At 43.4% G+C, this 64,488-nt stretch overlaps 7 protein-coding genes and 1 long non-coding RNA gene across 13 annotated transcripts in view; 6 read left to right on the top strand and 2 right to left on the bottom strand.

Annotated features, from left to right (window-relative positions):
- The window catches only part of fgf14 (fibroblast growth factor 14), a 182,646-nt gene extending 177,109 nt beyond the window's left edge, over nt 1-5,537 (bottom strand). Inside the window, exons 1-2 of the mRNA XM_035393260.1 lie at nt 5,523-5,537; nt 5,289-5,355 (exon numbers count right to left, since the gene is read on the bottom strand). Coding sequence (XP_035249151.1) covers nt 5,289-5,291 — 3 coding nt within the window. The 5' untranslated portion in view covers nt 5,292-5,355; nt 5,523-5,537. The remainder of the gene's footprint in view (nt 1-5,288; nt 5,356-5,522) is intronic.
- Nucleotides 5,538-6,630: 1,093 nt separating this feature from the next.
- On the top strand, nt 6,631-10,232 carry si:dkey-83m22.7. 2 transcript variants are annotated; one of them, XM_035393264.1, is made up of 5 exons: nt 6,631-6,824; nt 7,717-7,797; nt 7,991-8,109; nt 8,190-8,373; nt 8,774-10,232. In XM_035393264.1, the coding sequence occupies exons 1-5, from the start codon at nt 6,729-6,731 to the stop codon at nt 8,981-8,983; spliced, it is 690 nt and encodes a 229-aa protein (XP_035249155.1). In that variant the 5' UTR covers nt 6,631-6,728; the 3' UTR covers nt 8,984-10,232. The 2 variants fall into 2 exon arrangements, with proteins under 2 accessions (XP_035249155.1, XP_035249153.1); XM_035393262.1 differs by having other exon boundaries at nt 8,184-8,373.
- A 2,227-nt stretch (nt 10,233-12,459) lies between these two features.
- upf3a (UPF3A regulator of nonsense mediated mRNA decay) lies at nt 12,460-19,697 on the top strand. Its single transcript, XM_035393234.1, has 10 exons — nt 12,460-12,644; nt 13,324-13,430; nt 14,001-14,107; nt 14,381-14,479; nt 15,060-15,170; nt 15,435-15,490; nt 15,848-16,006; nt 16,254-16,399; nt 16,870-17,173; nt 17,827-19,697. The coding sequence occupies exons 1-10, from the start codon at nt 12,504-12,506 to the stop codon at nt 17,989-17,991; spliced, it is 1,395 nt and encodes a 464-aa protein (XP_035249125.1). The 5' UTR covers nt 12,460-12,503; the 3' UTR covers nt 17,992-19,697.
- Nucleotides 19,698-24,842: 5,145 nt separating this feature from the next.
- Nucleotides 24,843-30,232, top strand: LOC118213963 (P2Y purinoceptor 8-like). Of its 3 annotated transcripts, none has more exons than XM_035393254.1 (3): nt 24,843-24,905; nt 25,091-25,236; nt 27,381-29,686. In XM_035393254.1, exon 3 carries the CDS (start codon nt 27,416-27,418, stop codon nt 28,439-28,441), a length of 1,026 nt encoding a protein of 341 aa, XP_035249145.1. In that variant the 5' UTR covers nt 24,843-24,905; nt 25,091-25,236; nt 27,381-27,415; the 3' UTR covers nt 28,442-29,686. The 3 variants fall into 3 exon arrangements, 2 of the variants coding, with proteins under 2 accessions (XP_035249145.1, XP_035249144.1); XR_004762557.1 differs by lacking the exon at nt 24,843-24,905 and adding an exon at nt 30,005-30,232 and having other exon boundaries at nt 24,985-25,236; nt 27,381-28,954; XM_035393253.1 differs by lacking the exon at nt 24,843-24,905 and having other exon boundaries at nt 24,985-25,236.
- A 4,257-nt stretch (nt 30,233-34,489) lies between these two features.
- p2ry8 (P2Y receptor family member 8) lies at nt 34,490-42,883 on the top strand. Its single transcript, XM_035393243.1, has 2 exons — nt 34,490-34,807; nt 40,739-42,883. The coding sequence occupies exon 2, from the start codon at nt 40,801-40,803 to the stop codon at nt 41,869-41,871; it is 1,071 nt and encodes a 356-aa protein (XP_035249134.1). The 5' UTR covers nt 34,490-34,807; nt 40,739-40,800; the 3' UTR covers nt 41,872-42,883.
- On the bottom strand, nt 36,669-45,135 carry LOC118213975. The gene is made up of 3 exons (XR_004762561.1): nt 44,958-45,135; nt 44,572-44,633; nt 36,669-36,752 (listed from the first exon to the last, which is right to left on the bottom strand). It is a non-coding gene; the product is annotated as an uncharacterized LOC118213975 (long non-coding RNA).
- Nucleotides 45,136-45,974: 839 nt separating this feature from the next.
- asmtl (acetylserotonin O-methyltransferase-like) lies at nt 45,975-56,615 on the top strand. Of its 3 annotated transcripts, none has more exons than XM_035393227.1 (14): nt 45,975-46,170; nt 47,388-47,519; nt 47,636-47,767; nt 48,223-48,270; nt 49,315-49,379; nt 50,176-50,240; nt 50,846-50,954; nt 51,364-51,715; nt 52,037-52,223; nt 52,525-52,697; nt 53,417-53,549; nt 54,087-54,230; nt 54,590-54,712; nt 54,947-56,615. In XM_035393227.1, exons 2-14 carry the CDS (start codon nt 47,427-47,429, stop codon nt 55,150-55,152), a joined length of 1,830 nt encoding a protein of 609 aa, XP_035249118.1. In that variant the 5' UTR covers nt 45,975-46,170; nt 47,388-47,426; the 3' UTR covers nt 55,153-56,615. The 3 variants fall into 3 exon arrangements, with proteins under 3 accessions (XP_035249118.1, XP_035249120.1, XP_035249119.1); XM_035393229.1 differs by having other exon boundaries at nt 45,976-46,170; nt 52,037-52,211; XM_035393228.1 differs by lacking the exon at nt 45,975-46,170 and adding an exon at nt 46,919-46,944.
- An 802-nt stretch (nt 56,616-57,417) lies between these two features.
- On the top strand, nt 57,418-63,543 carry slc25a6 (solute carrier family 25 member 6). The gene is made up of 4 exons (XM_035393256.1): nt 57,418-57,761; nt 59,887-60,373; nt 61,703-61,843; nt 63,094-63,543. Exons 1-4 carry the CDS (start codon nt 57,651-57,653, stop codon nt 63,249-63,251), a joined length of 897 nt encoding a protein of 298 aa, XP_035249147.1. The 5' UTR covers nt 57,418-57,650; the 3' UTR covers nt 63,252-63,543.
- Nucleotides 63,544-64,488: the final 945 nt, after the last annotated feature.

Genomic DNA, 64,488 nt, shown 5'->3' with positions numbered 1-64,488 from the left:
AGCCTGGAAAAACCAGCTCTGGCCTGAGCCGCTATGATGCTAAATTCTTCATGCAAACACGAGGGGGGGGCGGGGGGGGTGTTTGGGGGGACAAAGACAAGCAAATAGGAGCACCCCCCCCACCCCAAGCAGGTTCAAGTTACAGTACTTCATGAAGTCAGTGAAAGTGCTTGGACAGAGATGCTGTAACTTCACTTAACTGTGCATCTCTCGGCACTGACGGTTACCTTCCTCAGGCTCCATTTTCAGAGATTCTCATGTTTCCCAAAGCACTTAAAATCGATTTCCAGTCGTTAGACAGAGACGTTAACGATAACTGCCGCAGGGTGACAGTGTAGTATAATGGGGTAAGGAACTGCTCTCGTAACCTAAAGGTCACAGGTTCGATTTCCGGGTAGGACACCACCGTCGTACCCTTGAGCAAGGTGCTTCACCCGCACTGCTTCAGTATATATCCAGCTGTATAAATGGATGTGGAATATACATGTTACATAGAAAGTTGTGCAAGTCACTCTGGACAAGAGCGTGTGCTAACCACCTGTAATGTGATGTAATCGATGCATGGTAATGCTGAGAAAGTAACAGGCAGCCAGGAAATGAGTTGAGAATCTTCTGAACCAGGAGGAGGCCGTAATACAGACTCCGGCTGATATTTAGGCTACTGGATTCAGCTGCGCACTGAAGGAAAGAGCCGCTCGTTCTCCACCCAACACGCTCCCCGAGCCTCGGCTAATCAGGCCCCGCGCCGCTGTGCTCTAAGGTCATTGGCCCCCGGGAGTCGTCTCCCATGGCAACGGAAAACAGAACGGGCAGCCTGTGCGATCGCCACGGCGATGGCCGGCAGATTGTTTTCCAAACATTCGCCGTCCTTTCCGCACGCCCCCATAAACGCCCGCGAGGCTCGTCTAAAAACGTCTCGGCCAGCGCCGAGGAGAACTGTGAACTGCACACAGCGGCGGCTCGTCAAACGTTTAAAAAATGTTCTAGAAAAAGAGTTCAGTTTGTATTTTTTCACAGTTTGGACTGGCAAACCCGGTAGGGATCCAAGGCACTCTTGATGGTGAAGTTTAAAAGCCTTTATTAAAAGATGACAAGAAAAATTTAAAAGTGCTGGACCTCGCACGGCCTTCATCTGGATTTTAAAACGTCTGCGTGTCCGACAATAAGAGCGCATTAAAACACCAGCTTCCCGAGTGTGGAGTGTTGGGGTTAGGGTTAGGGGGAGTACTGCAATCTGCACACACTGAACATCCAGTATCGCATCACCCGGAGTAAATATTCACAATTACGCCTGAAAAACTGGACAGCCGATTGCAAAATGCACCTGGGCTTTCAAAAGGCAGGTATAAGGTTTTAACTAGTATTGCCTTCATTCTCGTATACCTGACTCTTAGCAATCAACTCCCCTTACTCCATTTAGTATTCCTGGAAAATGTTACTGTACCGTATGCTGACTGCTCCTTTCATTAAATGACAACGATACAGATGAGATACAGACACTCTTTGATTCCCAGTGTTTAAATATGTTCATTTTCCCCAATGCAATTCAAGCAGATATAGCTTTGTACATAGAGGGGTTTATTATACATTTCATTTTGCCACATTATCTATACTGCACTTCAAGATAGTGCTACAGGCATCTGTATTGGCAGCGTCAGCAAAGCTCAATTAGAATGTGCTTTTTTTATCCTCAGTTAATTTTGCTTTTATTTACAAGCTCCATTATACAAAGAGATGATGTCTTTGCTTCACTGGCTTTGGAATAAAAAAAATAAAAAAATAATTGATCTCAAAAGAGGAACTTCTAGAGGATTTTTTTAATTTTTTAATTTTTTAAATCAATTGCTAAATTCTCATTAATGATTTCAGCACTGTCTCACCCGTACGTTTATCAGCCAATGAGCTGGCAATGCAAGTATTAAGTGGTGAAGTGAAATTTTATGGTTTTAAGTCCAACTCGGAGCCTGTGGTGTAGAGAGAGGAACAGAATGTGTGAGCATTCAAGGTAAGGACAGCAATTAAAAACCATCCGCTACAGCAAACGCACAGACGGAAAAACACTCTTCAGATGTTTTTCTTCTGGACGCAGCGTAAAGGGAGTTCTCATTAAAAACCAAACGTTTGGCGACTCGATATTTACTCAAAGGATCTTTGTCTGTGTTTTGTGAGAATAAAATAGCCCCCCTGTGTCCTTAACTAAATAAATAAATAGATAGATAGATTCCAGGCCAGATTTCACATGGGACTCACGCTGTCAAGGTGGAACGGAGGGGATGTTCGATGAGAGCATCCTCTCACATCATCATCCCCAGAGGTCAGACCCGCTCCGCCTGGGGCCCCCATAACTAACACAGCAGTGAATCAGACGTTACGTTTCCACTGTCCATGTCATGCTCTCATACAGAAAGTCATTTGTAATTTGCAAAAAAAATATAACTGAAAAAGAAAAATTCACTGGCTCTCCACAGATATGGACGGAAGGGGTGGGGGGGGGGGGGCCGGGGTGCCACCAACACCGAACATTTCCCTCTAGACCCATTGCTAGAGAGACAGCCTTGCTTCCCTGTAGACCCATTGCTAGAGAGACAGCCTTGCAGTTGAAGGCAGCAACCATCACAGAGTATGAATCATTCACACCCCTGACAACGCATTTCAAACCGTGCAAAATACCCCTCCCCCCCTCCCCAATGTAGCACTGAAACCTCAGTGCCCCCCCCCCCCACCATGAAGCACTGAAAGCTGAGTGTACCCCCCCCATGTAGCACTGAAACCTCAGTGTTCCCCCCCCCCCCCCCCAATGTAGCACTGAAACCTCAGTGCCCCCCCCCCCCACCACCGTGTCATAAGACAAAGAGCCACATGTTGCTGAGCCTGCAGCCACAAGCTGATGACCCTGGAGGGCTCATTGGGCTGAGGTCAAACCCCAATGGAAACTACTGAATGGGATTTCACATACAGAGAATCAATGCATTTTCACTCAATACATTTTCAATAGATGAGTTCCACAAACAGCAAAAGCCATCGATTTGAATGATTCGAAGGCACAACGCTTTTGTAACACACTGAAAATACTTGTTCAAGCATTTTGAATAAAGAACAATGGAACTTTACACAGGTTTTATAAACAGGATAAATCGCTATGCATGTATAACACTGCATATAAGCTGCACCGAACATGGTGCCTGGTTCTAGCACAGGCCAATAACACGTCTTTCCTAATGCTGAGGCTGTGTGACATCATATATGGGATACCAGGTCATCTTTAAATTCCGAGTAGACTGTGTCGTATGGTAATGTCCATTTTTTACCAGCAGGCGGGAGTGTTGCGCCAGATATACCAGTGCCTTACTCTTCAGAGCTCAGAATGATCATCACTCCAAGACACACAGACTCCTGTTAGTTAAACTTCTCTGTGGACCCATCTTTCCCCTAATATTCCGCTTTAAGGTACAACCTGTTGCGTGTTCATTACGGAGTAGCTATGGGTAACTGCGCTGAACAAAGTCACCGCCAGTCGAAGGGAGCTGAGGCAGACCTGTTCAGTTTTGGGGAAAGATAAACAGTTCATGATTTAAAGTATCCTGTACTCACATTGCTATCAGATCAATTAACAATGCATTAGCTATGGATTCACTTATTTATGGTCCACACTGTCATTTCACTGCGATCCTTGAAGTACAGTTTAAAGGTCTGTGGCAATATAATCACAACGGTCTACAGCCCAGTAATTAAATCAAGTCAATATCCTCCATAGAAGATACAAGATATGTTTTTTTGTTCTAAAATATCAATATTTCACACTTAAAACAGCACATTAATAAATCTCATAAAAACCAAAGTAAAGGTTAGCTGTAATTTGTCTGATTTACAATGAGTCTGAAAGGGTGATCGGTGTTTGCTGTTGGGGCAATTATGAGTAAGTGTGGATATAAATGCACAAAGCCAGTACCCAAGCAACTGTTTCCATGGTTGCAAATGCTATGGATCCCGAGCCAGAATAAGAGTACAGGCCGTCTTAACTTCTCTCACAAGCAGGTTTGTTATGTTCTCCACTTCTGTTTCTGCTCAGGAGCTCCAAACATTTGTCAAGCGATTGTAATTTAATATTATGTAGTGCAGCGAAAGGGGTAAGGAACCAAAGGTTTGCAGGTTTGATTCCCGGGTAGGACACTGCCGTTGTACCCGTGAGCAAGGTACTTAACATGCATTGCTTCAGCATACATCCAGCTGTATGAATGGATGGGATGTAAATGCTATTTTAAAAGAGTTGTGCAAGTCGCTCTGGATAAGAGCGTTTGCTAAATGCCTGTAATGTAATGAACTGTAATGTCAATGCTAGATGGTGCCAATAGAAGGACCCCACTTTGTAAAAGGACCCGTAATACTGGCCCAACTTCTGGGGGAACATTTCTGCTGATCATTAAGTGCACTGCAGTCTCTCTCACCACCGGCGCCAGAATATGTCAAGTCCTCGTGGAATTGCTCAAAAATAACTGCGACCTTGCAACACCACAGACGATTACTCAGCCAGAGGACAAACCCTGTCTCATAAGCATATCATAACTGTCGTAATGAAAGCCTTTTTCTTTTTTTCCACAAATGAAGTCATTTTAATTTAATGCCCCATAAATTCACGACACCGTACAGTAACACTGTCTCATCTGTTACAGCGTTCAAGTCTTATTTAAAAAGACGGCCTATTTAAAGTTGTGGGCTTTGGTGGAAGTGGCCCTAATTTTTACAGTTAGTTCACATTAAACTTCCTAAATCCCACATTGTGCTGAATATGTATTATCAGAATGTCCTCATTATTCGCTGCCTATGCACCAGCATGAAAAAAATAATATTCTGTCTAAAAGTTCATTGTGAGTCAGCGTAGACTATTTCTGTTATAGCAGCAGTGCAATTGCACACAGACCTTCAGTGCTATCCGTACCACAGGGCTCTGCTATGGATCTTGTGATGCACATTAGTCATATTACACAACACCCAGTGCTAACCTGAAAAATCTATGTATTATTAATAAATAGATAACTAAAAATTTCTATTAAAAGTCAGATGAGGGAACAACTTCTGCTGCAGCTACACAGGCAGCAGTTTCTCATTTGTAAATCTGCAATTTAGATACGACATGAGGCAGCGGTGTAGCACAGTGGTTAGGGAACCGGAATTCTCACTCAAAGGTTGCGGGTTTGACTCCCAGGTGGGGCACTGCCGCTGTACCGCTGAGCTAAAACGCATAGCCTGATATGCAGCCGTATGCATGCTCCTGCAGCAGAGACACTCACCATCAGCTACATCCTCATCACAGACCCAGCAGCTCTCCGAGCAGCTCAGCGAGCCGCAGCCTGCAGCCTGCACGCAGAGAGAGGAGAGAGGAGCAGGGTGAACCGGAGGAGAGAGGAGCAGCATAAACACGCGAGCCTTCCTCAGGAGGAGAGAGGAGCAGCGTAAAGTGGAGGAGAGAGGAGCAGCGTAGAGAGGAGGAGAGAGGAGCAGCGTAGAGAGGAGCGTCTCCTCACCCTGGGGAGCGTAGGGCAGACGGTGGCCTCGCTCGCAGCCGGGCGCAGCAGAAGAGCCCGCTGCGTTAGCCGTTCGGCTCGGCGTGGAAACGCGGTGCGGTGCGGACTGAGCGTCGTCTCCTGCTCCTGAAACGACAGAGTCACATCGCAGAGTCACATCGCAGAGTCACATCGCAGAAAGACAGCGGCTGGCGGTCCCGCACCTGAAGCCTGGCAGCTCAGACTGGGCTCCTGTGTCCCGTCCCGCTGACGACCCCGCTCCCACGTCCTCACAGGACAGGGGCAGTGCACCGTCACCGCAGCCAAACTTCGCCGCGGGACAGGAGGGGCGCTCTAAATGGGACAGCCTGTATTTGGCAACAACATTTATTTATTATTTATTTTTTTTAAAGAAGGTGATCGTGAAGCTCTACTTGTTTTCATTAGTGGCTGAGAACACAAAATCACTACTCAATCCTCTAAGGACCCAAAAGCACAAGTTACACCCCCCATCATCACCACCTCTGTATGGGTGCATGGACACAACACAACCTGTGCTTAATTGAGAGGCACTCTGTACTTAATGTTAATTGTACAAAACCATCAGAATTAAAAATAGCACAGTTTCATCTGGCCAAACGGTTGCACATCCAGCATAAACAAGAGAAATGGACAATGCGTTAAAAATGCTAACATATTATAAACCGCGCCTACTTCTACACATCGCCAAACTTTCTCGTCATAAACAAGAGCGGTTTGGCAAGTGGAAGGCAAAGTGCCAAATTAGCACCATCCATTTCTTTCCTAATGAACTCAATTCCCAGGTGTGCAGCTGCTGTTGCAACCGCAACCAAATCACCCAGGTTGATTCGGGTAAACACCAGCTGCACAACAGGGCTATACGCAATACATAAAGTGCACACAAGACCTTACAGGTAATAGCATAACAGAAAACTTTAACGTTGCCAGGAAATAACCTTCCTAATCCGAACACAAACACACACCCTATGGTGAATATCATTGTCGAACTTGTTTTAGAAGCAAAGGGGTTTGAATAAACTAAAAACAATTGCCATTCATCCTTTCCCAGCGGCTGCCATGGCAACCGCCCCCCACACGCGCGCACACACACACACGCACACAGTCGGCGCAAAAGTGCACGCGGTCTGCGGGCTGGTGCAGCGACAGAGCGATCCAGAGATTAGAGTGTGTCCGCGCGCCCGAGCCATGCAGCACCGAGCCTATCAACCAATACTTCCCTGCGGAAACAAATACCTGCAGCAGAAATGGGACAGGACCCATTACGAAATGCATCAGAAGAAGGTATTGTCGGTTTAATTTTTTTTAGATCATTGTACTGATCTCTGAAGGCTTCAGAGTGTTTTTACAGCAACTGATTTTAATAATATATTTTTTTTAAGTAATTCAAAATTACATACCCAGAAGACTGTTTCTAAGTATCCGTGACATTGCTCTGTGTAAATAATAGTAAATATATATTCGCGTACAAATACTTGTGGCCCTTTATAATATTCTGAACTTTTATGAAGGGGACACCAAACCCACCTTTAATCGCAAAAATATAGATAAGTAGCTTATGTCTTACTGAACAGTAGACACTTCAAACTTTCCAAACATTGACGTTAACCGTCGTTCATAGAGTCTAAACACAGTGATAGTATTTTACTGTACCTAGCTAGGATAATTTGATTATGTTAGTGTATCTGGCAGGATTGTTTTTGTATGATTAGGTGTGATTCCAGTGCTAGTTTGTACTTGGTAGGATTCTTGCTTGCTGAACAAACTTACTCTACAGGGTTGGAGTCCTGATCGATGTGGTCACTTCTGGCACTACGATCCTTACTTCACTCTAGTGTTTCTTTTGCGCCTCTACATCATGAAACCTATGCACTTGTTGTACGTCGCTCTGGATAAGAGCGTCTGCTAAATGCCTGTAATGTAATGTAATGTAATGTAATGAACAGTAGACTCTTCAAACTTTCCAAACATTGACGTTAACCGTCGTTCATAGAGTCTAAACACAGTGATAGTATTTAATGACATTTTTATTGCACCGACAACATACCACTAAAGAGTTCGCGTTGTTATGGTATCCATCGAGGTTTCTTAGTTATCGAAGTCTGGATTCCAAGAATGTGCACAAACATTTATTTAACATGCATTAACTTCTTTAATGCGTTATTTCCATTAAAAGGTTACATCTGCAAAACCAACAGTAAGCACAGGCCCACCTCAAACGTACGGTCACCTTCAACTGAAACTGAAAAAGCTGAAGGTAATTAACTTCGAATTCTTTCAGTGATGTGTCACATTTCTCATTGTGACCACCAGATAGCGCTAGCACCTCAACCACAACACAAGAAACTTATCTGTTCAACATATTGTATATGAAGTGAAGGTTATTGGCATGGTATGGCATAATATTTTAGACTGCAATAACTGGATGTTTCCTTTCGTTTACTCGACAGCTTGAAGAAGAACGTATGTCTATAATCCAACGAGATAATAAAATGCTCCTGGACAAGATATCGTTCATAATGAGAACAACTGGACACATTGACAACAGAAACAACTACGAGAATAGAAGGTAACCAAACCACAATTAAAAGCTCGAAGCTCAGAAATATAACAGCCTTTCTTATGTTACCTCGTCTGCTTTAATGGTAGTTTGTGTAGGGAGAAGCGGCAGCAGGAACTCCTCCGAGTCTCGAAGGAGAACCAGGTAATTGTTGAGCGTTTATCACGGTGTGGGCCGAGATACAGCAGGCGACAGTGGCACGAGGACTGGCTAAGGACCGAAGAATACAGAGAAAGCATCGCGCGCTATCCTCGCAGCGCGAGCCTCATAAAGGTAATGTAATTACGGGATATTTCGATATGCAGGCTTCAATTAACACAACTTTCAGGTATTGCGAGAGCAATTTTCTTCCACAGAGAAGCTGAAATGTCGTAAGAATCAGCCCAACTTTGTTATGTGCAGTGTGACACTTTCTGCCTAATTTTAGTTCATACACATGTAGCCTAATATAATGTGCATGATAAACAACCGTGTTTTAGTCTCTTGCATTGATTTGACATTTTTCTTATATAATCAGTAAAAGATAAACATTATTCAAATGTAAGCTATACGCTTTGAAATGGGATTCAAACTTATAGCCTTGTGATAATAATCCAGTCCAAATCCAAGGCCATTTATACTTCCTGGTGCATTTACGGTATTCGCCTGAATCATTTTCATTTTGTATTTGCAGGCTCGCCCAAAATCCATTAAACAAGCCGCAAAGGAAGCCAAAGGAGACAAATCTGTCCAGGAGAGGAGTGGAGGAGACAACGCACCCGGTGACAAAAACAACAAAAGCGGCGAGAAAGCAGAAACAGACGAACGGAAAGGGTCAGACGGGGAACGCGATGCTGAGACGAAGAACTCGGAGAGCGATAGCGACAGCGACAAACACGACTGAACCATCCAGGAACGACTTTCATGTAACTTCACATGTATATGAAGGATGAAAATTAAAAAATCTGTTTGTAAATTGCACTGTAAATGTAGGCTCACATGAACCTTTCTATATTAAGTTTTGTCAAAGTAATTGCAGTACTTGCTATTACACAAATTTTAGACAAACATGGAACTTTGATACAAAATGTAGAGCCTATATTTACATTTTATGCATTCTAAAAAGCAGTATTAACAACTGTGAATTTGCTCTTAATTATTCTTATTCTACACATAATTAGTGCGATGTAAAAGTTAACTACCATTTCTTCATGATATAGTTTATAGCAATATTGTTGATACTCATTTTAAGTCTTCAAAACCATATAGGCTATTATATAAATCAATGTTTGTTCACATAAGAATTTCAATAACCATTTTTTTAGTGATGAACTCTAAAGTCATAAGATCACACACCATATTTTAGATGGCCATGTCTTCAAACCTTGAGAAAACATACACACACACACACACAAATAGGGTACATAATCAACAAAAAAAATGACTGACTATTCACCTGTGCAGAAGTGTAATGAGAGCTAGCAGTAAGGTATCATTAACAGACAATCTGGAGGCCAACTGTCCCGCATAATGAAGTACGGAGTCTCACAGAGACCCATCTGCTCACCTCAGGTCACAGGTGTCCCCTGTGACTTTGATGTGTGAACAGGCTGAAAGACATGCCTGTCCGGTTAGGTACACTCCTCCCACTGCCCTTGAACAAGGCCCTGGCCTCAGAACTGGAGTTGGTCCCTGGGCACTGCACTGTGGCTGCCTACTGCTCCTAAGTACTGTAACTAGGATGGGTTAAATGCAGAGGACAGATTACCCCACGGGGGTTCAGTAAAGTGTATGTTGTCTTATTAGCGAAGCGAGTGTTTTGAGTTATTGCCAACCATATTCCTAAAACACTCTGAAAGGGAGAGTAACCACAAATAGGCAACCCAAAATATGTTCCCCAAAAACTAAAACATAGTATAACACCAAACCAAGATGGTGAATTGTATGGTTAGTTGAGAGAATAGTCGTGAGAGGGGGGATATACGATCAGTGTGTATGGTCAACAGTGTGTATGATCTACTGTGGTTGTATTATAGCTATGCCACATAAGTGAAATTTCCTGTATAAAATATTAGGCCATATGCAATAGGTCTGTGTAGTATTCATGGTTCAGCACTCGCCTTTCAGAAAAATAAAAACAAAATCTGTCTATACATTATTTTGTGTGAAGGTCAAGCTTCAGGTGAAGGACCAGTGTGATAAAACATATTGCTTATATTAGTGTGGTCCATCATAGTAGCCTACTTATAAAAGACACACCACAAGGAGATTCCACTGCCACATCCATGCCCATTCACGCTACATTCCTGCACAGTGTGGTCAGGGAAGGCCTCTTCCTGGCAGAAGTCTCCACTCATTGGTTGAACACTGCAACATTACATTGCATTACAGGCATTTATCAGATGCTCTTATCCAGAGCGACTTACGCAACTTACACAATCAATAGACAAAGAGGAAGCTGAAACATCTAAATTAAAGTATTCTGGACCAACTGTAGGTGTAATGTTAGAAGAAAATGGTCGGACAAAATTGGGTAATGTGGGTAGATTACAATATCACTGACAACATCAAAACTTAAGACCAGACCTAAAGTATGACTGCAATAATTGAAAAATATTCTGCAAAGTCATGAATAAAAGCTAGGGTATGGGCCAGGAGGTCTGTAGACAGTCACTAAGAAAATGTGATGAGGAAAAAAAGGTAGTGCCTACCTTCGGGCTAGAAAGTTCTAGCGGATGGGGTTGCATATGTACTTGTAGGTTTTTTTTTTATTTAACCACTGTGCTTCCTTCTTACCGTAACAAACTCGTCCTGTTGCGAGGGGGGCAATGGGGCGAATACGCTATGTGGACGTAAAATAGAGCTGGCATCTGGGTGGGCCGAAAAGGAGTCTAAGAATTCCTCATTACATCCAGATTCTGGATGCGATCTCCCCATTCGGAAATCTTCCCCGTCAGTTTAGCGTTCGAAATACATTTATTACAAGTTAAAGTATAACTACGACAGGAGAGACGCAACTAAACACACTGCACTCACAGCAAAGGACAGGTAACGAGCAGGGAGAGGACGGGGAAGCATTATTACGTTTACTTACATATATGTGAAGCGTTCAAATAAGTCGGCAAAATGCCGGACAGCTTGGCTTCTTGGATCAGGATGTGGTTGAGTTCAATAAAGGACCGCAATATTTGGGAATCGGTGAGAGATAACTAGTACATTTTCAAATATTTTTAATAGTTGTAGTTTTTAAAGGGTTTTTAAAAGCGACGTAGTTGTTTGCTCAGTAGTGAAAACTACTGAGCAAACAACCCAAATAACAAACAATCCAAGCGCGCCTCTGATTCAAGAGTAAACCGGAAGTCGTTGTTGAGCCGCTAATTAGTAGAGTCAGGTGCGCCAAAGGCGAAATTAAAACCTACAGGACGGTAGATCTCCAGGAACAGGGTTGTATTACCATTGGTATACAGTGAGTGTGTCGTCACTATACCAGATTAGTGGGGAATCACGTCAGTATCACGACCAGAATAATTTTGTCAATAAAAAAACAATACTCTCACATCATTATAAAATAATTATAGAAAACATCAGAAAGGTAAAAACAACTCTTCACAAATTATGTTGTGGACTGTACATGGGACTGGTAAAATTATTTAATTCCCCTATTTGAATGACATCCAATAAATAGCATACACTACATGGCCAAAAGTATGTGGACACCTGACATCCAACATCTCATACAAAACGATAAGCAATCACATGGAGTTGGTCCACCCTGTGCTGCTATAACAACCCCCACTCTTCTGGGAAGGCTTTATACTAGATTTTGGAGCATTGCAGGGACTTGCTTCCATTCAGCCAAAAGAGCATTAGTGAAGTCGGGCCCTGATTGGGCGATTTGGCCTGGCTCACAGTTGCCTTTCCAATTGATCCCAAAGGTGTTGGATGGGGTTGAGGTCAGGGCTCTGTGCAGGCCAGTCAAGTTCTTCCACACCAATCTCAGCAAAAGCATTTCTATATGGACCTCGCTGTATGTCTGAGGGTATTGTCATGCTGAAATACGACAGGGCCTTCCCCAAATTGTTGCTGCAAAGTTGGAAGCACAGAATCGCCTGTAATGTCATTGTATTAAGAGTTGCCTTCACTGGAACTAAGGGGCCTAGCCCAAACAATGAAAAACAGCCACAGACCAAGGGGTATCCAGATACCTTTCGTCATATGGTGTACGTTAAACAATAATGATAATTAATTAATCTAATTTGACCATAGCTGATCGGATACAGCTAAGTCAATTTACCGTATCTTTCAACAAGCAGCCCCACTGCTGCAGCTACACTGGCTCACGCGGAGCTCGTTTCAGTCCTCGCGGTATTTGGAAATGAGTTCTCGCGAGCGGGACCCTTCTGGCAGGCAGCAGATGCAGAGCGATGAGGGCGGAAAAGGAGTTTATGACCGAAAGTGGGGAAAGAAAGAACGTCGACATACACTTCAGGGACCTTCCAAGGGACCAAGACAGCGTCACAACCAATTCTAAACCCAAAGAAGAGAAAAGAGAAGTTTTTACAAAGGTAAAGATGTGCATTTCCCCCTATCTGCGTGCGGGTTTATGGTGGTGAGGTCAGATCAGCACCACAGACAGCGAAATAGTGGTATTGCGTAAACACCACCGAGCAACTTGGAGCTCATAAGTAAAATGAACGTTTGCTTATGGGTTAGACATAAATGTAGTAGGCTATAATGAGATACAATATATTGCTTCAATCAGACAGTGGTCGCCGATTTCCTTAACACTTACTAGCGTTATTCAAGCAGGGAATAGCCTTAAGCTTTTTGCACAATTGCTAGCTAGTAATATGATCAGTTTGTGCATTAACTAGTCTTTTAGCCAGTGACGGTGATCAAACGCTGAAAAATAACATATTTTTTATTTGCTTGCTGTCCAGATAGGCCGTCTATATAATTGCATCTAACGAGCGTGAAAAGATCGTATGTCGTTTTATGGTTGCGTATTTAGCTACCCAGTGCAGCGATGTAACGCGTTAATCTATCACGTCACGTGGCGTTAATTCTGTGACAGCTAGGGTCCGTCGACGCTGTAACAGCTATCGCAGATTTCCCATACGCGATTTCTGCTGTGATTACACAGTTCGGAAAATTTTACCCGTGCAGTGTTGTGGCGTAGGTGGCATTGTAAATGACGTTTTGCACTAAGGCAGTTCTTATTATATTTGCACCCGCTCCTTACAGGTAGTTCTTCGGCGATTGCCACCCAGTCTGTCAAAGGACCAGTTGGAAGAACAAATCAGTCCTTTACCTGCTTTCGACTATTTCGAATTCTTCTCAGCCGATCAAAGGTAAAAACAAATCTGGTAAAGTTGGGCACGTTTGCTTTCCAGAGTGCAGTGCATCAATCCATAACTTTGCCCCTACTGAAATTATTTTAGTCGTAAACATATCGGGTGGATGAGTTCTGTTTATATAATCGTTCGCTACGCTACGTTTTTTCCCCAAATGGCGGGCACACAGGCTGCTACACAGAATACTGGTACTTAGCCCATATCGCTTAATTAGGCTACATAACCGGATATAAATTAATAGCATATAAAATGTTCGGGACTCAAGTCTCCTAGGAAAGGCACCTGTTAAGAATACTACTATAATAAAGTCTGTTACTATTGCAGGGTATTTAGCGAAAACGTTCTGGGTCTGAAGCTCATTGCATGGTGTTACATCAGCAGTACGTACATCTAAGCTTATTTCCCAAATAGTTTTTCCACACACGGAAACACGGGTGCGAGACGTGCGGATGCACGTATAAACCATCGAGATATACAATAACAAGAACGACATATAAATGCTGTTATTAAAATAGACCGCGATGTACATCTATATTTGCTGATACAGGTCTTTTTTTCCCCTTGCAGCCTTTATCCACACCTCTTCTCAAGAGCATACATTAATTTCAAAAACCCCGAAGATATTGTTCTCTTCAGAGACCGTTTCGATGGCTATGTGTTCATAGATAACAAAGGTACAGTAAACTTGATTTTTTCACATAAGGGGAGATAACATTAAACTGTAATTAGCTAAATGTTCAAGCAATTTTATGGGACCATATTTACATTAGAATTAGAATAAAATGGAATTGTTATATAAATATACTTATTGTGGTAAATAAAATGTATTGTTCTTTAAGATTATTCAGTCTAGTTTTCAGTGATAAAGTGTAATTGTCAGAGGCCAATTCCTCCTATAACCTATAAATAGCACGCACACTCATAATATGTTTTTATTCTTTACACAGGTCAGGAATATCCTGCCATTGTAGAATTTGCGCCATTTCAGAAAGTTTCTAAGAAGAAGCTGAAGAAGAAAGACACAAAGGCCGGAAGCATTGAGGAAGGTGCGGAATGTTTTTTCATGCTACGGAGCTGTGCTCCGTGTCTGTGCTTATATGACATCTCATTTAGGAATGGCAGCCAGTGGCATATCCCTGTGTTGAGTCCCTGTGCTGAGTTTCTGTGCTAAGTCACTGTGTTGAGTCTTTGTGCTGAGTCCCTGTGCTGAGTCCCTGTGTTGAGTCTCAGTTCTGAGTCCCTGTGTTGAGTATCTGTGCTAAGTCACTGTTCTGAGTCCCTGTGCTAAATCTCTGTGTTGAGTCTCAGTTCTGAGTCCCTGTGTTGAGTCTCTGTGCTAAGTCACTGTTCTGAGGCCCTGTTCTGAGTCTCAGTGCTGAGTCCCTGTGTTGAGTCTCAGTGCTGAGGCCCTGTTCTGAGTCTCAGTGCTGAGTCCCTGTGTTGAGTCTCAGTGCTGAGGCCCTGTTGTGAGTCTCAGTGCTGAGGCCCTGTTGTGAGTCTCAGTGCTGAGTCCCTGTTCTGAGTTTCAGTGCTGAGGCCCTGTGTTGAGTCTCAGTGCTGAGGCCCTGTTCTGAGTCTCAGTGCTGAGGCCCTGTTCTGAGGCCCTCCTGTCGGTCTGACCCACAGATCCGGAGTACAGGCGGTTTTTGGAAAACTACTGCTGTGATGAGGAGAAGGTGACGGCAAACCCTGAAACACTGCTGGGAGAGATCGAGGCCAAGACCAGGGAGCTCATAGGTACTCTGTGTGTGTGCGTGTGTGTGCGTGTGTGTGTTTCTGTATGTGTGCGGGTGTGTCTGTGTGTGTGTGCGTGCGTGTGTGTGTGTGCGAGCGGGTGTGTGTGTCTGTATGTGTGCGGGGGTGTCTGTGTGTGTGTGCGTGTGTGTGTGCGTGCGTGTGTGTGTGTGTGAGCGGGTGTGTCTGTGTGTGCATGTGTGTGTGTGTGTGTGTACCTCTCATGACATCACTATATTCACGTGTGTGCTGCGTTTGTTCTTATAGCCAAGAGGACAACGCCGCTTCTAGAGTACATCAAGAACAAGAAGCTTGAGAAGCAGGTAGGAGCCTGATGACTCTATAGAGAGCTAAATACACACCTGAGAAACAGGGCTTGTCACAGGTGCACAGGGGAAACACAAACTGAAGTGAATAAAGAGAACTCCTGCACACTGTGCCAAAAAAACATGTATTGAGTACAATGCTTCGGTCACAGAGACCTTCATCAGCCATGATGACGCCAGTATTAAAAATCATAAAATGTGTGTCAGTGCTGAAGATTACAGCTGCGATGTGAAAATGTCCGAGAACACGAGTGTTTTGGTTCTGATACCATGGGACTGTGGGGGGGGGGGGGGGGGGGGGGGGGGCGAGGGTGCCCGGATAGGGGCTGACCTTCCCACGATGCACCGCTGCAGAGAATCCGGGAGGAGAAACGGGAGGAGAGGAGGCGCAGGGAGCTGGAGAAGAAGCGACAGAGAGAGGAGGAGAAGAGGAAGCGCAGGGAGGAGGAGAGAAGAAAGCGCAAGGAGGCCGAGAAGCAGAAGAAACTGGCAGAAAAGGAAATTAAGTTCAAGGTCTGTCCTCATTTCTGTTTTTTTTCTGACACGCCTGTGCCAAAAATAACTTGTTTGTTCCGCTTTTAAAACGCGTTGTGGTACGAATGCTGTTCATTCCACAGTACTAAATCATTGGTTATGTTATTGGTTTTGTCTGAGCTAAAATCCTTTGTACGTGCTGAAGGTCTCAGTGAATCAGGCCCCAAGCGTAATATTCCTCAGTCAGATTTTATAACGAGGGAAATCTATTTGATCTTTGCTTTAGCTCCTGAAGAAGTGTGACCGAGACGAAGATGGGGATTCGGACAGACTGAAGGACAGAGCGGACGGTGGAGAGTCGGACAGAAGCAAACTGGACAAACCCTCTGGGCATCTGAAGACAAAACACCTGGACAAGGAAGCGAAAGACAAGTAAGAACAGTGCACAGTGACAGCATGAAGCCCAAGTGTGTGTGTGTGTGTGTGCATCTGTGTGCTTCTGTGTGTGTGTGTGTGTGTGTGTGTGTTTGCATGTGTGTGTGTGTGTGTGTGCATCTGTGTGCTTCTATGTGTGTGTGTGTATATGTGTGTGCGTGCGCATGTATGTGTGTGCATCTGTGTGCTTCTATGTGTGTGTGTGTGTGTATGTGTGTGTGCGTGCGCATGTATGTGTGTGTGTGTCTGCGTGTGTGTGTGTGTGTGTGTGTACATGTGTGTGTGCATGTGTGTGTGTGTCTGCGTGTGTGTGTGTGTGCGTGTGTGTATGTGTGTGTGTGTGCATGTGTGTGTGTGTCTGCGTGTGTGTGTGTGTGTGTACATGTGTGTGTGCATATGTATGTGCAATCTCTGTCCTGCTTCTGAGTGAGGGTGTGGCAGTAAAGCGGCGCTCTGTCTCCCCCTAGAGGCCAGGCGGAGAGTGACAGAGAGCAGAGGGAGCAGGGGCGGCGGCCGCGGGAGAAGGAGGCGGGCGGGGAGCGGCACCGCGGGCGCGAGGAGGCGCGGCGGCGCCACCGGCACCACTACGAGCTGGACAAGTTCACGCGCCGCAAGGAGGAGACCAAGTGGGGCAAAGGGTACTGCCAGGACCGGGCCAAGAAGGACGGGCACCCGCACCACGGCTACGGGCACTGCCCCAGCGCGGGCGACAAGGCGGGCAAGGACGGGCGCGAAGACGCGGGCAGCAGGAAGGAGCGCATCCGCAACAAGGTGAGCGGGAGGGAGGGAGGGAGGGAGGGGCGGCCACGCCCAGAACTCCCCTCAGTCCTGTTTGCCCGTTTAGCCTGGACAAACCAGAGGCTCTTCTCTGTGATGCGGGCACACAGAACCATTCTAAAAACTCAAACCAGCTAGCCTCACTCAGTTTGACACTATTTGGTCGCTACGGTGAACTCGGTGGTTGCTACGGCAGCACTGGGCTGACCTTTGACCCCGGGCATACGTCTCTGAGCCCTGAGCCGCTGACAGTCTGTGTTAGCGGCTCAGGAGAAAAGGGCCTCCCAGCCTGAGGGGCGGGACGGTTTAGGGAGCCGAAACACCGCTGGCCCCCCCAGCCCTCGCACCCGGGAGCTGGCGGGGGGCGGGTCCCGGCAGCAGGCTGGGAGGCTCAGTTCAGGCCCAGGACGTGTTGTTGACAGCCTGTCGGGGACAGCAGTCCCAAAATTCACAAAAAGCCGCTCCCATCTAGCATGGAGTGGGGAAACACAAATCTCTCCCTTTCTGGAAAGGATTGGACACCCCTGCTGTAATGTAATACATCCCTTATTGTCTGAATAGCACAGATTAAATCAGATGGATTATGGGTAATTGAAATCAGGTGAGCTCACGGCGTTTCTCTCTCCTCTCTCTTGTTTTTGGGACAGGACCGTCCCACGATGCAGCTGTACCAGCCGGGGGTGCGCAGCCGCTCCGGCGCGGGGTCGGGGGGCGCAGGCCCCGACTGCTTCGGCACCTCCCCTGAGTGGGGGGCGGAACCCAGGTTCGAGATCGCCATGGGAACCGGCTCGGAGAAGAGCGGGGACGAGTAGCCTCGGCCGGCGGCCGTCGTCGTCGCCCCCGGCAACCGAGCGGGAGCTGGTTCCGTCTCAGACAGAGCACAAAAAAAACCGTTTCGCCCGCGTTTCGTCCGTCCGTTACAAACGTCCGTCCGTTTCTCGCCTCGTGCTGCGAACAGACGCCGTGCGCACAGGCTGCCCCGTCAGCGAGCGACTCCGGACCGGATCTGGGCCGAATTCTGGCCCGGAGTCAGCGCTGCCGGGCCGGATCTGGGCCGAATTCTGGCCCGGAGTCAGCGCTGCCGGGTCGGACTCGGTGCAGATCCGGCCCAGAGTCGTTTGCCGTCTGGGGAGCTGTAACTAAGCTGTGTTAGAGCTTCATGACAGAAGCCACTGCCTGAGAATAGTTATATTTCTATACAGTACTAAAATATGTTTAGGCTTGGGGGATTTCAGAGTTTATGTCTGAATCGTGCTTTACTCTTAAACAAAGAAATCTGTTCACATGAAGCCAGAGGGTTTAAGGGAAGATTATTTAGAAATTTGTTGGCCCCAAGTCAGTGACATCGCTCTCTGTCCTTTTAAAGGCTATAAATGCATAAATGATGTGACTTTAAAGATGGAAGGGTTTGAGGATGAGGGGTAGGTGACAGGCACAGGTGATAATAATGTCTAAGCAATCTGATTTAAAAAAACAAGAAGCACCAGTTCTGCTTGAGTCGTTATAGACGGCTAAAGCTGATGGAAAATTTGTAGAAATCCTCCAAATCCTGACATCGTTTTATAAGAAATGCACTTATAGTAACATATTTTAACTGTGTCCCCCCATATGCCTGATCATTGATACGGAATACCTCGAGATCAAGAAATAAATATATTATTTTTCATATTTTCTAGTTAACCAGAGCAGATTCCCTTGGCTGGCAGATAATTTATAAATGAAATATATCACTCTTTATCATGAAGAATATATATATATTAAGCAGTGAATTGTCTGTTTAAAGTGTACGTAACCTATCTACATAGTAGAATATAGAACTTTTGAGATAACTTTATATTCCTGTGCATGATGCTCAGCAGTAATATTTCCTGTTCTTTTTCCCCACATCTTAAATATCCCACTATAATCTAATGAAGTGACATCATTTATTTTTTACAAACCATCTTGAGTTGTGTATTATTATGAAAAACATAATACTTTGAAACCTATGTGTATTTCTGTATTCGAGGAGCGTGATATATTTGTAGATCCAGTCTGAAATAGTATTTATCCGTGAGCCAAGAAGAACAAAACTGAGTATTCCTTTATCCTCAGAGGGAACAGTGAACAGAGTAGAGTTTAATACAAGTGAAAGTATTTTAATTTTATATACAGTGTGCATGATTTTCTACAAATTCGCGACATTTATAATTCAGTTGATGCCAGTGCTATAAAATGCACCCCTGTGTAAAACATGCCTTAGCTATTTACGTGCACATTGCAAATGCATATTGTTATATTTAAATGTTTAGTGTATAATTATCCTTCATTAACTTTCATTACAGAACTTTATTAGAAACACAATAATGTAAAAATGTTTGAGAGGTCAGTTATAGTGGCTAAAGCGAGTAACTAAACTGTGTGTATGTGGCTGATGTCCTCTGTATACATGGCAAAAAAATTAAGAAAATGAACATCATTATGTCATCTTTAAGCAGTAATAAATTCTGAGTGAACTGATCTCCATTTTAAATGAAAATACAAGTGTGATTCCTCATTGGTCATGCATTTTCTCTGCCTGGCGCACAGAGGGTAAGGTTTAATTTGTCCTGTGGCTGAGATATGTCTCGCAACTGTAACAGTGGGAGTTGACAAGCCCACAAGAAGACATTATTGGTAGCTCACTAGCATACAGCTAGATGTGAACTACATCTCCCACCATTCTCTGCAGATATTTGCCTCTGACTGAGCTACTGGGAATAAATCATAATAAATGGAGCTTGTCAGATTAGTGTCATTTTAAAGCATTTAAAATCCTCCCCTTTAAAAACTGAGAAATGTGTCCTTTTGGATGAAACAACACAAGTTCAGTACAACATTATGAAAAACAATAAGTTTTTATTTTTAAAAAGTCATTATTCATGCATACCACATAACATTCACATGCAAAAAAAACTAATTTTCCAGTGAGAGGTGATGTCAGAAGCACTCCAGTGACAATGCGCTATCCCACCATGCACTGTCTGCAACGTGAGGTCAAATGTAGATTTTCCACATTCAGCAGGTTGGTAGAAATACTGACCAGCCACAAGGTGGCGGCACAAACTATAGCACATGTTTTTTTTTTTTTTTGGTATATGGCTTCCTTTAAGTTATGTTTGGCAACATATTTGTCGTGGTAAATGATGCAAGAAAACCTCGTTGCACATTACTGAAGTTTAAACACTGTGTTTTGTGTGAAATAGTGAATATCACTCTTTCTCTGACCTAGAGGTTCTTTGACTTCTAAACTGGTTAATAGACAGGGGTACATGACAGGTTGGGAACTGTGGTGGTGGTGATTATTTAGCTAGATTCAAAAACAACTCAAAATCAATTCCCAATCCCCTCCCCCTCCCCCTCCCCTTCCCCCTTAATCGTAACATAACTTAGTCGCCATTAAATACTGTTATCAGCTACAAAACAAACAGCCCCAAAGCAGTGCCGTTCTCTAAAAAGTCCCATTCTCCTATTGCATGCTCTACCACTAATCTTCAGATTCCATTCCCTGATTTTAGAAAAACAAATATAGGTCATATTTTCATACATATAACTGAGACACGGCGCTCACTCAGACACGCCATTCCACCTCAGATCCAGCCCCCTACAGCCTTCAGACAATCACACATGCGATCTCTGATCTTAAACCGCTAAAGTTTTCACTGGTCCACACCTCTGGTTTCTTAGGTTAGCCTGTTGTTTTCCTACACCCACTCATTTCCCCTGCAGAACAGGAAACCCACTGCAAAACCATTAAACGATTCTTTTTTTAAAAACTGAGCTAGGCTCAGGACTATTTGTAATTAACGTGTATTGTATGAACACCTTGTCATACATGTTATGCTGTTCATTCTTTTTCCTGAATTAATAAATAATAAATTGAAATTAAACTTAAAACATCATTGAAACACAGTGGAAGGCAGTGCTATGGCTTGGGTATGTAATAAGGAGATACATTTTAAGGAAAACCTTTTTATTATATATATATATATAAAATGGGGTCTGCGATCTCTGATCTTAAACCGCTAAAGTTTTCACTGGTCCATACCTCTGGTTTCTTAGGTTAGCCTGTTGTTTTCCTACACCCACTCATTTCCCCTGCAGAACAGGAAACCCACTGCAAAACCATTAAACGATTCTTTTTTTAAAAACTGAGCTAGGCTCAGGACTATTTGTAATTAATGTGTATTGTATGAACACCTTGTCATACATGTTATGCTGTTCATTCTTTTTCCTGAATTAATAAATAATAAATTGAAATTAAACTTAAAACATCATTGAAACACAGTGGAGGGCAGTGCTATGGCTTGGGTATGTAATAAGGAGATACATTTTAAGGAAAACCTTTTTATTATATATATATATATAAAATGGGGTCTGCCACTTAAATAAAGACTAGAAATCTCTTTAAAACCCTTTCTTCTCAATACCTATAGCAATGGCATCACTTGAAATATTGAGCTGCATTTTCAATAAATATTTTGGAATTCTCTACATCAGGGCACAGTGTCGATATGTTAGAACAATGTTGAACATTAGCTCCCCAGTGGTGGAACGAACTCCCCGTCCCTCTCCGAACCTCCCCCTCACTATCCATCTTCCGCCGTGGCCTGAAGACTCATCTCTTCAGACTATACCTAGACTAACCACCACCACGCTGTATTTAAAAAAAAAAAAAAAACAACCCTTTTCCTGTCACTTGTTACATGTTGCCCCATCCCTGCACTTCTTGGTAATTTGTATTTGTCCTAATACTGTAGCTTATTCTTCTGCCTAGTCGGCTTTGCAGATGTTAGACCAGAATAGTGTTCATTGTTCTCGGCTAGAAATAGCTGTACAAAATAAGTAATTGTACCTTACTGAACCCGTGTTCAGCAGATGTCTACGATCATGAAATGCACTTTTTTGTACGTCGCTTTGGATAAAAGCGTCTGCCAAATGAATGTAATGTAATGTAATGTAATGAAACCAAGTTGTAACAATGTTTTAAAACAACGTAGCCACTGTACCCCAGAATATTGGTGTGCTTTGGTTGACACTTTACATAGATGTATACATTAGTGGATGGTTGTTTTTGATGAAACTAACATACAGTGAGTTCAGAATTATTGGCACCCTTGATAAATATGCACAAAAAATGCTAAAAAAAATTCTAAGCTAAAAAATAAAACAGTTATTGACATAAGCTTTATTTTCAACATGTGTAAACTAGTGTGTTTGATTAATGATTAATTGGAATCAACCAAAGTCTTAAATTTTTTAATTAAAAAAATATATTTTAAAAATTAAACTTTTAAAAAAAAATTATTCTTACTTTTGTTCTTAAAAAATGTTCCTACGAAAAAGCAATATGGGATTCATGACACTTGAAAGTGCAGACCTTTGTTTTTGTGCATGTCCCAGGTGTATGAGATGATGAATGCTGAGCGTTTGTAAATTTTATGCACAATCCTGTTAATGTGATTAGAAAAAAGAAACAGCCGGGAACAAATATAAATAAGAAAAAAATGATGAATGCTGAAATGTTCTTGGACACGTTCTTACACACAGTTTACGATCAAATGTGTTCATACGCATGTTTTGTGAATGAGGCCCAATGATCCCAAACACACTGCCAAATTAAGCAAGTGTTTCGGGTGCAAAGAGTGTACTGCTCTTTACCGGCCAAGTCAATCATCAGATCTGAATGCAAATGAACCTGTGGTTTCACTCACTGCAGACAAGACTGAAAGAAAAAGCCCCCGAAACAAACAGGAACTGCAGTACAGGTCTGGGAGAGCATCACCAGAGAAGATATCCGACACCATACCCCAAATATCCACAATGAGAAAAATATGCATTTCTACACCGTAATCCTACATCACCTTCCACACAGAGCTCTCCTTCGATAGCCGTCAGTGCAGAGTAGGCTCCTTCTGGTCCGGAGAGAATTCGGGCCATTGCTAATTGTGTGTAAAGTACAGCATTGCGCTACACTTCTTTTTACTGATATTTGTTAACATTTTTTTCAGTTCCTCAGGGGACCCGGCTGTGGGTTTCCTGGGTGTGGCAGAACCACTTCCTGCGTTGAGCAGCAGGGGTGCAAGTGGCCAGTACTGCTTTGAGAACATTCGGTCCTATATTTCATTTAGCAAAATAAGGGGTATTAGGGGAGTGGGAAACAGAGGGAATGGTGGGCGGCAGAGTGGTATAATGGGTAAGGAGCTGGTCTTGTAACCTAATGGTCATAGGTTCAATTCCCAGGTAGGACACTGCCATTGTACCTTTGACCAAGGTATAGGTATAGCAAGGCTTCAGTATACATCCAGCTGTATAAACGCAATGTAAAAAGTTGTGTAAGTTGCTAAATGCCTATAATGTAATGAATGGAGAAAGAGTGCAAGAACAATTGAATACAGTTTTGGTGGTGGGGGGATCTGTCGGGAGTAAATCAGTAGGTGAGGTCCAAAAGCTTCAGCTTTTAACGACAAAAAAACGGGATACCCTGCTGACTGAAACCCTCCCACCCTGGACGACACTCAGGAATAATGACACCATCCAGTGGGATCCCAGCCATTCGATTGGCATTCTGGACTGTGGAGAATGTCCAATCAAAGCAGTGCAGTGGCACAGAGCCCAGAAGCCCACAGTGCCTTATTCTGTATGGTACATTAACTCCAAGGTATCAAAAAACCAAACGAAACCACAGCCTGTACATTGGGCTGCTGCCTTACAGCAGTGCTGCGTTTGGTATCTACGGGTAAAGCGGTCTTGCTTTTCATTTGCTTCGGGGGTTGATATACAGGATACGCCCGGTTCTGGACATTGGTGATAACATACGCAGCTGCCTACGGGTTCGTCCATCCATGGAGGTGGGGTCCACAACTGCTAACTGTACTGGCACAGCAGAACATAACATCCTGTGATGCTTGTCCATTTTTTTTTTCAAACCACTAAAAGGTAAATCACCCAATTTACCGCCTAAAAGAGCAGCAATCTACAAATGCACAAAAATAAGAAGAAATTGACATACGCTATATGACCATTTATATTGGTCTGGGCCTGGTTTTCATGGTTTGGGCTCGGCCCCTGAGTTCCACTGAATTCTTAATGCAATGACAATACAGACAATTCTGTGCTTCCAACTTTGTGGCAAAAGTTTGGGGGAAGGCCCTTTCCAGTTTCAACATGACCATGGCCCTGGGCACACAGCGAGGTCCATATGGAAATGGTTTTGTCGAGATCGGTGTGGAATGACTTCACTGGCCTGCACAGAGCCCTGACCTCAAACCCATCCAACACCTTTGGGATCAGTTGGAAAGGCAACTGCGAGCCAGGCCTAATCGCCCAATCAGTGCCCGACCTCACTAATGCTCTTCTGGCTGAATGGAAGCAAATCCCTGCAGCAATGCTCCAACATCTAGCATAAAGCCTTCCCAGAAGAGTGGAGGTTGTTATAGCAGAAAAGGGTGGACCAACTCCATATTAATGCTCATAATGTCTGATCAGATGCCGGATGCCAGGTGTCCACATGGCCAAAAGTATGTCGTTTTCTATCATAAGCAACAGCTGTATATCTGTTAAAATATTTTATTTAAAACATGTTTTGGGTTTCGCACCCCTTTAAATGTGTCTCTCTCGCTTTCGTGGAGCACGGGAAAATCTGCATACAGCGAGAGAGCCCGCTAACCTTGTGGACACCGCCGCCACACATCTCGCCCAGCCCTCCGTGAGTGGGCTTATTCCGTCAAAAAAAAAAAAAAAAAAAACCCCAAAAACAAGTGCATAAATTCAAGAACAGTGACGCTTCGTTTCATATTTACGATATTAATGTACGAAGAGTGCGCTCTGTGTTCTTCCCCTCCCACTTTTCATGTTCCAGAAATAGGTGGAGAAGGTGAGCTCACGCTTCAGACCCCAGCCCTAGTCTCGCCTCAAGTTCCGGCGCTTTCCCACACTACCTACACAGCATGTTGAGTAGGCTACGCTTCAGACTGGACGTTTCATTACTTTTTATCATCGCATATGTTAACGCGTTGCCTGTGACAACGAAAGTCTAGGTGAGTACCCTGTTTGTAATGTGGACTTCACTTTAAAAGACAACACCAACAGTCATTGTCCGTGAGGTGAATAAGAGTTAAAAGTAAAAAAAAAAAAAAAATGTTCCGGTTGTCTATGAAATTTTGTGTGAGCAAATGTTTTCTTCAATATCGAACTTCTGGTTTAATAGTCGTAATAGGTATGCGAACACCTGCAATGACTTTATCACCTTTCACTGGTTCATGTCAAATGTTTTATCTTATTTGCTGTATTTCTCCTTTAACCATGTGCTCGGTGTGCTATGGGGAAGTTTGATGGCAGTTTGTACACGAGGAGGAAAAGTTCTATTTTCATTTCTGTGGTGAAATTTCCCCTGGTAATTTGTAAACTGTCACATGTGCTCAACTGCAACTGGTTTCGTGTTACTGGTTACTGAGGACCTATTTCTGACGCAGTACCTGGTTATTTAAAGGACATAAAATGTTTCACTTTTAAAGTCACACCTTAGGAGCCAAAAGGTATTTACATTAACAGTAAGCCAGTAGTGTCCATACGGCGCATGTTGGCACTGTTCACCTAACAGGAGAGAAATACACACAGAAATACAGCGAGCTCCATAAGGCTTGGGGCAGCTCGATTCAGCTTAGTACCCTAAAAACATAATAAGATTGTCCACTCGCACACCCACTGGCTCTAGGGGGTGGGTGGTAGGGGCAGGGAGAGAAGAGAGAGAAAGAGACAGAGAAGGAGAGAAATTAGACATGGGAGGGGGAGGGAGAGAATTTTTTTAAATGAAGAGAGCATAGTATAACATAGTAATAGTACAGTAGAGTAATAGTATTTAGTAGTTAATTTAATAGTTAATAAATATCATGTTACTGTTGTCATTTATGCTGTTAATGTTGTTGTGGCTTGTTTTATATATATACATATATATATATATATATATATATATATATACACTATACATATATACTGTGGTTGATGTTTGCTATCACTACACTTTGACAATATGTATTTTTGAATATGCCATTCCAATAAACCATTGGAATTTGAATGTGAAATATGAATTAGAAAGAGAGAGAGAGCGAGAGAGAGAGAGAGAGAGAGAGAGATTAGGCCAGCCATTCTATTCGTTCTGTATTCTGATAATAGCAGTGAAGAAATTCTCACGATTCTCAAAAGCAGAAGCATTCAAACAGGACTCTTCCCACATTTCTGCAACTCATTTTTCCTCATTGCGGTGTTCTTGGTGAAAGAAAGACTTGTGAAACATAAACATAAACCCTTTGAGCGAGTCTCTCTCTAGCGTCCACTGTGGAGTAAAATACATATTTTCGATCACGCAGTGTCCTGAGGCCTGTGGGGTGCGGTATCTGCCTGGAGAATCAGCATCTCCACATTCAGTTAACTGTTCGGAGCCCAAGGGCATTGTGGGCCAGTAACATTTATTTGGTGTTTTGGCATGTTCCATGGACCTTGCACCCTATAAATAAAGTACCACAACAACAACAAATGTGTCTTGGGATGGATTGGCGACCTGTTCAGGGTGTAATAATAATAATAATTATTATTATTATTATAACTATAATTATTATTATGACAACAACAATAACAACTTTTTTCATAATGCATTCTTTTACCTTTTTTCCATCGTGAAGTGAATATGGGTCCTAGTTAATGTTTGAATCAGACTGATCCAAAGGTGATCAGGTAGTGCCCTGCTTTGGTGTCATTAGCACTGTAGCATAGCTGCAGATATTATTTAATGATTTACATGGAAGATTGTGAAGATCAGTGACAGGACATAAATAACTGAGCATTAACGAATGTGGTCATGTTGAGTAAAAGGCATTTAATTTCAAATTTCTTTTTTTTTTTTTTTTTTTTTTTGGAGTATTTCATCACACATTTTTTTACAACTAGGTACACCAGTACCCCCCCCCCCCAAATTTACATCCCCAAAAGTCCCCCCCCGGTCAGCTCATTGAGATGTTGCCATGGTGAGGACGCAGGAGAGGGTGGAGAAGCTAGACTCATACAGACGTTACAAACAGCAGCAAAAACAGTGTCGGTTCAGGTCTTGCTCTTCAAAAACGCTTGGGCGATGTCTCTGTCCATGTGTGGCATGTTTTCATGAATGTTTCATTGTTTCTGCCCTCAGAATTCAGCCAGTCTGTGCGAACGCACTCGGCAGAAATGAACGTTTCCTCAGTCCCAGCTCCACTGGCCAACACCACCCTGGAGATGCTGGGCAGCCCCATCCTCACCCTGGCCCTGCCGCTCGTCTACCTGCTGGTGTTCGTCTTCAGCACGCCCTGCAACCTGATCTCCCTCTGGCTCCTCTGCCTGCACGCCGAGCGCAGGAACCCCACCGTGGTCTTCGCCATCAACCTGTCGCTCACCGACCTGCTCTACAGCGCCTTCCTGCCCTTCCAGGTGGCCTACCACCTCCGGGGCAACGACTGGCCGTTCGGCAGCGCGGCCTGCAGTGCGGTCACTGTGGTCTTCTACACCAACATGCACTGCTCCATCCTCACCACCTGCGCCATCAGCCTGGAGCGGTACTGCGGCATTGTGCGCCCGCTGGGCACCAGGCACTGGCGCACGCCCCGCAAAGCCGCCCTGGCCTGCCTGCTCATCTGGGCCTGCGTGCTGGCCGTCCACCTGCCCGTGCTCCACAACAACCTGGTCCTCAGGGTGGAGCAGCTCAACATCTCCACCTGCTTCGACGTCCTGCCCAGGGCCCTCTTCCCCCGGAAGGCGCTGGGGTACGTGTACTTCGGCACGACCCTCCTCCTGTTCACGGTGCTCCCCCTCGTCGTGCTGATCGGGTGCTACGTCGCCATCGTCCGAAAACTGTACGGGTCCCGCGACCTGGACACCCCGCAGCAGGCCAAAAGGCAGACCATGCGCCTCATCGTGGTGGTGGTGCTGTGTTTCACCTGCTGCTACCTGCCCACCCTCGTGCTCCACCTCCTGCACGCAATCTACACGACCATGGGCAAGAGCCTGTACGTCTACTACAAGCTTTCCCTGGGTGTCAACAGCCTCAACTGCTGCTTCGACCCCTTCATCTACTACTTCGCCTCCCGGGAGTTTCGGCAGAAGTTTCGCGCGAAGATCCCGTGCGTCGCTGGGGACCGGGAAGAAACCGTCACCTCGGACCCGGGGAACGCCTCCAAGGGGGTTTCGGGCCATACGGTGGCCCTGCTGAGACAATAAAACCGCAGCGCGTTTCCTTTTCCACTTCGTAGTCCTCACGCCAGAGAGACGCGGCGGCTCTGTAGAAACGAGAAGCGAGAGAACAGGGGGCCCCCGGCTGAAACGCGCTGAGCTGAAGGAAAATTCCCATCGAACGACTGACACAGCCCTGAAAGTAGGCCTGTGAAACATTCACTCCCACTGCTTTACAGTAACGTTCTCGATGTCAAATCAACGACTCCGATAAAGTACATTTGATTTTTTTATTGAACTCTGGGAGTTGGAACTGACACCAAACACGTCACTGTGGACACTGGTGTTGTTTTGCCACTTGAGTCATACATGCTAGCTTCTCAGCATCAGTGCTTCACACTTACACAGTGTAATTTAAGCTCACTGGTGAGGGAGCTTCTCACAGAATGCTAACACAGTGCTGTGCGGTTGTACTGTGTTCTCCGCCGCTGGATTTTCAGTGTCAAACTGAAGCGATGTGGTCACTAGTGTCTGAGGCCATACCTCGTCCTGTCAGATAAGGTAAGCCTAGCAAGGTACTCCATGAATGCAGGTGGGAGTATGCCAGGCCTGAGGGCTCTCTCGGGCTATGATATTGCAAAGGAACACATGGATGAGCCAAGTTATTCACCCTAACCTCCTCTTAGCAGCCCAGAAACTTCTGGCTATTGTCCTGCAAGAGAAAATGCCTCCTCAGCTGGACAGAACCACCTATATTAAGGGGGAGGAAATTTCTGAAATGAAAATTCTGACATTTGGGTTTAATGAATCACAGAGATAACAGGGTGGTTAGGTGATGTTCTGAATGGAAAACAAGTAAATTCCGTGTTTGCTCTATACAAAGACCACCATCAAACATTTTCCACAGCCAAGATTGTGTATCTTAGCTTGAAATTAGGCTTTTCAAACAACATTGTTGTAAGGTTTTCATAGCAAAGGTTCAAACAAATCTTCTATAATTGAATATTATATTATCAGTGATGCGGTCTTATTGTGCCTGGTCATCTGTCTAGACAACCGACAATTTTTTACAGGCAGCTAGCAAGGTGGATAGCTATCTAGCACAATCAGCTCGCTATCTTGGTTAGCCGTTATATCTTTTCTATTCTGAGAACCCTAACATACAACGTTTTTTTTTCCACTTCAATGTATCTTACAACATTTTGTCGCCGGACGTCCATTAGATGAACATTCTTGTAGCGTCCAATCACATCACAGTGTACCAAGCCAAAAAAAAAAAAAATAAAAAAAAAAGGCATATTCTTTTCACATGCATAAAGTCATAGAGACACAAGTTTCTGATCCACCCTGGGGGGAGTGAGAGCATCAAACCTTTTTTTTCTATAATGGTCAGAGGTAATATGGAACAATATAACATCTGCGATGGATGATTTTTCCACGGACCCTGTATACCGTGGTTGACTGTAAGGAACCATCTGCACTGAGGTGCAGTTGCAGTATTAGAGTACCCTTGTGGGCTGGGGCTTTTTGTGTTTTTATTTCCTTCCCCATACCCCCCCCCCCCCCCCGTTCGTATTCACTGGTTGCCGTTTCGCTTTGTTGCTACTGCAGCTCGTTGAAAGCAGAACTGCCACAGGAAGCAGGAAGCTGGTGACACACGAACACCCAGAATCCTGTGAAATTCTGCGCCAGGCACGCACCTCATCCCCGCATGAGACCCAACACAGGACCTGTGACCGACAGGAAGGAAGAACGGGCACTAAACTCTCACTTCTGCAGATTTATTTTTATTGTTTGTTATTGTTGTTGTACACAATTTAAAAAATTTTTTTTTTTTTACGACCGTTAGGTTCTTGATTCTTCTGGGTTACTGTGTGTGTTTACATTAAGCTCCTTTTTTTGTAAGATCATGTTTCCAACAACAGGTTGTACAAAATGAATAAATGAATAAATGAATAAATGAATAAATTAATAAATTAATAAATTAATAAATTAGCATGAGAGAAAGAGAGAGACAGGGCCCATTCCCAAACACACCCTCTGGACTCGAGGACTATGACTCGTGGGCATAAATGGGGTATTTTCAGGGACAGATGGACAAGAGCTTGAGGGACACAGTATATATCGAGGAGACTGTCCCCACACCCATCCTTCCTACATCATTGACCTGAGCTGAATTTTGGGCAACTCCCTCAGTCTAAAGGGCTGTCCAGTTCCGTTTTTTGGTTTGGTTCCTCATCTCTCCGTCCTTGGTGAGCACCTGTTAATTCACCAGTTTCTAACTTGCACATCACAGATTTCATCACAAAATGGCCGACGGAAGGGAGAAAAACTCAAGGGAATGTGTTAAACTGCCTCTGCGTGCAACCCAAGCTTGCAGTGAAGCGGCTTGACCGAGGTGTAACGTTGTGATTTCCTGGCGTACCCTGCGATGGCTAGAGCTTGCAATTGATGGTTATCAATTCAAAATGTCACCCAGGGCTAAAACACAGTTACTAATTCTACATTAAAGTCACGGCACACACTGGCTTTCACAAGCTTCCCTCTGTAATGACCATTATACTACAGTCAGCCCCGGTTGAGCAATTTGATTGGACAAGAATCATTCTATAAGAGCTGAAATAATGACGCTCGGAGTCATGCTGAAATAATAATAATAACAATAACAATAACAATAACAATAACAATAATAATAATAATAACTATTATTATCATTATTATTATTATTATTATTATTATCATTATTATTGTTGTTATTATTATTATTGTTGTTGTTATTATTATTATTATTATTATTATTATTATTATTAAAACTTTAAGTATAAAAACTTATATATATAGAAAAATTATATATATATTTTTTTTAATTAACCATTATTTAACCAGGAAAACCCCATTGAGATTGAAATCTCTTTTGCAAGGGGGACCTCACATGAAACACATAGTTACCCAACAAGATTTACACCTAACAAAATGTACAAACAGCAAATGTGGAATGAGACAGAGGTGTAACAATAATTAAAAGTAGAGAAGAGGTTAAAAGAGGTTAAAAAAGCAGGAGCATACTTCAGTCACAGAGTCATGAATTGCATGTTTAAAGTCCACAATTGAAATTAATTTGTCGAGTTTAAAATTCTTTTGCAGATTGTTCCAACTGTAAGCTACAAAATATCTGAAACCCATCTTACCGAATTCAGTAGAGGGACGAGGCACTTTAAGGAGTATCACGTCCCTAGAGCGGAGGTGATAACTATGTGAATTTCTAATTAGCAGACAGCTGAGGTAGGAAGGGAGTAGACCAATTATTGTTTTGTAGATGAATATGTACCAGTGGGTCAATCTCAATATACCACCTTTCAGGCAGTAAGCTCAAACTGTTTCACAGAAAGAAGAGGAAGTGGTCATGCGTATAATGCATGCATGCATTCACAGACACACGAAGTTACAAAACAACATTTTCTGTGATATCTTGGGACTGTGCTGACACCCGGTCTAACTCCCCTCCCTCCCCCGTGCCTTCCTGCCTGACGGTGCAGGCGAGATCCTGCAGTGCAGCAGACGATGAAGGAACCTCTGTTTGACCCACAGACAGAAGGTCTGGGGTAAACAGCAGCGGGCATGTGCCGTCCCAAACTCATGACCGCTGTTGAGAAATCTCCGACCGGCGATCACAACAGCACCAGACCCACCACGCGTCTCCCAGAGACAAAACAGCCATAAATATACACAGTGGTGCTCCGCAGTAAGGTTACAGTAACTACCACAAACTAATAACTGAAATGATAATCACAAATCGTGAACTAATATACAGAATTAACAAGTAATTATCAGCCATATTTTAAAATTCAGCCGATCTAATGCAGTATATGATAAATTATTATATTCCTATACACAGACCAGGCCAAAAGTATTAGGCCATCTGTGTTTTTATATTTTTTTTTTTTGAAGAAGAATTCAGTTACTACAGTGTGCATTTTTTGAATAACAACCCAAAGTGTAAACTTTCTTCAATTCCTACCTACAGCAACACAAAAAGTTATTTATTTTTTTTTTTTAGTTTTAGAGGTTTAGGGTTAATTAATATATTTAACATGTATGTTTTTATTGTTTTTGCTTGGAAACATATCCGCTTGTTCTAATGAATCTCACCTAATACTGAAGTGCTTCCAGATACTTCAATACCAACCGTGAGCCGTTCAGGGCTAGGTCTGTACAGCGGACAGTGCTTCCCATGGCCCACAGGGAATCGGTTATGAATCAGTCACAGACAGACACTGACGTTGAGCTGGCTGGATGGTCGACTTTCGGTTGGCGTCGACCGAGGTGTGCGTGTGTGTGAAATCACTCCGTCGGTTAGAGGTGAGGACGGGGTTGGAAACCAGAAAGTGAAAGCAGGAGGGGTGTGGCTGCGGAGGAGGAGGGCAGGGAGGGGCCGATTTTCGAGGTTTCTCTCTTTCCACCCAGCTCCTCCCTTCCCTGCCCCCTCCCAGCCAGCACATGTAAGGTCCTAACAACGCTTGCTGCCGTGCAGTGGCAATGCTGTAACACTGAGGAAACATCCCAGCAACGTTGTGAGAACATTCTGTGACAGCCAAGAGCTGTAAGCAGTGAAACACTATGGTAACGTACTGACGCTGGGGAATGTAGTCTAATACAGAGTCTCTCAACCCTGGTCCTGGAGGGACCCGCTCTGTAAGCTGGTTTTTGTTCAGACCGTAACAACGAGCGTTGAATTTCAATGAGCTTCTAACTGTTCTGAATCAGACACTTTAACAGGCTGTTGAAGGATGATTTACTGTATCCTATTAAAGCCACATTATGCCAGAAATAGCTACTGTATGTATGCCCTAACAAATACATGTCCCATATTCACAACCAAGGAATTTCAATTAGACAGACCAGCTTGAGCTTTCCTTTACTGTGCTGTATGTACTAAACGGCAAATAACGGTTCCATTTTTAATGGATTAAACTACAAACTGTCAGGTGCAATCAGTTGTGTCTCATTTGCTGGGTGTGTGGAAACCTGAAACCATCGGTGTGAAATGAATAGAGTTTACAGGCAGCCAATGGCATCGAGCCAAGAACTGCAGTGACCTAAAATACATTTAACCACACAATCATGGTGAAACTTAAAACACATCTTCAGCAACTTTATTTGATCAAGAGGTTGGCTTTGACAAAATACCAGCGTACACCACGGGCCCCTCAGGACCGAGGTTGAGAACCACTGCTCTAATGCGATAACACACAACGGTCCTCTGCCACCTAGTGGATCTGAGCAATTGCAAGCCCTTTGTGAAACTTAAAAAGTCTGGTCTGTAGGTAGCCACAGCTACCCTGGCCAGTTAACTATATTACAGACACACAGAATGGATAAATATGGAAAGGGAAATGAAACCTGGGTGTAAACTCTAACTGGGCAAAGGAAGGTACGCTTGTCCACTATATATCCAAAGACCTCATTTTACCACTAGAAAATTTGCAAGAATGATTACCTGAATCTGACTTTAAATCCGTACACCACACCTGGAATACCAGCTGTTTCTTAATTTGTTCTTCATCACCATCAAAAAGATCATTAAAAAAATAAGCGGAGATAAACGGTTTGGAAAAGGTTTGTATGAGATTTCTAAAAGCCAGGGACTCTCAAACTGTTACAAGTATCCAAAATGAAAGGCTTTTACTTACTAAAACAAAAAGTTGTAGTTTGTTCTTTTTAAATATCTATAAATGTATTATCACACATAATGTTGAAACAAAATTACTCCCACTTCCCCTTTTAAAATATAAAATGCATCACATTGCACAAATTGAGACATGCCTGAACTGGGTAGTTCCGAAAGATTAAGTAACAGATACCTTGTTGAAAACGAATTATTATTACAACAGAAACGCTTCTCTGATTCAGTCAAATCAGTGTTTGCTTTCGTAATGTATCTGGATTACATGTCCCATGATGGGCACTTAATTGCATGCTGTAGTGAAGGTATGACTTTCTTGTGCGCCCAAGTTTGGCTGTTTGGCTTTAAGGATACAAATAATGAAATTGGTAGGACAAGATTTAAAATTATATAAATGTTTTTTTTATTTTATTTTATTTTGAGAAACACATAAGCTCCCGGGGTTATTTTTTAAAGAATTGTGGATTCTCGATAGGCTAAGGCTACTATTGTTTTTTTTTCTCAATGCAATCGCGTTTTTTATTCCAGTAGTAACATACTTCGAGCAGAACATGCTGAAATGGGCTAGACACGTGTAGAAACTACGGTGACGTGCTTCCTTCTTTGCCAACTGACAACTTAAAACAGGTATCATTTCCTGCTCTCTCCGTCAAATCTTGCGGCGGCACGCATGATTTGGCTGGAGAAGTGGGTCTCTGAGCCCTGAGAAGGGAGTCCATACTTACACTGAGGTGAGTACACGCGCATTCTTTTTGTCCTTTAACGGCAGTTAGCTCGAGCGCTCTAACGGTTTTTGCGCATTCTCCATCTACTGCACGCGTGAGAATCCTCAGTTACAACCGTCTGCACGCGTGCGCCTTCTCGGCGCGACCAACATTAAGTCACATTCTCCGAACCCAGTGTGGAGCGATCCGAATAACTTACAGTAAGAGCCGCGGGCCATTTATAGACAGGCAAAAAGTACCACTCTACCGAAGAATTTTTAAGCTCTGTGCGCATTACAGTTTTTTTTTTCTTTGGTAGAAGGCGTGGATATTTCAGACACTGGCAGTGCATCCTGTGCGTAAACCTCGTGAGAGGGATCGCTGCTAGCCTACAACGGTTACACGATGTACCTCACAATGTGTAAAGCTGATGAAAGCATAATATGATAGAGGTATAGGGGGCAAAGGGTCACCTATGCCGCATGCGTAGGCTGCACACTACACGGTAGGGGATGTGGGCTTCACACAGAGCGCACACACAGTCGAGTTACCACATTTGGCCTCATTTGCCAGCCACGCGGCTGTTCCCATTCGATCAGAGTGGAACAACACCGGCAAGCAAAGCTGTTCAAAACACCTCACCGCAAAACGGCCCCTTTCCCATCTGAATATTAACGAATATTAACGAATATTAACCAATATCCTAGGGAAGAGGTTTTGAGGAGGTGCCCCAAATTAAAAGGCACTCGGCAAACAACTTGAAATCAAGCAAGAAAAATAATAACAGAAACTGGTTGTTTTGTTATAGATATCATTCCAAATAATGGAATGATTGTGCTGCAAGAGGAAGTTCACTTTGCAACTGAAAGCCTACTGTATGTGATATAGTAACTCAATACTATTACCATAACAATATGATGCTACTTAAAAATAAAAACATTTGCTGCCTGTCCAGTTTTTTCCTGTATCCTCAAAAGACTTCGCTTTAAACACGATTTTAATCAAGCATCCACTCGCGCGAATTTACCAGTTGCTACAGTGGGCGGTTATATATTGGAGCGAAACGGCTCAACCACTACTGATACACACAGGAAGATAAACAAAGTGCTGTTGTTCGTACAGCTGTCATTCGCGTGCAAACCGTGGCCACCGCAAAATGATGCAGTTATTCGAACCACTCGGCTGAACTCTGTGGAAATTTTGGTGCTTTTTTTCTGAGGTGTTAACCGGTACACGCACACACCTGGTCTGAGATTTCGGCAGAAACAGGTGATTGACTGAAAACACTTAATCTTCCATGGGCACAACGGCGAGTGTCCTGTTCATCCTGAATTACTAATGTTAGAGCCCACTTACAAACAGTGCATGATAAATATAATGTCAAAGTGAAAGCTACTCTCACCTTCTTATGTATGCATACAGTATATGATAAAATAAATCACATAATGTAACATTACGCTTGCTGGTATGCATAGTGTTTCCTGTGTAATTAATAATTATTCATACATTTTATATAAACATGACTCACATTTTGAAATATATATCGGGAATATATTCTGACATCAGGATGTGTGTTAAGATTGCAACAATATAATGTGGTGCTGATCATTCAATACAAATGGTACAATGACGGGGTGCAGGGATCAGTGTTTTGAATGCTAGTTTGCAATACAAAATGTCCTGCTGGCAATTCACTGGGCACAGATGCCATGAGTTAGGTGTGCACTCCGCAGTCAGCAAGCTGTGCACATGGTTCAGACTGTGCCACGCATTGTGCGTTGTAGAACTGGTGCAGTTGTAGAGCTGGGGCAGTTGTAGAGCTGGGGCAGTTGTCCGGTCTGCCCCCGAGTGTGTGCCCTCCTTTACGTTTACATTCTCTCCATCAGTCCAGCTGTGGTCTGCCCTCTGCTTATTTCTGCCAGGTGTTGGCAGTTGATCTGCATGCAGGTCAGATCAGCCATTTTCGCGTTAGCTAAAAAATGTAAGATGGACAGAGGAAATAAATGTGCTATATGTACGGAGAAGCTCTGATCCTGCTCATGTTGCATCTTAAATACCATATATTTGGCATTAAATGCATTTTGCACCATATATTTCTGATGGAATTCATACCTGGTAAAAAAATATATATTGTTCAGGGGTGTGTGTTTGTGTGTGTGTGTGCGTACATGTATACATCTGTGCGTATGTGTGTGTTTACGTGCGCACTTGTGTGCATGTGTGTGTGGGCGCATGTGTTTGTGTGTGTACGTGTGTGTATGATTGCGTGCGTGTTTGTGTGTGCGCGCATGTTCTGAAACGTTGAGCCATTCCTCTAACCAGGGTTCGAATTACGGGGGGATATAATATTTATAATATATTATAAATATTATAATATATTTCCCATCAGTGGCGTCACTAGACACCAACCCTAGTGACGCCACTGATGGGAAATATATTTACGATTACAGGTATGAAGGATATATAAATGTTTCGACCCCCCCAACCTGTTGTTTTTACCCCTTTTGGGGGGGTCCAAGTGTTAATTAGGGGGGTCAGACCCCCCCGATCGGAGATCGGAGACTGCCTGTGCTTTCACACGCGTTTTTTGTTATGCGGTTCACTTTCAAACAAGAGATGATAAAAGACAATACTTGTGAAAGAGGAAGCACGTTTCATCACTGAAACCCGACGATACGCCCGGGTAACCGTCGGTAACCATAACAGAAGGGAGACAATAGATTTTAAAAATTAAACAGCAAAGAATCTCTATCCCTGCTGCATCTGTGAAGCCTTCCAGTAAACTGGAACTGAAATATTTTCCCGTGAACTAATATTGGTTTTTTTTTTTTTTTTTTTTTAAACAAGATGTTAGTTGCTTTACTCCAGTCCCTTTCATAAATTGATATCATTTCCTGGAACAGTTTTGCCACCTTTGCAAAATTCCGCGAAGCAGACATGAGGAAGGCCGACTGACTCCGCCCCCGTTCCTGAAGCCAATTGCCGTTGAAGCTGTGACTGCTGAGCTGAGACCCGGCGTGTTTTTGTCGAGTGTGGTTTGCGTTCGATGCCAAGCGCTGCAGCGGCCTCCACGCATCTCACGTTCACAATCGTTTGTTTTTTTTGTTTTTTTTTTTCTTGTCAAAAGCCCAGCGTTCCGAAGGAGGCCCCCCATCGTCCAAAAAGCTCTAAAGAGCGCCTCTAAACGAAGCGCGTGGAACGTGTCGACGAGGGGGGTCTGTCCGTCCCCCAAAAGCAGATGGGTTATGAAAGATGAGGCCCTGTCGTGGGGGGGGGAATCGGCGCTGTGAACGCCAGTCGGGTTCACCCCCGCATGAAAGCTGCAGTTCTGCCCTCCCTCGTTTCCGTACCCTCAGCGAGATGTTTCCACTCTCAGTCTGCTCTCAGGCTCTGTATCTCAAGCACAGGGAAGCGTGCCGAGCTCAGATAGTGATCTGAGATCAGTATCTTTTACATGTCATTTTTGTCCTCACTCAGGATTAGGATTAACTAGTTGGCACTGAATTTATTATTGGGAGCCAAATCTAATCTGGAGGCAGATTTAGATGTGGCATACTTCTGTAATTACATGGACAAACCATGATGAGAGTCAGAGAGTAGTATGATGGTTTGGGGAACTGGGCTTGGAACTCAAAGGGTGTGGGTTTGAGTCCAATGCTGGGGCATTGCCATTAGTCCCTTGACCAAGGTTATTTACCAGAAGAGTTGGATTGTTTGTAGATGGTTTGGAATGGTTGGGACGGTTGGACGGTTTGTAGATTGTTTGGAATGGTTGGGACGGTTGGACGGTTTGTAGATTGTTTGGAATGGTTGGGACGGTTGGACTGTTTGTAGATTGTTTGGAATGGTTGGGACGGTTGGACTGTTTGTAGAAATGTAGGCCGTGCAACTCACTCTCTGTTAGAGCATCTGCTAAATGTTGTAACATGATGGACAATCAAAGGCCTCAAACCGTAATGACGGTGCTCTTGGTGTCATCATATCACTTCCCCCATTGTTTTCATACTGCTGTTTTTTGATTATTATACAAATTGTGTGGAACAGTTTCATGCAAAGAAAGCGAGGTCATGCTTCTTTATGGTTTCCTTGGTGACCGCCCAGCCGGGGGGGCATGCTGATAATCTCCGCGGGGTCGACCCAGGAGCTGAACCGAGCGGAACATTCTAGACAGACTGCAGTGCGTACCCCACGCACGGACCAAGACAGCTCTGAACAAGTACACGCTTCAGACATTGTGTAAAAAAACATCAAAAGATGTGGTGATACATTTGCGCAATGTAAAATACTTTCTATACAACAGGAAGACCTGTTGCAATGTGTTAGTTTCTCTAAAAGTATATTTATCTTGGGTCTCAGAAAGAAGGTAGAAAGAGTTTTTAAAAAAAATGAAATGTCAAATGAAGGATTAAAATGAAATTAAAATATTAAGCTGCCCGAACTAATTTTTTAAAGGGTAATCAATCTAAAAATGTGTTGATTGAAATGTATACTTTTGTGTTCACACTGACAATTGGTCAAATCTAAACTCATTACGGTACTACGAACATCTACGCCGGTTACCACGATGGAATGCCACTATGCCCATTGAAAGCAGTACTGAAATTGAACAGATTTACCATAAATCTGCCTTCTGGTGCCCCTCCATGCCCTGTGAGTCAGAGGGCAACCTTTGGCACAGACGAAGTTGCTGTGTCTGCACTCTGACGGGCATGTAAAAGATCTGCCCCTCACCGGTTCACGAACCCACTTGCACTTTTATCTGCCAAGGCTCATTTCGCCCGGCACGCGCTCAAAGCCTTCCTCTCTTCTTCAGTTTGTTTTTTTAGTTTTTAAGGTGAAGTTAGTCTTCCAAATTGTCGCTCTAAAAGGACTTCAAACGCTTAATCCAGGTAAGACGAACAAGATGAAAGATCTTTGGTTCACTGCATTGTTTTAGATTTTGTATGTATTGAAAAATGTATTTTAAATCAATCAAGGAAAAATCTAACGGCCGTATTTTGTACAAAAAGTGAAAGAATATTGAGTAAAAATCAGTAAATTCTTTATTAAAACATGAAACCCATAAGATAAAATCATAGTATTATAGTAACAAACGGCATTTCTCATGGTACACCACACAAGAAAATATGTTTCCTTTTGTACTTTAAAAAAAATATATATAAAATTCTCTATGACTATGTTCTCCCAACACATTTAGTAATTATATGTGAAATGTAAACAAACTTAAAGACCTTTGCCTTTTTACATTAAACTTAAACAAATATCAGTCCTGGGTACAATCAAATATTAAATTAAACACTACCCATAAATCTTTTCAAAAAATTACTTAATTTTATATTATACATGATATAATTCTTGTGTGTTGAGTCAAACATATGAATTAAATCGTGTTTAAAACAGGGATACAAAAAAAAAATAAAAAATTTTTTAAATACCGGCGTTGACAAAAATAGGTAATGAATCAGTTAAAATCAAACCAATGCACATTTCAAATTTGTTCTTTTAGATAATTGTTGGATCAAATTTCTAATCAAACTTTAGTAAAAGTGTTATGTTCTCAAACTGACTGTAAATGAATATACTTTAGTAAGTGTGTCCCATGTATTTTTAATGAGGGGCTGTAAGATTTTCAGGTTTCAGAAGTAAAAGTTATTCCACGGGAATACTTCTACTGCCATGCTCCAAATAATAAAGTTGCTCGATTCGCACGATTTCACGATTTGGTTCCACAAAAACTGAATTGCTGGAGCAATTATCCAAAAAAAAAAAAAAAAAAGACCAATGGGAAATGGTCCTCCAATGGCTAATCATTCCCAATTAATCACTTAGCAAATGACTGACAGCATGCAGACAAGGACAGCACAAGAAGGTCAGCGAAGGGTTTTTCTGTGTGCATTTATTCCTGTTCTCAGTGTTCATTCACTTCTTTTCCCCCCCCCCACCTTCCCCCCCCCTCAGCTTGTTCCTTTGGCTCCGGTTTGTCTTCAGAACAGCCGCCACCGCCCCCCCCCCCCCCCAGAATGAATTCCACCCAGTCTCAGCTGGACAACGCCACCATAGCCATGTTCCAGGACAAGACGACCAGCCAGGCGATGTCCGTGGTGTACGTCCTCATCTTCCTCATCAACGTCCCGGGCAACGGCGTCTCCCTGTGGCTGCTGTGGTTCCGCACCTTCCCCAAGACGCCCTCCATCATCTTCATGATCAACCTGACGCTCACCGACCTGGCGGTGGGGCTCGCCCTGCCCCTGCAGATCAGCTACCAGCTGCGGGGCTACAACTGGCCCTACGGCTCAGGCCTGTGCAGCTTCATGACCCTGCTCTTCTACTCCAACATGTACTGCTCCATCCTCACCATGATGGCCATCAGCGTGGACCGCTACCTGGGCATCGTGCGGCCCGTGCAGTTCCGCGATCTCAAGCGGAGGAAGGAGTGCGCCGTGTTCGGGTGCCTGTTCATGTGGGCCGTGGTGCTGGCCGCCCTGTACCCGCTGGCCAGCACCGACCTCACCTACGAGGTCAGGGGCCTCAACATCACCACCTGCTTCGACGTCCTGAAGAAGGACATGCTGCCCACCATTCATCGCTGGGCCATCTTCCTCTTCACGCTGTTGGGCGTCCTCTTCCTCGCCCCCTTCGTCATAACGGTGATGTGCTACGTCAGCATCATCCACAAGCTGGTCCGGACCAGCAAGAGCTACCAGAAGGGCAGGGCCCTGCGCCTGGCCCTCGCCGTGCTCGCCGTCTTCGTCATCTGCTTCACGCCCAACAACGTCCTCCTGCTGGCTCACTCCGTGCGCCGGCTGTACTACGGCGACTCGCTGTACACGGCCTACAAGCTGTCCCTCTGCCTCAGCTGCGCCAACAGCTGTGTGGACCCCTTCATCTACTACTTCGCCTCCAAGGAGTTTCGCCGGAAGCTGAGGCGGGTCCTGCGGCTGGAGGACGTCAGCAGCATGGAGGGCGCCCGGACCGAGCTGAGGCGGGACAGCCTGTTCTCCGCCCGGTCCAACCAGGGCCCCCCCGAAAACGACGAGGGCGGAGCCTCCGTCACGCTGAGGGACGAGCCCGTTCAGCAGCCTGCTTTTTGAGGGCCTTGAGGTGACCTTTTGGGTTTGCAAGGAAATGGAAATTAGGTGATTTTTTTTTTTTTTTTTCCAGCCGGCGTCGTCCTCAGCAAGATGTGCCTTACGGACATGAAGACGGATTATGCGTTTGGATGGACCTGTTTGTATAATCCAAATCATTATGATCAATCTTGATAGGTTCATACAGCCATTTCAGCTTGACAGAGGATTACAGTATTATCACATCTGGGGACAGAGGCATTCTATATTCTAGTGTACTTCTACGTCATCAGTACAATTCCACAAAGGATGAATGCATGCAAGCAGATGGGATTTGCATAACAAGGTGGAAAATTTGTAATTAATTACTTAGAAACACATGCCTCACAGCGCCTAGTGACTGAATGTGAACGAATGGTTGTAACAGTATTTCTAAACTAGCAGTGGGTGCGAGTATAACTTATTTTAAATTCTATGGCCATGAACCAACCTTTTTTAATCAGGATTCTATTTTTGCTTTATTCCAGTTTATTTAACTTCCTCCCTCAAAGGGGCAATACTTGAACATAACTGTAACTCCACCATATTTAATGGTTACACATAATTAGTTTTCTTTTTCCAATGCCTTTAAAAACCTCTGAACACAGACAGATGCTGTTGAGCCTATATGCTGCACCCTTGGCTAAACTTAGTATCATATATGCTACCTGTATAACCTATACATATTCCTCAATAAAAAATGAAGCACTTCTATTTTAACATGTTTAATACACAATAAGGCTATTTTATTTTGTGCTTTTTTGCTTTAAAATGCTTCCGTTTATAAACCCACAGTGGAGGACATTAAGGATACAGTGCTTGAGAACTCAAAGAAGGTTTTTCTTCACTTTCAGAATTGAATGTCTCATATACACTTGCCATAAAACCTCACTTAAATATTTTATGTCATTCTGTTGGATTTTCACTGCTTTGTACAAGCTGGTGATTGTGTGACGGGTGCCTCGTTTGTGTTTTAATAAAGCTTGAACGCAATGAATATTCTCTCTGTTTGATGCCTCTTTGCCCTGAGGTTTCTGGAAGGAGCCCGCATGCACCCAACCTGCACTTTAGTTTAATTAAAATACATGAATATAGTGCAACGATGCTGGAAAATCACTTCATGACTTCAGTGAGAGCAAAACCAAAACCATGCAAATGCAAGGCCAAGAGTCACAGAACACATGATGCTGAAATTACGGTGCTAATTATTTTTATTGGACCGAGGAAGACTTCTCATTGCCGCTATGGTAACGTAATCAACGGCCTTTTTTTGGCCATCTTCATCACCTCCTGATCTGACACAATCCTGGGTGTGATTTAATATCTGTATGGCAAACGCCACTCATGTTTTATCTCTGAAATTTCATTTGCTTACTGGTAGTCATTGGTTTTTTGGGGGGTTTTTTGGTGTGCTTTTCTCCATCACATTTTAGTCAGCAAGAAATATGCCACCGTGCATCACAGGGAAAATCAGAGGTGGTGAGTTCCTCTTTTCCTTTTTCATACTGGATGTGTGTGTGCTATTCAGTTTATATATATGGAATCAGTGTATCTTATAGGGATAAAATGATCTTACTACAAACAAAATGATGCTTCTCACTCCAGGACATTCAAAGACCTTCCTGTGTACAATGATTTATTTGCATGAATAGTTTTTTTTTTTTTTTAGCAAAAATGTGATTAGATAATTAAAATTTTGTAAATTATTTTATTCAAGTGTTTTGCTCTGTTTTTTATTCAAATTAGCACAGATTAGGACTGTCAATTTTACATGAAGATACTAAAGCATGTCAAACAAGAATGCGTTTGAGTAAACCAACGTTTCTGTAATTCACACCTCACAATCACAGATTAAGATGGAGTGAGATCACTGACAGGCGTGAACACTAACGCTAACCTACTATGAAAACAGGAAACAGGATGGAAGGTATGACACATTATCTGTAGGCAAACACAGCCGTGAATCATGTAGAATATAAGCTAAATCTTTTGCACCCTATTGTAGACATCTTTGTTTTTACTCTTGTCATATTTAATGTTTTCATATCGCATAATAATTTTAATCACAGTGCATTGTATGCAATGTAAAACAAAAAAAAAATTACATTTACTTAGACGAGCATAAAAATAAACTGAACTGACATTTTAAAAATGTATTTAAGCAGATAAATATCATCCAGGCTTTGTATGGATGGGGCCATTTTCAAAGACACCCTGGTATCATACGATATTACTATTAACCCCATGAACAGCTTTCATGTATTGAATAACAGAATTACCACAAGATCAAAAAACATCACAAATCTATTATACAACATTACAATGTAAATACAAATGCAAGCAGGAAGCTGAAATCATCGTTTCATTCTATGGAGGAAATGCTCTCACCCACTTGCTTCGAAACACACAGACTATATGGTGAAAACTCACACACACACACACATATACATACATATATACACGTGTGTGTGTGTGTGTATATAATATATACACACATATATACATACATACACACACACTTGTTTAAAGTTTTGCAAACAAAATGTACAAATGCTCTTTGGCAGAAATCTCTGCAAGAGAAGGGTAAATCAAGGCTGGGAAAAACATGGCTGTCAAAACTAGAACATCCTGTGGTTAAAACCTAAATGACTAATCCGATGAGATACTGAATGCACCCTCACCTACCTGCAATGCCACAGTGCATCCTGGAGAAACTGCCGTAGAAAAAGTGAGCATACGCAATTGCGCTGTATGGTAAAGATCAGAATGTCACACAGGTGAAAGTTAGGAATAGCATAATGACGAGAACGGGCCATTCAGCCCAACAATGCTCGGCATTTCCCTGACTAAATTGTAACTAGTGCTCTGATTAACCTACAGGCGCTAGACAGTATCTAACACCGTATCAAGCCTGGTTCTGAAAACCCCCAGAGTTTCGGCCTCCACTACGTGACCCGGCGAGCTATTCCGCACATTGACTACTCTCCGACTCTCGCGGCTACTCTCTCGCGGTGTTCACCAGAAATACATTGACGGTTGCTCCAAAACTGGTCAGATCAAAAAAAACTTACCCCGTGTTCAGCCCACAGACTGTAAAAAATACGTTCAGCCTTTTAAGTGGTATATGTCATACTAAGTTCAGTTATGCGCCTCATGGTTTGCAGGCCATTAGCGTGGTAGCAGTTGCCAGCTGCTGCAGAGCCATGTCAACCACGATCGCAGGTGTCCCCGCATGTCCCTTGATTGAGGCCGTGTGATCTGCAGCAGCTGTTGATCGCAGGTCCTCAATCAACAGCTCAGACCATCATGCTGTGTTATCTTAGTATGTCAAGCAGGCAGACCCCATTTACCATATTTAGCTAGGCTATAGAGCAGTGGTGTCAAACTCGTTGCCATGGAGGGCCGTGTGTATGCAGGTTTTCATTCCAACCAATTAATGCTGCCTTAATTGAGTCCAATTACTCATTCAGCCATATGCGTTTAACTGCATTGAAGCACAGAATATAAGAAAATTTTTATTTAGACAATGCGGGTCACCATAGACGTCGGGTCACCATTGTGCACAAACCTGCATCCCTAATTCAGCAAATAATTTAACTAATTATATAATCAAGATCTGAGGCTGGAATGAAAACCTGCATACACATGGCCCTCCATGGCAACGAGTTTGACACCACTGCTATAGAGTGACAGAGTAATCTGCCTGAAATAATACTAACATTTTGTCACATTTGAAATTGTAGGCTACATGCTTCACAAAATCACCCAGCTGTAATGTAACCTATCGAGCTTTTTTTTTTTGTTGTTGTTAAGATTAGCAGACGCAGATACATAAAGCAAAAAAAGTAATTTTGCTCCAATAATGCCATTTCTGTTTAAACAATAGACTAGGGGTGGCCAACTCCGGTCCTGGGGAGCCGCAGGGTCTGCGGGTTTTTGTTTTGACCTTAAATACAACAACCACTTACACAAAATAAACTAGGTGAGGTGAGTTAACTATGTAATCAACTGCTTTAATTGATCAATTAAGTGCCGAGTAAAAACAAAAGCCATCAGACCCTGCGGCTCTCCAGGACCTCGGTTGGCCACCCCTGCCATAGACTGCAGAAAATATAAACCCGAGTGCACATTTTTATCTTGTCATATTCACCACCATCTTCGCTCTAGTCTCTCCCTGAGATTCACTTCCTGTCTCGCTCTGTCCGTAATGCGCCTGTGCAGAAATTCTTCGTCCTGTTCACAGAACATTTTCAGCTAACTTTTCCCCACTAAATTCTTGAGCAGGTATGATTTTACCGAGCTGAGCAGTGCAATAGTGCATTAATGTGGAGTTAATTTATTAACGTCTTCTAGCATCATTCGTATTTGCACGCAGTCATTGTATCTCACTGGTTACCTAGCCAGCTTAATTCAACTGCATTCATAGTGAGAGAGTAACAGTTCGGTATTTGTTGACTGCACATTTAGGCAATTTTTATTTATTTTAATATGTATATTACTGGATCATTGTTAGCTGCTTCAGAGTTCGCATCACCACACATAATTTAAATTAGGTTGCTTTGCGATATAACCCACTAATATCTTATCGTTTTATGAGCATACTCTGTCATACTGTCAACTGTACGTGCTGGGTTTGACAGTATGGTAGATATTTTTTAATGGATCAGTATTTACTAGAAGGTTTTGATTTCTCACGTGTCCGTCTGTATGCTGGAAAAGGCGATTAACTGGCGTGTTTAACATCAAATCATTTAAATGATATCACTGCCATCGATGTTTTGCATAATACATTTTCGATACAGTTCTTAAGGCTACATCCGCAACTTTTTGAAGGGAACCTTTTGCTGTGCTGTGTTCTCTTGAAATTCAGAAACGTGCATCGCTGTTTGAGTATTAAGCACAGCTAATGCCTGCATTATCTGTCTTGTGAACTTCATCTGTCCAAATCAAACAGACTTTCCCCTTTGACCTACTGTGTTCATACATTCACAAAATTGTTTTGGTTAGTGCCGCGGAGTATGGGGACTAGGACTCTTGTACGGTAAAATGAGCAAACAGGCAAGCCTTGGGAACACACACTGTTTAACAGCACCCTCTGTCCAGAGCATTTTCTGAGACCGCCTTTTAAGTGTTTTTGCATTAATTGTCTTCGCTGTTATTTGGTCACCGAGTATGCAGTCTCGATGAGACGGCCCTCACCCAGGTTTCAGTGAAGTGTAGAGCCGAGCTGAACATAAATCATTTACGAAGAACATAAGTCATAACATGGAGCTGGTTTTAGCTCAGATGCTCGTTGCTAGCTAGCTATTATAGCCAGCCTGATACAAATTCAGCCTTTCACCGTCGATGCGCGGTTTACTGGCTGGTACAGACAAATTATGCAGCCCACAGGCAGACTTCGGATTAGAAGCTATGTAGGCTTACAGGGTGTTATCTGGGTCATACAGAACCTCATACATGTAGGTCATATTTATTTTCTGATCAACAACTTTGACTTTTAGGCTTCGTAAATATCAGAAGGAGAGAGGAAAACAAACACTATGGTGCTGAATCCTGTCATTTCCAAGTTGACTGGCAAGCTGGTAGTACTGGCGAGTGCTTCTCCCAGGAGGCGGGAAATCCTGACCAATGTGGTAAGACTGCTTAAGACTGGGCTTGTGTGATAGATGTATGAATCAAAAAATAAAAAAAATTGGCATTTTAAAGGTTTTAATTTCATTTTTTTTTGTCGCTATCCACCATGTCGCAGGGCTTGAAGTTTGAGGTCGTCCCATCTTGGTTTAAAGAGACCCTGGACAAGGCATTGTTCAAACACCCTCATGAGTATGCAGTGGAGACAGCCAGGCAGAAAGCTCTGGAGGTGGCCAAGAGGATGCCCTGTGTATGTGACCCCTTTTTGGAGTTTCCCCTTTACATCCCAGCAGTCCTAACAATCTGTAAAAAAAAAACTGGATTCCTAATACCTGCCTGTGGCTATTCAGAGAACAGGGCATATGCCTTGCAACAGGTTTAGTTTATTTTCTGTTTCATTGTGTTTATTTGAAGGAGACATGGCAAAATTCACTGTTACAATGGCAGAAACATGCATCTGACTCACTGCAGCGTGTGCTTATAGGAGACTATTTTTCTACATTTTCCTCTTTTAAGATTTGTAATGTGTCAGCTGAGCTCAGTTGGTACACTGCACACCTGTAAATTTAAATGTGTAGCTGGCAGAATTACTGAGAAAAGCACATAACTTGGTGGTCAGTGCATAGAAAAAAACATACAAACTGTAGGTGTTCCTCCACAGTTAATCTCTGGTGCTGATTGTTCTGTTCATTGTATTTTACCCAGAAACACCTAAAAACCCCAGACATTGTGATTGGAGCAGACACTGTAGTGGTAAGTGACGGTGGCACTAAAACAAGGCCTGTTTACACATCCCTTTATAAACACCTGGGGCCTGTATCACAGAAGCAGGATGACTGAGTTAGCTGGATAACTGCGCTGAGTAAAACCCTGTATCACAGAGCAGGATTACTGAGTTAGCTGGATAACTGCGCTCAGTAAAACCCTGTATCACAGCTGCAGGATGACTGAGTTAGCTGGATAACTACACTGAGTAAAACCCTGTATCACAGCTGCAGGATTACTGAGTTAGCTGGATAACTGCACTGCGTAAAACCCAGAACGGCTCTTTTTACTTCTGTCCATGTTCCAGCTTTGGGAGGATTCCGGGTTTTACTCCAGTTATCCAACAATCCTGCTTTGTGATACAGGCCTCTGTTCTTGCTTCGTAAATACTTGCGTATGACACAGATATTTTCCAAAGAGCAATGTTACTGTTTTGCCTCTTTGTGGTGCTTCTAGTTGCAGATTGCATGTTGCTTTAATCAAATCAGTCACATTTTATGATTTTGTTTAAAAATTTTCCCATAAAGCAGGGGGGTGCACAACAAGGGCCAATCCATTTCAGGATTTTGTGTGAACATTTGCCAACATTTATTTAACTAGCCCATTCATATCTTGATCTGCCACGTGTATAAGCGCCAGCTACAGCCGTAGACTGCAAGTGTATCCTAGAGATTTTACTGAGCTCAAGTGCAGGAGTGAAGCAGCATAGTTTATAGAGCTGTCGGAAAACTATATCGATGGTAATCGGTTGGAACAAAAACCAGCACGCAGATCGGCCCTCCAGGACCAGAGTTGTGCACCCCTGCCATAAAGCAATTCACTTAGGCAGGCAAGAAACAAAATATCATCCTTCAATGGAGTTGATTGGACTAAATCGATAACTGAATTATGGATTGAATGCAGGTAATTGATACAGTTTAGTGTTTCCATAAACAGATTTCCATGTAGTCTTTGGATGGTTAGCAGAAATAACACAGTGGAGTTATGTCACCTGTTGGCCTGTCAAGATTCCTTCCGGTACTTTTTCCTCAGACAGTGGACGGATTAATCTTGGAGAAGCCAGTTGACAAGCAGGACGCCTACAATATGCTTTCCAGGTTAGCGTTTAATGTCTGTTCTTTCTTTAATGTCTGTTCAACTATTGTCAGGAACTGGGTGTGAATTTCCTAGAAAATAGCAGGGCTGAACATTGTGTACTTAAGAGAATATTCATGTGTACTTCTCCATGGTGAAGCACCACGGTCTTCATCATCATCATCAGAATATAACACCTTTTTTCCCATTGCATTGAATTCCCATTTGGAATGTCCCATCATACCTGTAAAGTCTGTCCTATCTCTGCAATGTCCCATGACAGTTCAAAGATAACACACCCCCAAACCATGTGTAACCGGCAAGCAGATTTCTGCATTATTTACTCTGCAGTCCAGAAGCTGAGCAGCACAGTGGCTGTTCCTCAGAACAGTAGCACTTCTCCATCTTTCTGTCGGGTGCTTTAGCTGGACCCAACGCCCCCATCGTCACCATATTCTTATAATTTCTCTTTCTTACCTTCCCCATTAGTCATCATATAGGGCTTCCTGCAATAAACTGAGTTTAGAACAACATTGTGTAACAAGACATTTAAGCCAAGCGGAACGGTGTGCAAGAACCGTGAAACACAAGCAGTGGCATGGAGTCAATTACAGGAACTGGAAAAGAAATATTATACATGATGAGCAGAGTGTTCAGTTCTCTATTTTTGTGCAGTACAATGTTAACATATGCATATCACCTTTTGTTAATAACTGTGGGCATGACCTCGTGTGTTTTACAAAGTGAATACAGTATGCAGAATGGTTGATTTTTAATGTGATTTTGTGCTGGATTGTGCCATAAATGAATGTATTTCAGGCTGAGCGGTAAAGAGCACAGTGTATTCACTGGGGTGGCTATTGCCCTCTGCCAGGAACCGGAAGGTAAGAACAAACTGGCAGGAAATGCAAACTTTAAAAAGAGAAAAACAGACAGCACTCAGGAGAATATTACAAACTTCTGTTTTATTGCATCCACGCATGAAGGCCCGACATGCACAAACGCTTTGGCCTAAGCCTTCCTCAGTGTGCTGAATGAGCCAAAACATTAATGAAGAGGTCACGACCCCACATCTAAAGATTAAATGAATCGACCATACACCTTTAATTTATAGTTTGTGGGATTCAGCACCCAATTATTAGTTAATATGCTTGAGTTGAGCACGTTTTTCCATTGATCTTCGAGGAAACGCAAACATAAATGGCTTTTCAGAAAGTGTACTTAATGCCATTTGATTTTTTTTTCTTGTCACAATAAGTTAACGGGAGATTTATTTTAACGGTGTCATGCTATAAACTCTGGTTTTTAGACCCTTGCGGATTTCCAGTAAAACACCAAGATATCTATTTTTGCTTCCAGTGTTTAAAAGTATTAGAACAGGTTGATATAAAAAAAAAAATAACTTTAGTACAGAACCTTTGTTTTTTGTCACATTCCAACTACCTGCGTGATCTTTAAAGTGTGGCACTTTATCATTATTTTTCTCCAGGTAGGGAAGTTGAATACAGAGTCTATGATTTTTATGAAGAGACCAAGGTAAAGTTTGCTGATCTGTCTGAAGAGATGCTCTGGGAATATATTCACAGTGGGGAACCAATGTAAGTACAGCTCCACTGTTTGCCTGTTTTGACCTCCAGGAACTTCATTGATCACTGTGGTTTTTACAGTGTAGAATGACTGAAGTCTTATCAGTTTTTCTGTTACATTTTGGGACACTGTTGAACACTTTGGAGAATGTGAACTTCATGACTTATGACGTTTAGACTTTAGCTCTGCTAAGCTTTTTTTTTTTGGGTTTACTTTGTTTAACAGCCAACCGGAGCAGCATTCTGGCAAAGCCTAGCTCTAACAGAAACCAATTCATTTTAAGAGAACCATGATTGTGGTGTGGGTTTTAACAATAATGACAACTGAATTGCATAATAAACAAAGGCGCCTTACATAAGTTACGCCTGTGGACACTGATCATTTTGCCATTTTGCCCCTCCACTGGATGCTGCCCATCAGGGACAAAGCCGGGGGCTACGGGATCCAGGCCCTGGGGGGCATGCTGGTGGAGTATGTGCAGGGAGACTTTCTCAACGTGGTGGGCTTCCCGCTGAATCACTTCTGCAAGAGACTGGGGCAGATATACGACCGGCCTTCTGAACCCCTGGGGCGAAGCAAACTGACAGAATGTGCAGAGAACCGGAAAACTGTGGGAGATCCCAGCGAGCGCTGTGAAGGCGCAGTACCAGGCTCGGCCAGCGGGGGTGCTGCGCACAAGCCAAACTTTGCTGGGCCACATGGAGGGGATGACCGTAACCCTAACTTTCCGCACAAGATTGTTGAGCTAATGGATGGATTCAAGGCTTCTAAGGTACAGTATCTTGGACTTAAGGCTGGTGTTCTTTTTCTGTTCAGCAAGTTGTTCTTGCTATCAGAAAAATTCTTTATAATCAAAGTCACAAATTTTACCAGGTTTTGTAATAGAGACATGAATGGATAAATTAAAGACATTTTGAGCTCTTATGGGCTTGTCTCTTATATTGAGCTTTGTTTTATCCTGGTGATGTGCACTTTTGCTGAGTGTTAGGCCTGTTTAGATCACAGGCAGTGCTGTGAAATGTCTAAACGCACCAGAAGACTGAATTACCAGGACTCTCTGTAACGTACATGCGGTGGTCTCCGTCTGTCTCAGTGTTTGTTTGTAGCTTCGAAGCTGAAAGTATTTGACCTCCTGACCTCTGCGGAGGGCGTGAGTGCTGCAGAGGTTGCTGGGAAAATCCAAGCCCCTGAGGAGGCTGCGGAGCGGCTGCTGGATGCCTTGGTCTCGCTGGACCTCCTGACCAAGATGAAGCGTGGAGAGACCACAGGTGAGACCGCAGGTGAGACCGACTCACCTGTACACAGCACACCTGGGCTGCTTCCACAGCAGTGAAGATGTCCCTGCTGAAGCATGTTCTCTGAAAGCGTAACAGACTTTACTGTTTCCAGATTTACCTTGTGGATCCCCCAACGGTTTATCTTGTTTTATTGATTTTTAAATGCGTAACCATGGTTTCACAATGGGTGTTTCCTGTGTTAGATACTGCACAGCACTGGTGTTGGCGTAAAGAAGCAGGACATGGCCCAGATGCGGCAGGGTGCTGTGGCGTGGCACTGCGAGTCTGACGGGTTTTTCCCCAGCCTACAGGAACGCGGACGCGGTGAGCCGGTACCTGGTGTCCACCGGGGAGCGGTCGCTGCACGGGTACATCCTGTACTGCAACGAGGACCTCTGGCCCCTGTGCACCCAGCTGGAGCTCGCCGTGCTGGAGGGGGGCCGCCAGTTTGGGAAGAGGCCCAAAGTCGCTTTTCAGGTGACGCTGCAAGCCTCTCCCCCGCTGGGTGGTTCTGGGAGAAAACGACAGAAATAGAGAGCTGGCAGCGGCATGCGAAAGCTGCTGAATCTGTCAGTCTGTCTTAGGCACTGTCTGTCTTTCCAAACTGTTTTGCCTGGGTTATCTGCCGAGTCTGTGAAGCAGTCATAGGTGAGGCCTTCTCAGCGTTTCCCACTGAAGCCACTGATTACAATGACTACATTACATTACATTACAGGCATTTGGCAGGCGCTCTTATCCAGAGCGTCTGCCAGATCCACACATTCTTTGGAACTGCTTACAAACCAGTGGAGATTATGAACTGTGTATGGGTGCATGCACGTGTGTGTGTGAGTAATGTTTCTGCACTTTGAAAGTGTTTTGTTGAGATTTTCACATGCATGTCTATATTTTCAGTGTCCAAGTGGTTATGTACTTTGTGTTTCAAAGCTGTATACATATTATAAACACGAATAGATTGGAGTTTGGGGCTGTTATGGTAACTATAGTCATTGTCTATTGACGGCTGTGAAATTGTTGTATGATCTGATTAACTGAGGCCAGGCATGCTTGGCACAGAGAAATGTAATCTGCAGGTTGATAATTCCTTTTAGAGCAGGGCCACTTAGCTGTGGCTGAGTGGTTATTGTGGTTTGTAGAAGATGTGTTTCTTCTGTCATAATTAACGCTGCCATATTTGTGTGTTTTTGCTGATTAAGGATGACCATTACAGCGATAAGGACAGGAGGCTGAGATTCATGAAGGGCATGCACAGTATCGCCATGGTGACGGGAGGCGACGTGGCGACGGCCTTTGATCTCTCTGGCTTTAAAACAGCGTGTGACCTGGGAGGTGGAGTACAGCATGTGCTTATTATGAACTACATTTACGCCTCATGCTTTCTGGTGTATTTCATCATCACCAGCACACACACATCAAATCCTGTACATGATTATTACTCCAATGGACTCTAATAGCGCAGAATGCTGAGAAGCAGTGTCCCTCGGTCTGTATGGAATTATAGAAGGGAGTAGGGGGACATGATAGAGAATGCCTCTACAGGACGAGCCAACGCTCGGTGGTAGTGATGTCATCAGGGATGCCAAGGCACTATTAAAAAAGAGTGGGGAGGTTCCTTGGTATCGTGGTCATATTCCTACATTGACACTCTAAGTCTGACTGTCTACTTATGCCCTCTTATTAACTTCCACCTTAACTTATGGTGAGTATCAATGACTTCTATGGGTCACCCAGGTGGTTGATAAACACTGGTGGGTGTTGAGGTGAATCACCCCCCACCTTTTCATTGTAGTGCTTCTGGATCTTTTAAAACTGCCGTGTAAACGTAATTCACTCTGAAATCCCAACGTTATTACTCTTCTTACCCAGGGTGCACTGGGGCCATGGCCTACGAGTTCACCAGAGCGCATCCTGGATTGTCAGTAACAGTCTTTGACCTGCCTGCGGTTGTCGAAATGAGCGGAGAGTTCTGCCCCGAACACCAGGACACCAGCAGGGTCACGTTCGTAGCCGGTGGGTTCCACTGTTTTAGCAGTCACAGTCATTATTTCCTGAGCTGATCACACTCAAAAATGTTATTCTTAGTGGCACAGTAGACGTACTTGAAAATTGTACGAATACAATTTATAAAATCTTTGAACACAATACTGCTCTGTGCTCTATTAATGTGTCTTGGAGGGCCACAAGTGTTAGCAGGCTATCAGCTTGTTTTCACCACCCACCCACAAATCGGCTTTCCAAATCAGCGTGCACTTGTGTGTGTACATGTGCGTGTGTGCGCATTTGAATTTGGATATGGAATGTCGCATCTATGTTTAGAGAACCACCAAACAAGGTTGTAGAGCTGACTTTGATTTTCAATGTCCAAACAGGGGACTTCATTACAGACGATCTTCCCAGAGCAGATCTGTATATCCTGGCAAGAATTCTACACGACCTCTCCGATGAGAACGTAGACCTGCTGTTGAGTAAATTGTCAACAATATGTTCTCCAGGTAAGGTGTTTCCTGGAGAAACTCTCAATTTTATTTGTCTGTTCTTTAACTGTAATGATTGAAATATTATTCCCAGTAGATTTTACACAATTCAAAAGTGCAGCAGTGCTTAATCTGTCCATTGGGAACCTGCTCAATAAGAATACATATATATATAAAAAATAAAAATTACGGGTAGGTTTGCAGAGTAAATAAGTGTAGGTAAAGCTAACGCTAACGTTCGCATTGACGCAGGCTGTGGACTGCTGGTGTCTGAGATCTTCCTGGACGACCAGAGGAGCGGTCCAAGCAGAGCGCTGCTCCAGGCTCTCAGTATGACCGCGGGGAGACAGAGGAGTGCGGCTGAGTACCTCCTCCAGATGAACAAGCACGGCTTCTCCCAGGCACGCGTCAGACACACGCACAACTTCCTCGACGCTCTCCTTTGCATAAGAGAATGACTTTTTTTGTTTGACGTGCCTGCCAATTTGTTTGTTTTTTTTTTTTTTGATGGCATCCACATCTGGATTCACATACTGTCGGTCCCTTTGTGATTTATATGATCTGCATCATTTTAAAGCCATCCCTGTCAAAGCCTAATATAATGTTGAAATAATAATGTCCTCAACATTGCTGCTGTGTTGTAGGGACGTTGTGAGGACACTGATGCATTAACTGGAAAGCATCAACTCTGTGGCTCTTTTCCAAGTACGCAGATGTTGAGGGCCCTCTTTGTGTCACTGTCATCTGTTGAAATAAATCAGACGTGTGGCATTATTTCACTAAAATCTGTAGGTGGGCTGTCCACTAAACCAGAGGTAACCTGAAAAAGGTTGCTAATGTATTAATGATTCCATGAATTAAATATTTTGACTTTCGATTAAAGTGTGAAAACCATGTCAGGTTTACACATTCTTGTTAATATTGTAATTGCCCATATTTATATATTATGATGATTCCAAGTAGCCATATTTCAGATATAGATGATGTAATGGCATTGTGTTAAATAGCCACTACAATGCTGCTTGTACTGTGAACCGTTAACCATTTTATTGAGGTTTTCAACCACAGGATGCTAATTTTTTTTTTCTAAATAATTAAAATCACATCCGAAATCCCACCCAAATTTGGAATGTCCAGTTCACAAACTATGTACAAGCGTGCTCATTAGCACCAACTCCTGCTGGCTCGGTGGAGCAAAGACAACTCGCGGTTCCCCTCCGAAACACACGGTGCCAGCCAGCTGCTTCTTTTCACACCGCAGCCACAAGCTACACACACGGAGCGGGGGCGGAGGAGACCCAATCATACCTGTGCCCAGAGAGGAAGCCACGGTCACCAGGATGGCCACCAAGGGGTTGCTTGAGCAACGAACACTGCTATCCCCGCTGCCTGAATCCCTCCCCCTGTATCCCTTTTTATGATGTCCCTGCAGGGCTGTCGGCCGTTCGACGATGTCCTAGGTCGGATTCGATCCGACGTGGATCCGTACCTACTCGTGCGTGCACTGCAAGCGGTGCTTTTACCGAGTGAACTACCCAGCAGCCCGCGGCCCAATGCTAATTCTACAGGGGTGTTTTGCGCAGATAAAGGTTTGGGAACACCCCCTGCACCCCTGCAGGCTAATCCATTAGTGTCCATTAGAACCTATTTTGTCTGACAGTGTGAGCTGTGCTCTGGGCAAAGACACCGGATAAGAGGAGGGCAGGGCCAAGCAGAGGGCTGTGAATATGCCTGTGCAGATGTGGGGGGAATAGTGGAACCTGCTGCAAGTGCACAGATCTGCAGATGTGCACATCTGTCACTCCAGAAACTTTCTTACTGCCATTTTAGCTATCAAAGTTTAGTCTAAACAGTGTTTCCCCCCCTTTCTGATTGTCATTTTAAGCAAAGTGGACAATAAAGTTGAATTGGCTGAATCCAATTGGACAAAGTGTTTGTGTTTTATTATTGTGGATCATGCTATGTCAAATGCATTGAGCAGGTGGGTAATTCATTAAGATAATATCTCATGATTATACAGAATTTATTAATGTCCTGTACAATGTCCTTTATAAATGCTTTATATGGTGGCCAACAGAAGACCATATAAATATAGAGGTTTTTTATGTGTACGTATATATTACCAGATTATTCTTTTTCAAAATCATGTTAAATCTTATTTTTTGGTCAGAACTATGTGCAGCATGCAACCTGGGACCACTGGGAAAGAAGTAACACAACCAGCACAATATAAAACTAACATTCATGTTGCTATAAAAGCTATACAATGCTATAAAATGCCCAGCCTCTGGAACCATAAGAGCTATGTAACTACAAACTACCTTTGGGGTCACTTGAAATGTCTTGTCTGCTTTTAGGTCACAAAATCCCCAAATGTCCCAATACCAGCCACTCTTAAGACTAACGGTGGTCAGAGACTTCTATAAATAAAATTAAAACAGCAAAAATACAAAATCAAGTCCCATTTGAATGACAGAGACTACAACAGAAATATATTGGAATGGTAGCCTACTCAGCGTTAATGATAGATATATGAATATAAATTGGAATTGTAGCATCAGCAATATTTTACAGTAATGTGCCGGCACATTTGGTTTGCAAATCCAATGTGTCCCTCCAATGTTTAGTGAACCCTTATCACATATTCTGGGAACGCCTCACTGAACGCAATGATGTTCCTAACATGCTATGCATTCAGTGGAACGCCTGAGCATCATTTGACGTAACACAGAACTGTACAAGAACAGCTATTTTACATTTTCTGTCTCTGCATCTCGCGATACGTACGAGGGTCGTGTTAATCTCCGTGAGAAATTCAGAGCGTCCATTTTGTCCGGTATTTTACGAGCAGGGTCACAGCAAAGACACATCTGGGTCCAAGCGCATCGCATCCTCAACTGTCAAGCATAGCTGTGTTGGCTTAGGTAGTGGACACTCATCACAATTCACGACTGCAATGGCGGATGCGGCTATTTCATTTTTAAAGGATTTTTTAGCAGGTGGAGTTGCTGCTGCTATTTCCAAAACCGCAGTAGCACCCATTGAAAGAGTCAAATTACTGCTGCAGGTAAAATTTGCATCGTAGGAGTGGGCTGTGTTTGATGATGAGGCTACGGTGCTGCGGTTAGTTGGGCAATGTAGTTAGCTAGCTAGAGCTAACGTTATATAGCAAGGGCAACACCCCTCCTAAATGATGATCAATTAAGCTTATAGCCTTGGTACCAAAGTTGCATTCGACAATTCACACTTTTAAAATGTTTAACGGTTAGCTAATTTTCGCTAAAGGTTGCTGTAGCAACGCTTTCGGCATTCTCCTTGAGGAGTCGTATTGAAGTAATGTTAATTTGCCTCTCGTTTAGTGCATCATCTGTGCTGTGATTGTAGCGTGCTTCGCTAACATAACAAGCCAGATTGGCTTAGTAAAGTTATAACATTTTGTTCTTTCGCTTTTGCTCAGTGTGCTAAAAAAAAGAATTGTATTTCAGTTTCTAGCGAGTGCTAACTAGCGAATCAGCACATCTTGCCGCAGCCCGTATCCGCTACCGCGCATTGCATCTGCGTCCTGACATCCTGCATTTATCTGCAGTGCAGTGTAGGCCTGTCTCGTTCGTAGCCGGCCAGTCTATAGTGAGAACATGCAGTAAGAAATCGCTTTCACATTACGTTATCTAGTTATCTAACATTGTATCTCTATTTTGCTAAATTGATTATTTAATTTCTAGCAAAATTGCAAGCGCAGTATTGTTTTTGATTATATAGGAAAGTTTTCTGTCTAAATTACTGTTGCTTGCAGCAGTTAGGCCTAGGTAATCAGAAAAAAATCCGTGTCGTTCTTTTAACCTTGATTAAACCTCGCACATTGATTTTCCAGTTACCCAATTTACTAAACTTGTGCTGTAGCTGGTTATCTAGTTAACGTTTGCTGACTTGTGTTATTGCAGCTTGTGGCTATATCCGTTTAAGATCAAAATTACTGGAAATTCTACTGGCCTGCAAAAAAGCAGCACAAGGCTCACTTACAGTATGAGTGTGTATCAAATATTTCTAATACATTTAATGTTTACCTGTCTTGTTCTAATACAACCTACACATATACACTATATGACCGAAAGTATCTGTACACCCCTTGGTCTGGGGCTGCTTTCATGGTTTGGGCTAGGCGCCTTAGTTCCAGTGAAGGAAAATCTTAATGCCACAACAAACTATGATATTCTAGACGATTCTGTGCCTCCCCAACCGTTTGGGGAAGGCCCTTTGCTGTTTCAGCATGATAATGCCCCCTGGCACTCAGCGAGGTCCATACAGAAATGGTTTTGTTGAGAACGGTGTGATAGGACTTGACTGGCTTGCACAGAACCCTGACCTCAACCCCACTGAGATCACTTGGAAAGCCAACTGCGAGCCAGGCCTGATCGCCCAATCAGTGCCCGACCTTCATTAATCCTCTTCTGGCTGAATAGAAGCAAATCCCTGAAACAATGCACCAGCATCTAGTATAAAGCCGTCCCATAAGAGCGGAGGTTGTTATTGCAGCAAAGGGTGGATTAACGCACTATTAACGGCTACAATTTAGGACGAGATGTCGGTTGTCTGGTTTCCACATGCTTTTGGCCATATAGTGTATGTTTAATTCTAAAAGTGTGCCTTTTGTCTATACGTTACGTTAGAGGCACCCAGAACTAGAACAAATCTGGGTAATACCGCTTTTAGCACATCTGCGCCTTATATGTGGAATAAATGTCAGGATAAACTTAAGCTAGATTGCCTTATCCCGATCGAGTCCTTCAAGAAACTAGTGATGGGCATGATACTAAAAGAGGCCGAATGTACTTGCCTTTAGTGATAAATTAGGACAATCGGATCATTATTCCCTGCCTTATGTCCTTTTTAGGTTTTTTAATGTTTTTTCCCTATATTTGCGCTTGGTGTATGTGAATTCCTTGTATCTAAACTGTAATTTATGTTTTGTAAAACTGTCACTGTAAATGTTTATATTGTAATCAGGGCTGCTCTGAAAGAGAGACCTTGGTCTCAGTGGGACTTCCCTGCAATGAAGGTTTCAATCAATCAAAAAACATAATGACGATGTTTTATTAAATGGCAATTGGCAATGATTGTTTCTGCACGGTTACATTGGCACACAACAGATTTCAGGTAGAGCCCGTTTAACTGCTCCACCTTCTGTCTTTCAGGTGCAACATGCCAGCAAACAGATCAGCGCAGACATGCAGTACAAGGGCATCATCGACTGCGTGGTGCGCATCCCCAAGGAGCAGGGCTTCGTCTCCTTCTGGCGCGGCAACATGGCCAACGTCATCCGCTACTTCCCCACGCAGGCCCTCAACTTCGCCTTCAAGGACAAGTACAAGACGGTCTTCCTGGGCGGCGTGGACAAGCACACGCAGTTCTGGCGCTACTTCGCGGGGAACCTGGCGTCGGGGGGCGCCGCGGGGGCCACCTCCCTCTGCTTCGTCTACCCGCTGGACTTCGCCCGAACCCGCCTGGCCGCCGACGTGGGCAAGGCCGGCGCGACCCGAGAGTTCTCTGGGCTCGGCGACTGCCTGGGCAAGATCTTCAGGTCGGACGGCCTGAGAGGCCTCTACCAGGGCTTCAACGTCTCCGTGCAGGGCATCATCATCTACCGAGCGGCCTACTTCGGCGTCTACGACACGGCTAAAGGTGAGAGGGCGTGGCTATTCAGGGTTTGTTCAACTATTTGATTTGTCGCGGTTGTCAATGGGAAAAAATATAATCCAAATTGTCGAGGAAATAGTTGATAAGGACCACTGTGCTAAGTCACTATTTATTACCCTTTATCATCACATTACATTATATGCGATAAGTACATAGTTATTACATGTCAAAACTATATGCTTATCTCATTCTACACTGATACAGTCGTGTGCATATTCTTGTTGTTCCTGCTTAAGTGAAACATATTTATCTTACGGCTGGGCAAAACCTTAAGGGTAAACCGTCTTCCACATAATTCAGTATCCAGCGATCAAAAAGATAAGTAGAAAACCCTGCTGTGGATTTGTGGATTGTTCAACGATGTTTTATATTTTACAGCCTGAATGCTGGAGTGAATGCATATTTCTCCAGAGTGAGACTTCATTTACACAGAAACCTCTGTATAGTGCTTGAGAATTTAAAGTAGGGTTTTACTGCTTGCATAACTGATTATGGGAAACATTGAATATTTGAGTGTCAAAGCACTGGAATTGTCAATCTCTAATAGTCATCCACAGATTGTCCCTTGCTTATGCCTAATTCAGGAATTTAGTTCCTTTTCATGTGACCCTGGATTGGGCATAGAAATTATCCCTCAGACGTTGAACAGTAAGTAGCAGGACTTGACCTGTGGTGACCATTAAAAATGAGCACGTGTTATTTCTGTCTGTAGAGTAGCAGTCCATTACAGACACTGTGTAATTCCATCGTTCTACACAACTGCACAACTACACAACTGCTTCGCAGCTACTACTTCCCAACTGTGGAGCATGTTGTCCTGAAAGTTGTGACTCCTGTCATAATTCATAACTGACAGATGAAGCATGGCTTTTGCCTATTTGATGTATGCTACCATTCCTCAAATATAATGTGATCCAAAGTGTGTAGTTTACAAGATAAAGCTAAATCCATATTTTTTGTATTAAGATTGGCAATTTATTAATGATAAATAATACAACATAAACGTATTATGTGTGATATTAAATACAATTGTACCGACGTAAGGCAGAAACAGTTATCCAAACTTTCATGAGAAAGTTTTTATTCTAGCAAATAAAGAATAACGGGCATTAAGATCAGAGTAATATGAAGTGTATTTTATAAAAAAAAGTGACAAAATGCTGACGCACTTGTTGTGGGTAATTGGTGACCACATGCTAATTAGAAAGGATAGGCGTGAATAAACAAGTAAAGAAAAAAATCACTAAATCTCAAAGCAGTCAAGTGTGACAGTTGTGAACATCTTTTCTCTTTTTTTTTTTTTGGTTCTGGTAGGCATGCTTCCGGATCCCAAGAACACTCACATCATGGTGAGCTGGATGATCGCACAGAGCGTCACAGCCGTGGCGGGCGTGGTGTCGTACCCCTTCGACACCGTGAGGCGTCGCATGATGATGCAGTCCGGCCGTAAACAAGGTAACGGTCACCGCGGCGACCTGCCAGACACCGATCCGTCTCAGGACCGTGCGCCAGCTTCTGCTCTGCGTTTAATTAGCTCAGTCCTGTCTCGCTCCGACATCTGTGAACGTTTTAAAAGCGCCAGACGTAGCCACAGACTGCAGGTGCATCCTAAAGGTTTAACTGTGCTGAAGTACGGAAGCGAATGTGCATATTTTATAGAGCTGTCAGAAAACTGAAACGAAGGTAATCGGTTGGAACAAAACCCGGCACGTGGATAGGCTCTCCAGGACCGGAGTTGTGTGCCCCTGCCTTACAGCACCTCGCCGTGATTTAATAACCTCTCCTGGGTACACTGCTGTGATAGTGGTGTGATTTCGCACGGCTTAAATCGAGGAGATCAGAAATGCGTTTTACTTGCTGTTGCGATGCATCACTGTCTCACTGAAGGCTGCATCGCTAACATTTAACGTGACGAGATAAAATCTGAACCGAATAGTTTGCACCTGCTAAGAATGAAGATGAGACCCCCCCCCCACCCCACCCCAGAAAGCATTTATATGGCTATGGTAAAATAACAGCTCTCAGTTGTCCATTGTAACTGAATACAGTACTAGTGCACAAACCTTTGAATATTCGTACTCAACTCAGTACTTTATTATACTCACTAGAAGTGTGTATAATAAATAATTTGTATGTCTGAAATTAGAAAAAGTTCTCACATTTCATTATGTATTTACATAGCAACTGCCTTTTTCTAGGCAACTTACACATTCAACACTTTTACTGATTGCATGTTGACAGGGTTATCTGAATTCAGGCTGTAAATGCAGCTCCTGATTCTCAGATTGAATATACTGTGGCTTTAAGCACTATGCCACAATACATACACTCTGTCACAAACTACACAGCTACTATTCGATGGTACACAGCGTATAAACCTTGTCTTCCAATGCGCAGCCTCTGTCTTTCAGTGCCTGTGAGACACACTTAATCATACCCTGCATGACCGCTGTTGCACACAACATGTGCACAGCGCACACGGATAATTCCTCCTGGTGAATTATGCTTCCATTATCCCTTTAAGGTGTGAGGTCACAAATATGCAATTAGAATGTTGTCTTAACAGAACATTCTAATGCTGACGTCACAATCACTGCTGGTAACTGAATGCAATGGAGTTCTAGAACACTGAAAAAAACATTCTAAAAAAAAATCTGCTCTTCGGAGGGTCAAACCTGATTTGGGGCCTCTCTCTCTCCACACAGCGGACATCATGTACTCCGGCACGCTGGACTGCTGGCGGAAGATAGCGCGGGACGAAGGCGGCAAAGCGTTCTTCAAGGGCGCCCTGTCCAACGTGCTGCGCGGCATGGGGGGGGCCTTCGTGCTGGTCCTGTACGACGAGTTCAAAAAATATGTCTAGGTTAAACCCCCCTTCAGTAGCTCGGACAATAAAGAATATAAGAATACCTGGTACTACTGAGGCCTGTTACACTCACACCAAGTCCCTCATTTCCAGTAGAGTATATCTGGGGTCCTGGTCATATTTAGCTGTAGTGGCCAACAACGTCCTCAAATTGTTGACCTGTGAACTTTCCGTTTTAGGCACTATGTACTTAATTTTTGTTCTGTTGACCTTTTTTGCACAACTGTCAGGAACGCAAGTTCTTTTGACCTGGGGCATTCAAAGATAATAAAAATATTGGGGAAAGAAGCCAACAGATTTCTGAATTTTTACATTAATTTAATGAACGTCATTGTTTTTTTTGTTTTTTATCAGTAATGCTTAAAATCCATATACTGATGTCCAGAGTACAGTACAATAGTGCATGTCTGAACAGTTCTACAGTGTCACTGTTTCTTGCAATGAGAGTATTCCTCCTCTAGATGGTGCTCCATGTACAGTAAAGATTAATTTCTAAAATATTGGCTCTGCTGTTTGAGCTACTCCAATCTTGTCAATAGTTGAACATAGGCAACATTAACATAGTAAGTTCTAAAACATATGGTTATAACTAGACTATCAATTAAAATGCATGATATTATTCCTTATTGTTTTTCGCCGACCAAAACTACAAAATATGTTGGGAAATTGTGGATTTTAAAAAATAATACAATGAAAATGGTAATGAAAAGTATATGAATAACCTTTACACTTTACCATGAAAGGGGAGAAGTGGAAATGTTATTTATATGCTTAATCTCTTCTCCAAATGACATTCCTGAATAGTGCTGTATTTATTAATAAAGGTGACAAATCATGATGTTTTGGTCAGTTTGCAAAATACTGGTTTGGTTGCCCCATTCTGCACCTCTCTCCCATTTCTCATGCTTGGGTCAGACATCAGTACGTTTTGGTTGATCACAAAAACACTTTACTGTAATCTATTACAGATGTTCTACCTGTAGAGTAAATTAGCATCTGTTCTCGAACCTCTTAGTGCAGGTCAGGGCCACGGTGGCAAAGGGGCACGCAGAGCAGCCCAGACGTCCCTCTCCCCAGCGCGACTTCCGCTAACCCATCCCGGTGGATCCCCAGGCGGGCCCAGGCCAGATTTTGGATATAATCCCTCCGGCGTGTCCTAGGTCTGCCCCTACGTCTCGTAAATTAGCAGTGATAATTTACCAGTAAAGTCTTCTGTGCCTGTCCTTCCACAAGA

Source organism: Anguilla anguilla, chromosome 15, assembly GCF_013347855.1.
Source record: "Anguilla anguilla isolate fAngAng1 chromosome 15, fAngAng1.pri, whole genome shotgun sequence".
NCBI lineage: Eukaryota > Metazoa > Chordata > Actinopteri > Anguilliformes > Anguillidae > Anguilla > Anguilla anguilla.
This window is presented reverse-complemented; position numbering and strand designations above follow the sequence as displayed.

What these genes read in the sequence shown, in the direction of transcription:
- si:dkey-83m22.7 (XM_035393262.1), top strand. Translation starts at nt 6,729, where the DNA reads ATGCAGCACCGAGCCTATCAACCAATACTTCCCTGCGGAAACAAATAC. An exon ending in ACGAAATGCATCAGAAGAAG is followed by an intron (nt 6,825 to 7,716) that starts GTATTGTCGGTT and finishes TTCCATTAAAAG; the next exon opens with GTTACATCTGCAAAACCAAC. An exon ending in GCAGCGCGAGCCTCATAAAG is followed by an intron (nt 8,374 to 8,773) that starts GTAATGTAATTA and finishes TTGTATTTGCAG; the next exon opens with GCTCGCCCAAAATCCATTAA.
- upf3a (XM_035393234.1), top strand. Translation starts at nt 12,504, where the DNA reads ATGAGGGCGGAAAAGGAGTTTATGACCGAAAGTGGGGAAAGAAAGAAC. An exon ending in ACAAGAAGCTTGAGAAGCAG is followed by an intron (nt 15,491 to 15,847) that starts GTAGGAGCCTGA and finishes GCACCGCTGCAG; the next exon opens with AGAATCCGGGAGGAGAAACG. An exon ending in GACAAGGAAGCGAAAGACAA is followed by an intron (nt 16,400 to 16,869) that starts GTAAGAACAGTG and finishes GTCTCCCCCTAG; the next exon opens with AGGCCAGGCGGAGAGTGACA.
- LOC118213963 (XM_035393254.1), top strand. Translation starts at nt 27,416, where the DNA reads ATGAACGTTTCCTCAGTCCCAGCTCCACTGGCCAACACCACCCTGGAG.
- p2ry8 (XM_035393243.1), top strand. Translation starts at nt 40,801, where the DNA reads ATGAATTCCACCCAGTCTCAGCTGGACAACGCCACCATAGCCATGTTC.
- asmtl (XM_035393227.1), top strand. Translation starts at nt 47,427, where the DNA reads ATGGTGCTGAATCCTGTCATTTCCAAGTTGACTGGCAAGCTGGTAGTA. An exon ending in GGGAAATCCTGACCAATGTG is followed by an intron (nt 47,520 to 47,635) that starts GTAAGACTGCTT and finishes ACCATGTCGCAG; the next exon opens with GGCTTGAAGTTTGAGGTCGT. An exon ending in TGGCCAAGAGGATGCCCTGT is followed by an intron (nt 47,768 to 48,222) that starts GTATGTGACCCC and finishes TATTTTACCCAG; the next exon opens with AAACACCTAAAAACCCCAGA.
- slc25a6 (XM_035393256.1), top strand. Translation starts at nt 57,651, where the DNA reads ATGGCGGATGCGGCTATTTCATTTTTAAAGGATTTTTTAGCAGGTGGA. An exon ending in GAGTCAAATTACTGCTGCAG is followed by an intron (nt 57,762 to 59,886) that starts GTAAAATTTGCA and finishes TCTGTCTTTCAG; the next exon opens with GTGCAACATGCCAGCAAACA. An exon ending in GCAGTCCGGCCGTAAACAAG is followed by an intron (nt 61,844 to 63,093) that starts GTAACGGTCACC and finishes CTCTCCACACAG; the next exon opens with CGGACATCATGTACTCCGGC.